Genomic DNA, 72089 nt, shown 5'->3' on the forward strand with positions numbered 1-72089 from the left:
TGTATTTGTCAAGATGCCTCTTAAACGTCGCTATCGTACCTGCTTCCACCACCTCCCCTGGCAGCAAGTTCCAGGCACTCACCACCCTCTGTGTAAAGAACTTGCCTCGCACATCCTCTCTAAACTTTGCCCCTCTCACCTTAAACCTATGTCCCCTAGTAACTGACTCTTCCACCCTGGGAAAAAGCTTCTGACTATCCACTCTGTCCATGCCGCTTATAACTTTGTAAACCTCTAGCATGTCACCCCTCCACCTCCGACGTTCCAGTGAAAACAATCCGAGTTTATCCAACCTCTCCTCATAGCTAATGCCCTCCAGACCAGGCAACATCCTGGTAAACCTCCTCTGAACCCTCTCCAAAGCCTCCACGTCCTTCTGGTAGTGTGGGAACCAGAATTGCACGCAATATTCCAAGTGTGGGCTAACTAAAGTTCTGTACAGCTGCAGCATGACTTGCGTATTTTTATACTCTATGAACCGACCGATGAAGGCAAGCATGCCGGATGCCTTCTTGACTACCTTATCCACCTGCGTTGCCACTTTCAGTGACCTGTGGACCTGTACGCCCAGATCTCTCTGCCTGTCAATACTCCTAAGGGTTCCGCCATTTACTGTATACCTTCCACCTGCATTAGACCTTCCAAAATGCATTACCTCACATTTGTCCGAATTAAACTCAATCTGCCATTTCTCCGCCCAAGTCTCCAGACGATTTATGTCCTGCTGTATCCTCTGACAATCCTCATCACTGTCCACAACTCCACCAACCTTTGTGTCATCCGCAAACTTACTAATCAGACCAACTACATTTTCCTCCAAATCATTTACATATACGACAAAGAGCAGAGGTCCCAGCACTGATTCCTGCGGAACACCATATGTTATAGAATCATCTCTGTTGGACATGTACAGCCTGAAAGTTTCGGTGAAGTTCATGTTCTAAAATGTAAGCTAAAGATTGCTTACATTATCCTGTGTGTACTGATAAGAATGTTCTGTGTTGACATTTCTGAACAGGAATTCCAAGCTGGTATTGAATGCTCCAGCACCGGTTACATAGCGTATGTAGGCGCGAGGTTTCAAACCTAGTACTTTCGTTCAAAGTGCAGTGTCAGTAATTTCCTCGGTTGGAGGTTAAAAGCCAACAACGTCTCTTTCGTTCAACTGGCCTTTTTGTTGTCCTTTAACTTCTATGTGTATGTATTTATATATCTGGTTGTCAGACGATTGTTGTCTGTCAGTTTAGAAGTAAATTAAATTGCATGCTTGACGCATCATTTTATTTTGAAATTAGGAAAAAGAAGTGAAGCCATCTGTGCGAAAGTCTGTTTTTGTTTGGCAAGCAGAGGGAATTTATCCCGCCAGGTTATTTTTAATAACTAATTATTGAAATTGTGTTCAACATAATGCAAAATTGAAACAATTTCGTCACTTCTTTGTCTTCAACCGAAATAAGTCAATAATTTCCACATTGATGCACGTTCTCTTATTTTATTTCAGTGGCCAGAGTAACGTTATAACCCGTTTTAAAATATATGTCATTATTATAATTATATTCAATGGGATGTAACGTAAGTAGGAAGCTTTTCGTTAGGTTCTTTTGGAAGATAAAGCTAACTATGCCCCGGGAAACTTTAAGTTGGTCGATAATTCTAGTGAAATCAGGACGAATACCAGAAGAAAACAAATGCATGAAGGTAGCAATAAGGTAGCATTCATTCCCCGTCTAAATATCAAGACTGGGGAAGGATGTTTCCTTCAGAGGTTTCATTTTGTTGGGTTTAATGAAATATTATATTAAAATCCTCTATAAGTGGAATGTGAAATCGAACCATTTCTTAACACTGAACCTTATAATATGACCGGAAAGTATCACATTCATAACTTCAATCGACATTAAATGCGAACAATGTTATTATGGATTGGGTGGCAGCTTGCTTAAAATGTTACAAATTGCAATCATTAGACTGTATAATCATAAATGGTTCCTTTACGATTGTGAAAATTTTGCATAATAATAACGGTGGAACTGTCTCCTTATTAACTGACGGGCAATGCCAATCTTCAACTGGGACAAGGTTACTTCATGAAACAAATAACTGGGGTTATCTGTTCCTAAATTAATGAACAAGCCCGGAGATGGGAGACTTCAGTGAGACAGGGAGGCTCTCAGAATCATTCACCAACAAGAAGAGTAACCAGTCCAGGGATTCAGGTGGGAAGCCCGAAAGGTTTGGCTGTAAGCTGAAACCGTTTGTGTTATTCTTTTATTCTTTCTAAAATAGATCAACATTTCAGCAGATGTCTCTTTACTTTCAAGATGCCTGGACTAAAATAGTTCCAGCCGTTATATGTAGGGCCATCAGCAATTAACCCCTATTATTTCGAGCGAAGTAGTCAGATCATGTGTATACTTATATTATTGTTTCCCCGGAAATTAGTTACCATGGCGACCTGGGGCTGGGCTCTCTTCTCTCACTAGCTCCTCGAAGTATGAGTCCAAGCCCTTTATCTTGTCTCCAGACATTGTGGTCAGTTCCGTTTATTTCCGAGGAGAGCAACTGATATTTGAAAGAAAGAATGCGGAATACTGACCTGTCATGTGAGTCCAGGATTTACGCTTGATCCTATAAGGCGATATGCACTTTGTTTGTCTTTATAATATTCAAATGATGACTATTTTATCAGACGTTTAAAAAGTTTTAAGCAAAGAGAGAACTGAAAACACATGTTGAGGGAAAAGGATATGTTTGAAACCTTGTTAGATACATACAATATAAAGGCGACTGTGAAGTATTTAATCACGGGTTGTAATTTTCATGCCTAATTATTAGTACAGGGAATTCGTGTTGATGCACAGGAGCTATTTTTGTATCTGTTTATGAGATGATTACTGTTTGTCATAACAGAAGTAAATTAAACTGCATGCCTGTTGTAATGTTCCATTTTGAAATTAGAATATAATTTGCTCGGAAATCTGTGGCTGTTCGGCGAAAAGGAAGCGCTTGACCCGCGTATTGAATTTGCAGGTAACACAACACAGAATTAGAACAATCTCTTAGCTTGTATATTTCTAACTGAAATAGTTGCCCATGCATGTAATTATGAGTGTTTTTAAATAAACAGTGTAACGTTTAATACATCCATAACAATAATATATTAAAATTGTATTATTACTGGTATTATCATTTTCATTATTATTATTATAACATATTCAACTTCATTGGAAATATTTGCACAAGGTTTATTGGTAGAATAGTCTAGACCGCCATGGAACTTTATTTCGGTCGATAATCGCAGCAAAAATATAATTCGAAACAAAAAAAGGCGCTTGTTATATCAGGCGGAATACCAGGCAGATATCAAAACGACTTCAAAAAAAACATGATTAATATGACTATCGATTGGGCCCAAATCCATTCTTCCGAATGGGGAGGGAAATTTCGTCCAAGGATGAGTTTAACTGGGTTTATTGAACTGAAATATTAAAATTCTCAACGCGTGATTCGTGAGCATGAGATTTTAAAAGAACTTTATGCTTCTGGCATAAAAGTGTCAGTTTCGCAACCATGTAAGTTAGTTGATTCAAAACATATTTATGGATTCTCTGGTAATTTCGCAAATTGCCGTTATCAGGCTACAACATTTTGAATCGCTTTAATTGAAATGTTGGCATGTTAAAGTCTATGGAAGTGTGTTCTTATTTGCTCAGGGTATATTGTTCAGTCTTCATTTAAAACATGGATATTTCACTGAGCACCGAAGGCACCGCCATCATTGACCATATAAACCCACAATCCGGCATAAGGAACGACCCAGTCAGACACGGAGGCTCCCAGATTCATTCAGCAGACACACGGGTAACCAGTCGAGGAATTCAGATGGGGATACCGAAAGCTCTGGGTGTAAGATTTTTATCTCTGATTTTATTCGTTCTCAGATCGATCACAATTTCAACAATGTTATCACTTAAAGATGCCTTGAGCAAAATCATTCTAACTGCAACCTGCAGGAACACTATTCAATAGACGATGAAGATTGGTTCCTTTCGCTATTCTTAGCGGAATACTAAGACCACGTCGATAACTCCACTGGGTATACCAATCCGTAGATATGTCCATGAGCTCATTTCTTAAGCTTTTTTGAGTCAGTCTGGTGATGTGTGCGTCGCTGATAAGGGCGGCATTTATAATATTTGTCACTAATTGCCCCTGGAGATCATGGAGGTGGGTCTTCGTCTTGAATCACTGCAGTCTTTATTGCGACGAAGCGTGCACAATGCTATTATTTAGGGAGTTAGATGATTTGGAGCCAGCGTGGATGAATGTACCATGACATATTTTCACGTCATGATGTTGTCTAATTTAGACGGGTACTTGGAGGTGGCCACGTTCTGACACACTTGCTCGCCTCCTCTTAGGTGCTATAAGTCGCGGGTGATGCTTTCCAAGTAGCCTTGGCAAGCTGCTGCAGTGATTCCTGTGGATAGATTACATGGCAGCCACGGTGCGCTGGTCTTGGAGGGATTGATGACTTGTGGTGATCTTAGATCTTCCTGTTAATGATCTAATTATAAACAATTTACTCTTCCCCAACCCCCGATTCTCTCTACGTTTCATTTGATCTTATACACTTTAATTTCTTTTCTTTAGGTTGCTCAGATCGTGATAGGAGTGTTTTTTATACTCTTTTGGACGCCGTTAATTCTGAGTCCTAAATCCATAACACGAAAATACAGAACACACTGGTGGAGCGGTCTGTCGGTGAGTTTCTGTTCAGTGTCAGTTGTAGAAAATGTTGAAAGGAACTTGACAGTCTGAATTGAATAGATTAGACTGCCGAATATCTTTAGCCATTTTATGCTCGGGAGCATAACCTTGCTTTTCAAACCTGTTCCTCTCGAAATTTACCCCAGTGTTTCTGTTGCCATTTTTGTGGCATTTGACCCCTATAACTATTTTTAATGACTTGTGACTATATACCCCACCCCTCAAGATCCATTTGTTTCTCTATCCCATTTAGACTGTTATCTTCCAATGAGTATATGACCTCCTTATTATAAAAAAAAGTAATTCGTTCATGTGATGTGGGCATCGCTGGCTCGGCCAATATTTATTGCCCATCTTTCTGTGGTCTGGAGAAGGTGGTGGTGATCCGCCTTCTTCAGCTGCTGCTGTTAGGAATGAAGTTCCAGAATTTTGACCCAGTGACAGTGAAGGAACGGCGAAATGGTTTCAAGTCAGGATGGTGTGTGGCTTGAGGGGAACTTGCAGGTGGTGATGTTCCCATGCATCTGCTACCCTTGTCCTTCTGGATGGTAGAGGTCGCGGGTTTGGAAGGTGCTGTGTAATGAGCCCTCCACCTGAAAATATGTTCCATCTCACACTTGTCTGTGTTGAAAATAATTTACAATCACTCTCTTAAAGTTTGTTGATGTCTTGTATTTTGTCGCAGTCTTCCTCAGTATTAATTGAAACGCCCAAATTTGAATTCATCCACAAACTTTGAAAATGTGTTTCCGATTCCTGAGTGCAAATCGTTCATGTCAATGCCTCGGTAAATTTTATACCTTTTAGTGATTTCTCTACATTTAGAGATATGAAACAGGCACTGAAACAGGCCCTTCAGCCCACCGAGTCTGTGCCGACGATCAACCACCCATTTACACTAATTCCATATTCCTACCACATCCCCACCTCTCCCTCGATTTCCCTACCACCTACCGATACGAGGGGCAATTTATAATGGCCAACCTACTTATCAACCTGCAAGTCTTTGGCATGTGGGAGAAAACCGGAGCACCCGGTGGAAACCCATGCAGACACAGGGAGAACTTGCAAACTTCACACAGGCAGTACCCAGAATTGAAGCCAGGTCGCTGAAACTGTGAGGCTGCGGTGCTAACCACTGCGCCACTGTACATGGAACCTAAATCTCTCGGTTCCTCCATTGTCACTGGCTTCTCACCAATTAGTAAACACTCTGATATATCCTTTTAGACGGAAAGTGAATTACCTTTCACTTTCCAAACATTAAATTCAATCCGCCACAGTTTCATCTGCACATTAACGATGCTTTATTGCTATATTAAAGGCGCTATATAAATGTAATCATTTGTTCTTTGCAACTTTCTACTCTCCTCTACATTATTTACTGACCCCGCTAACCTCGCGTCTTCTGCAAACTTGGCTTTCTATTCCTTCATCTAACTCATTGATGAACGTAGTGAAAAGCTGATACAAGGTTGATCCAATTACAAGGCTGATAGCAGAACGGAACAGTTATAACTATAACAAAAATCTACAACCGGCTGGGGGCGTAGTTGGGTGGTGCGGGGGGTGGGGGGGGGGGGGTTGGGCGGAGGTGTCGTTTCTCTACAAACAGAAGAAAAAAATAAGAATTCCAGGGGGAGAGAAACATTACCAAAGAATGGTTCGAATGTGAAACTTGCTATCGCATGAAGTGATTGAGTTTAATATCATACATGCATTTAACCGGACGCTGGATAAGCACATGATGGAAAGATGGATAGAAGGATAGGGTGAAAAGAAATAAACTGGGAGGAGGCTCGACTGGAGCATAAACACCGACATCCACTGGTTCGGCCGAATGACCAGTTGCTGTGATGTAAATTCAATTTAACTATATGCAATATACTTCCAATGACATCAGTGGAAATAAATGTCACACTATCACACAATGTCGACATCAAGCCAAAGTGTTTTACCCTATAACAGTAGTTCTATTCCAAGCACATTTTTTTTAGCGATTCATAGCTTGTTTCAAAGGCTGCGCGGAAGAAACTTGCAAGTTAATTATTGTGTGATGTGCTCGTTTTACTCTGTTCCTAATCAATGTCGGCAGTGCACATTTTACACTTCGGCATCCGATACAGATCCGTGGGAGACAACACCAGCAAAAGCCTGCAAATTATCAACCAAAACATTATGATCCATTATTTAAGATTGTTGTTATAAATATAAACAGGCTTTATCAAGTGAAATTAATATTCCCACTTTTCGTTCCAGTTTATAATTTGTGGGAGCCTGTGGTGCATTCTAGGAATATTGTCAAGTACACGCCTTGTAAGTATAACCATAACGGTTCTTTTATGAAGTAAATGTTTCATTGCAAGGAGTACTGTTTTCATTTTAAATCCTGTTTGCTGAGCCGAGTAAATGGATTCGACAAATTGCCATCAGCCATGATTACTGACGCGAACCTCCTTTAATCGGGGATATCTGGACCTTGTGTTCCAGTGTGAAACAGTGACGTGGCATAGTTTTTACAGCTCTCCCTTTCATATTACTAAAGGGATAAAATTCAAAAGCAGAGATGTTACATGAAAATTGTACAGAACTCTTCTCAGACAACACTGAGAGTCATAGAGATTTACATCGCAGAAACAGGCCCTTCGGCCCAACGCGCCTGCGCCGACCATCAAGCACCCGTCCCAACTAATCCCATTTCCCCGCACTTGGCCCTTAACTTTGTATGTTATGGCATTTCAAGTGCTCATCTAAATGCTTCTTGAATGTCGTGAGTGTTCCTGCCTTTACCACCCTTTCAGACAGTGTGTTCCAGATTCCAACCACCCCCTGGGTGAAAAAAATCTTCCTCAACTCCCCTCTAAACCTCCTGCGCCTTCCCTTAAATCTATGCCCCCGATTTACAGGCCTCTCTGCTAAAGGAAAAAGTTTCGATCTATCTTTCCTATCAATACCCCTCATAATTTTGTTTACCTCAATCAGGTGCCCCTCAGCCTTCTCTGCTCCAAGGAAAACAACCCAGCCTATCCAGTCTGTCTTCATAACGGAAATGCTCCAGCCCAGGTAACATCCTGGTGAATCTCTTCTGCACCCTCTCCATTGCAATCACATCCTTCCTATAGTGTGGTGACCACAGCTGTACACAGTACTCCTAACCAGCGTTTTATACAGCTCCATCATAAACTCCTTGCTCTTATATTCTATGCCTCGGCTAATAAAGGCAAGTATCCCATATACCTTCCTAACCACCTTAATTACCTGTGCTGCTGCCTTCAGTGATCTATGGACAAGAACCCTAAAGTCCCTCTGGGCCTCTGTACTCCTTCGGGTCCCACCATCCATTGTATATTCCATTGCCTTTTTAGGCCTCCCAAAGTGCTTCATCTCAAACTTCTCAGAATTAAACTTCATTTTCCACTGCTCTGCCCATCTTACCAGCTCATCTATATCGTCCTGTAGTCTAAGGCTTTCCTCCTCACTAATTACGATACCACCAATTGTCGTGTCGTCTGCGAACTTATTTATCATACCTTTTATATTCACGTCTAAATCATTAATGTACACTACAAACAGTAAGGGTCCCAGCACTGATTCCTGCGATACACCACTGGTCATAGGCTTCCTATAGGCCAAACAACCCTCTACCATCACCCTATATCTCCTTCCACTAAGGCAATTTTGAATCCAATCCGGTGCACTGTTCTGGTCAAATAAAGGTGTGGAGACAGTAGAGAAATTACACCAAATAGTTACAAGGCTGATAGCAGAACTAAATAGTTATAACTATAATGAAAATCTAAACGGGCTTGTGGGCGGGGCGGTGGGGGTTCATTTCTCTATAAACAAAAGAAGGAAAGAAGAATTCCAGGGGGGTGGGGGGGTGGGAAACATTACCTGAGAATGGTTCAAATGTGAAACTTGCTATCGCATGGAGTGATTGAGGCTAATATCATTGATGCATTTAACAGGACGCTGGATAAGTACATGATGGATGAATGAATGGAAGGATAGGGTGCGATGAATTGAACTGGGAGGAGTCTCGACTGGAGCATAAACACCGATATCCACTGGTTCGGCTGAATGGCCAGTTTCTGTGATGTAAATTCCATTTAACTGCATGTGATACATCTCTTCCAATGACATCAGTAGAAATAAATTTCACACTATCACACAATGTCGATATCAAGCCAATGTGTTTTCCCCAATAACAGTAGTTCTACTCCAAGCGCCCTTTTATTTTGTGATTTTTCGCTTGTTTCAAAGGTCGCCCAGAAGAAACATGCAACTTAACTATTGTGTGATCTTCTCATTTTACTCTATTCCTCATCAAAGTCGTTCCCCAGTAGGAATACTGCACATTGTACCCTTCGACATCCCCCAAAAGCACCTTCTCCTCCAACTTAGAATCAAAGAATCCTGGAATGATACAGCACTGAATGAGACCATTCCTCCATGTTGCCTATGCCAGCTCTTTGAAAGAGTCATCCAATTTGTCCTCCTGCATCCCCCACTCTTTCCCCACAGCCACGCATTTTTCCATTTAAGTTCTTGTCCAATTCCACTTTGAAATTTACTAATTCATCTATTTCTGCCACCCTTTCAGGCAATGCAGTCCAGATCACAAAAACCCTCTGCCGAAAGTAAAAACTTTTAAGCTTCCCCCTGCTTCTTCTGATTATTATCTTAACTCTGTGTCCTGTGGTCACCGAACCTGCTGTCAATCTGTCAAAACCGACCATAATGTTGAACACCTCAGTTACGTCTCCCCTTACCCCTCCCTGATCGAAGGAGAAGAACCCCAACTTCTGCAGCCATTCGTCGCAACTATAAACTATAATCCCTCATCACTGGAACCATTCGAGTTGGAACATAGGAGCAGAAGTAGGCCATTCAGCCCATCCAACCTGCCCTGCCATTCAATAAGCTCATGGCTGATCATCCACTTCAATACCTTTTTCCGACACCATCCCATATCCCCTTATGTCATTGGTATTTAGAAGCATGTGAATCTCTGCTTTAAAGACGCTCAATGACTGAGCTTCCACAGCCCTCTGGGATAGCGAATTCCAAGGATTCACAACTCTCTGAGTCAAGAACGTTTTCCACATCTCCGTCCTACGTGGCTTCCTCATTATTTTGAAATTATGTGCCCTGGTTCTAGACACCTCAATCAGGGGTAACATCTTAGCTGCATCTACCCTGTCTATCCCTTTAAGCATTTTGTAGGTTTCAATGAGATCACCTCTCATTCTTCGAAACTCTAGAGAATACAGGCTTAGTTCCCCCAATCACTCTTCATAGGGCAGTCCCGTCATCCCGGGAACAAGTCTGGTGAATCTTCATTGCACTCTCCCTATGGCAATAATATCCTTCCTAAAGAAAGTGGACCAAAGCTGCACACAGTACTCCAAGTGCGGTCCAACCAAGATTCTATACAATTGAAGCCAGACTTCACTACTCCTGTACACAAATTCTCTTGCAACAATGGTTAACATACCATTACCCTTCCTAACTGTTTGCTGCACCTACATGTTGGCTTTCAGTAACTTATTGATAAGGTCACCCAGGTCCCTTTGTACGTCTACATTTTCGAATCACTTACCATTTAAGAAATACTCTGCACATCTATTCCTCCTACCAAAGTCGATAATCTCACATTTTCCACGTTATATTCCATTTGTCACGTTTTTGTCCAATGTCTAAATACCCTTGAAGCCACTTTGCATTTTACTCATAACATACATTCCCACCTAGTTTGTGCCATCGATGAACTTGAAAATATCACATTTGGTCCCCACTTCCAAATCATTGATAATAATTGTGGATAACTGTGGCCCAAGCACTGACCTTTGCGATACCCCACTGATTACAGCCTGCCAACGCGCGAATGACCCGTTTATTCCTACTGTCTATTTTCTGCCTGTTAACCAATCCTTAATCCATGCCAGTATATTACCTCCTATCCCATGTTCTTTAATTTTACTAACCAATCTCCTGTGGTGGGCTTTATCAAAAGCCTTCTGAAAATCCAAGTATATCACGTCCACCGACTCCGCTTTATCAATTTTGTTAGTCCCCCCCTCAAAAACGCCAACACGTTCGTCAAACATTATTTCCCATTCACAAATCCATGTTGACTATGCCCAATCAGATCATTATTATCCAAGTGTCCATTCATCACATCATTTAGAACAGATTCTAGCATTTCCCCAACGACTGATGTAAAGCTAACAGGTATGTAATACAACCTTCTCACTAGCACTAATTTCCTTCAATTCCTCATCCCCCCCCCCCCCCCCCCCCAAATCCCTTGGATCTATAAGGCACAAGTGGAGCAGTGGTTAGCACGGCAGCCTCACAGCTCCAGGCACCCGGGTTCGATTCTGGGTACTGCCTGTGCGGAGTTTGCAAGTTCGCCCTGTGTCTGCGTGGGTTTTCGCCGGGTGCTCTGGTTTCCTCCCACATCCAAAACACTTGCAGGTGATAGGTAAATTGGCTGTTGTAAATTGCCCCTAGTGTAGGTAGGTGGTAGGGAATATGGGATTACTGTAGTGTTAGTATAAATGGGTGGTTGTTGGTCGGCACAGACTCGGTGGGCCGAAGGGCCTGTTTCAGTGCTATATCTCTTTAAAAAAAAAACACAAGTCAGGAGTGTGATGGAATACTCTCCACTTGCCTGGATGGGTGCAGCTCCAACAACACTCAAGAAGCTCGACACCATCCAGGACAAAGCAGCCCACTTGACTGGCACCTCATCTACAAACATTCACTCCGTCCACCACAGACGCACAGTGGCAGCAGTGTGTACCATCTACAAGATGCACTGCAGCAACACACCAAGGCTCCTCAGACAGCACCTTCCAAACCCGCAACCTCTACCAACTAGAGGGACAAGGGCAGCAAATACATGGGAACACCACCATCTGCAAGTTCCCCTCCAAGTCACACACCATCCTGACTTGGAACTATATCTCCGTCCTTCACTGTCGCTGGGTCAAAATCCTGGAACTCATTTCCTAACAGCACTGTGGGTGTACCTACCCCACAGCGGTTCAAGAAGGCAGCTCACCACCACCTTCTCAAGGGCAAGTAGGGATGGGCAATAAATGCTGGCCTGGCCAGCGTCGCCCACATCCCGTGAATGAATAAAAATAAATAAAAAAAAAACACATTGCTAGGACCTGGAATCACAAGTAGGCCAGACCAGGTAAGCTTACCAGATTTCTTTCCCTGATGGACATCAGTGAAACTGTTGGGTTTTACAACAGATGACAATTGTTTCCTGGCTGCCATGAGACTAGTCTTTTTAAATTGCAGATTTTATTAATGGAACGCAAACTTCATCGTCTGTCGTGGTGCGATTTGAACCCAAAGCCCAAACCATTAGCCTGGGCTCTGGACTATTATTTAATGACATTACCACTACACCACTGCAACTGCGTCTGACCCTTTGCTGGGACAGCAGCAGATGGTGATGGTGAGAAGGGACAGTAACTGCAGTGAGACAGGGACACCAGCAGATGGCGATGCTGAACCATTGCTTCAGGGTAAAATTCTGTGCGAATGTGAGTTTGAAAGTTTCCAAAAGTTTGAGAAATGTACTTTATGTAAACTTGAGATGCATAATGAAATAATTTCAATACAATTTGTGTTAACTGGTTAATTTCCAACTGTGTAAACACTTTTAACATTAAACTGGTTTCTGTTTGGTAAATTGTTTTGAGTGATTAAAGTTCTTTTTCTTTTGGGCCTCCTTATCTCGAGAGACAATGGATACGCGCCTGGAGGTGGTCAGTGGTTTGTGAAGCAGCGCCTGGAGTGGCTATAAAGGCCAATTCTGGAGTGACAGGCTCTTCCACAGGTGCTGCAGAGAAATTTGTTTGTTGGGGCTGTTGCACAGTTGGCTCTCCCCTTGCGCCTCTGTCTTTTTTCCTGCCAACTACTAAGTCTCTTCGACTCGCCACAATTTAGCCCTGTCTTTATGGCTGCTCGCCAGCTCTGGCGAATGCTGGCAACTGACTCCCACGACTTGTGATCAATGTCACACGATTTCATGTCGCGTTTGCAGACGTCTTTATAACGGAGACATGTACGGCCGGTGGGTCTGATACCAGTGGCGAGCTCGCTGTACAATGTGTCTTTGGGGATCCTGCCATCTTCCATGCGGCTCACATGGCCAAGCCATCTCAAGCGCCGCTGACTCAGTAGTGTGTATAAGCTGGGGGTGTTGGCCGCTTCAAGGACTTCTGTGTTGGAGATATAGTCCTGCCACCTGATGCCAAGTATTCTCCGAAGGCAGCGAAGATGGAATGAATTGAGACGTTGCTCTTGGCTGGCATACGTTGTCCAGGCCTCGCTGCCGTAGAGCAAGGTACTGAGGACACAGGCCTGATACACTCGGACTTTTGTGTTCCGTGTCAGTGCGCCATTTTCCCACACTCTCTTGGCCAGTCTGGACATAGCAGTGGAAGCCTTACCCATGCGCTTGTTGATTTCTGCATCTAGAGACAGGTTACTGGTGATAGTTGAGCCTAGGTAGGTGAACTCTTGAACCACTTCCAGAGCGTGGTCGCCAATATTGATGGATGGAGCATTTCTGACATCCTGCCCCATGATGTTCGTTTTCTTGAGGCTGATGGTTAGGCCAAATTCATTGCAGGCAGACGCAAACCTGTCGATGAGACTCTGCAGGCATTCTTCAGTGTGAGATGTTAAAGCAGCATCGTCAGCAAAGAGGAGTTCTCTGATGAGGACTTTCCGTACTTTGGACTTCGCTCTTAGACGGGCAAGGTTGAACAACCTGCCCCCTGATCTTGTGTGGAGGAAAATTCCTTCTTCAGAGGATTTGAACGCATGTGAAAGCAGCAGGGAGAAGAAAATCCCAAAAAGTGTGGGTGCGAGAACACAGCCCTGTTTCACACCACTCAGGATAGGAAAGGGCTCTGATGAGGAGCCACCATGTTGAATTGTGCCTTTCATATTGTCATGGAATGAGGTGATGATACTTAGTAGCTTTGGTGGACATCCGATCTTTTCTAGTAGTCTGAAGAGACCACGTCTGCTGACGAGGTCAAAGGCTTTGGTGAGATCAATGAAAGCAATGTAGAGGGGCATCTGTTGTTCACGGCATTTCTCCTGTATCTGACGAAGGGAGAACAGCATGTCAATAGTCGATCTCTCTGCACGAAAGCCACACTGTGCCTCAGGGTAGATTAAAGATTGAGTGATTAAAGTTAATGCATAAATAAAACAACAGAATCAAATAAAGTTCAAATAATCATTTGCAAATAAAAACTCTCTAAATAAGTTGTGTTGAGTTCTTCATCATTAAAATTATGACATTTCTCTCTCTCTCTCTCTCACTTCTCATTCTGTCCTGATATCTGCTCTACTGCAAGTGAGTGGAATTGAAGTTTTGATCCTATTGTCTTTTAAAAGTTCGCACTGAATATGTTTTCACCAACCAGCCAGGCAGTCATTTCCAGTCATTGTTTCCCTCCTCCTGTTGCCTGCAGTTCAGAGATTGCCAATCACCTTCAATGTGTGTTTGCTGCTTCCCAACCCCCTCTCCTCAAGTCTCCAAACTGAGGGAAAGATTTTGATTGCAATTCATTTCTCCGGGATGGCAGTCGTTGGTAGTTCCTGAATTTGGCCAAGTGATGAACAAAAATCCATTTGAATCCCCCAGGAGAGCAGACGAAAAAAACCGTCAGGATGCAAAGGGAAACAAGTGACAGTTTATTGCAGCAGCAAAAACTCTTTGCCAGACTTTCAAGGTACCTGCAGTGAGGCATTTGCAGTCATTTGCTGAATAGTGAACGACAGTCAATGCAACTTGTGTTAAATGACCATGATCCAAACCGGTCTTTCCAGCAGCGTTTCTGCTCCATTAATGAGGATTTGTGGGAGGGAGAGAGACACACACACACAGACATGTTTCTGTCTGGATTAATCCATTTGGGACATTGGCTGGAAAGCCCTCCCCCATTCCCTGTTTACACAGAGACTCACCTTGGACGGTCCCATACCTGGGAGGTAGTGTCCAGATAGAGGAAGCTGAGAACTGGCTGCATGAGTTGGCCTTTGGGTGACTGGGTGTTTGAATGACAGGTTCTGGGATATATTAGGACAATATGAACCACTGTTCTTTTTTTCCATGCGGATGGTGTCTGAAGGTGAGTTTCTGTGTCACAGTCTCTGTGCCCAGATGAATTGCAAGTTGATTACAGTGTGTGTATTTGTGCGTGTGTGTGGGAGCCCAGCTTGAATCCCTCTCTCCCTGTACCAGTCCTGACCCTTTCCTCCAATTAACACCCCAATGCCCTTGTCCGGGTTCCTTTCCCCGTGGGCGAGCTGTTGGAGAGAAGATGTGAGTGCAACGCTGGAGCACAGGCCATGTGGTATGGTGAGTATCACATTTTTATCGGCTCTCTCTGCCTTTCTCCCGCCTTCTGACTCTCTCTCTCTCTCTCTCAATCTCTCTCTCTCTCTCTCAGTCGCTGTCTCTCTCAATCTCTCTCTCTCAATCTCTCTCTCTCTCTCTCTCTCTCTCTCTGTCTCTTTCTCAATTGCTTTGTCTATCAATCCTTTTCGCTCAATCTCTCTCTCTCTCTCTCTCTCTCTCTCACAATCTCCCTCTCTGTCAATCTCACTCTCAATCTTTCTCTCTCTCTCTCTCTCAATCTCTCTCTCTCACACACAATTGCCCTCTCTCTTAATATCCCTCTCTCTCAGTCTCTCTCTCTCAACCTTACTTTCTCTCTCCATCTTTCTCCCTCTCAATCTCTTTCACAATCGCTCTCTCTCTCTGTCAATCTCTTTCTCTCAATCTCTCTCTTTCTCTCTCAATCTCTCACTATCCCTCGCCCTCTCAATCTCTCTCTCTCTCAATCTTTCCCACAATCTCTCTCTCCCTCTCTCAATCTCACGGCCTCAAGCTCAGTCTCTTTCTCTCTCTCAATCTCTCTCTCTCTCTGTCAATCCCTCTCTCTCAAGCTCTCACTCTCTCTCTCCATCTCTCTCTCTCTCTCAATTTCTCTAAATCTCTCTCAATCACTCTCTCCCTCTCTTTTTTTCTCTCTCTCTCTCTCGCCCTCTCTCTCTGTGTTTCTGTGTGTGATTCTCCTTGTGTCTTCTTTTGCACGAACTTTCTGTCTGTCTCTCTGGTGCCTGCAATTTCTATGTGACTCTATGTTCCCTCCACTTATTTCACTCCATTTCTTTTTCCCTTTACGTTTTTCCCTCCATTTCTTTCTGCAACATTTTTCCCTCCACTTTTATCTGCCTTTTCTCTTTATTTCTTTTTTTCCTGTTTTTTTCTCCCTTTCTTTCCGTCTTCTCTGTCTCTTGCCGTCTTCGCTGTCTCTTGCCGTCTTCGCTGTCTCTTGCCGTCTTCGCTGTCTCTTGCCGTCTTTTCAGTCTCCTGCTGTCTTTTCCCTATTTCCCTGCTGTCATTTCTCTATTTCTTTTCAGTCTGTTCTGTACTTCTCTGGCTTTCTGTCTCTTTCTCTAATTCTCCAACTTTTTCTGTCTCGTTCTCTGACTTGTTCTGTCTCTGAGTTTTTCTGACACTTTTTCTGCTTTCAGTCTTCCCATCGCTCGTTCTCCCTGGCCTTTTCACTCTCTCTCTTTAACTGTAGCTTCTTCTCTTTTCTGGATTTCTTTCAAGCTCCCAAAAATTTCCCTCTGCAGGTTCACCCTCGCCTTCCCCCTCCCCCCCCCCCCCCGCAGAATTCCCCCTCATTTTCCACCCCCGCAAATTCCCACCGCCCCGCATATTCCCCCACTCACAAAGCTCTCCCCGTGCAAATTTCGTCCCCAGCAAATTTTGTCCTCCGCGCAAATTCCCACCAGCAGCTTCCCCCCATCCCACGACGCAATTGTCCCCCCAGCCGCATATTTACCCCCCACCCCCAGCCGCCCCCCCATGCAAATTTTGCATCACCACAAAATCCAACCGCGCCACAAATTCCCGCTTCGCACAAGCTCACAACCCTGGCTAATTTCTCCAGCAGCAGCCCCCCTTCACCCCACCCCCGCCACCACCGCAAATTCTCGCCCACAAATCCCGCACAAATTTCCCTCCTGCACAAAATTCCCTCCCGCATAATTCACCCACACCTGGAAATCCCCCCACTCCTCTCCAATTCCACCCCACACAAAAATCCCACTTCTCTGAACTGAACCCAACTAATTGCCCACTGGGCACAGCCCCCCCCATCTAAATACCTGCATTTGAACGTCACTGATCTAATACCCGCTGTGAACAAATTAACCCCATCAACTGACGCCATATATTACCCCGAGGAACATTCCTCCATCCATTTACCTCTGTAAACAAAGCCTGATCTAATACCACCATGTAAGTAGACACCTTGGAACAGCCCCCATCTAATTACCCTCGTGTGAACAGACCCCTATCTAATTATCAGCCCAATGAACAGAATGCAATCTAATTGCCCCCTGGGAACAAACCCCCATCTAATTACACACCGGGAACAAACCCCATCTAAGTAGCCCCCAACCCTCCCCGCCCCACCGTGAAGAGTCCCACAACTAAACCCCCCCTGAACAGACTGAAGAAAGTATATCAGCTGGGTGTACGGGGAGCTGAGGATATTAGCTGGGGTGGGGAGGAGCTCGGGAGATGCGTTGTGTTCGGGAGAGCTGAGGATATTATATGGCGGTGGGGGGGAGCCCGGCATATTTGGTGGTGGTGTGTGGAATGAAAGGATATGAGTTGGGAGCGGGAAGGAGCTGATGATGTTAGTTGGTCATAAACAGGAGCTGCGGATATTACGTAGGGAGTGGGAATAGCTTTGGATATTATCTGGGGGTGGAGAGCGGCTGAAGATGCTAAAGGTGTTGTGGGGCAGCTGAGGATATAGCTGGGGTTGGGGAGGATCAGAGCATTCTCGGTTGGTTGGGGAGGAGCTGAAGGTATTGGATGCGGAGGTGCGTGGAGAGAAGCTGTGCATCTCAGGAGGGAGTAGAGAAGCGCTGACGTTATTATGTGTGGTGGGCAGAAGTAGAGAATATCAGTAGCAGCTGGTGAGACTCTAAGCAAATTGCGTGATGTGGAGAGGAGATGACGATGGTACTTGATGGTGAAGAACTAAGGATATTAGCTCAGGTGGGGAGCAGCTGAGCATTTTAGGTGGACTGGAGAGGAGCTAAATATAGAAGGGAAGGGAGAATCTGAGGATATTAGGTGTGGTGGTCTTCCACTGGTGATATTATTTGTACAAGAACACAAGAAATAGGAGCTGATGTAGACCGCACGATTCATCAAGTCTGCTCCGCCATTCAATACGGTCTTTGCTGATCATGGGCTTCAATGCTACTTTCCTGCCTGCTTCCCATATCCCTTGATTCCCTGCGAGGACAAAGATCTATCTATCCCAGCCTTAAACCTAGTCAATGATGGAGCATACACAACCCTCTGGAGTAGGGAATTCCAAGATTCACAACCGTTGAATATAGCAATTTCTCCTCATCTCAGTCCGGAATATTTGGTCCCTTATGCTCTGACTGTGGCCGACCTTCTAGATTCCCCAATAAACAGAAATAATCTCTCAGATTCTACCCGATCAATCCATTTCTGAATCTTGTATGGCTGAATTAGATCGCCCCTCATTCTTCTAAACTCCAGAGAATATAGGCCCAATTTATTCAGCCTCTCATCATAGGACAACCCCCTCATCCCAGGGACCAATTCAGTAAATCTATGCTGCAACACCACCAGTTCAAGTATACCCTTTCTTAAATGTGCGAATATTTGGTGGTGATGATGAGGAGCTGCAATATTGGCAGGAATTTTGCACCCCACACAACCTGGGAGCAAACTGGAGGTGGGTGGGGCATAAAATTTAGTTGGCAGCAAGTGGTGCCATTCTCATCGTCTACCCGCCCCCACCGGGGCGGGGAAGGTGGAAACCGGACTGCCCACCCCATGTCAATTGAGGTCCTTAAGTAGCCAATTAATTGTCACTTAAGGCCTTCCTCTGCCTCTGCTCACAGCGGCACTGTGAGGCCAGAAGAGCTGCCAGCCATCAGGGACAGAATTCCTGACTGAGGCCAATTCAGTGCCTGGACCACATAAAACCGTTGTGTGGCTTCCAGGTCTGCACAGGCGGGCTCGCCCTTGACATTTCAGCAGGTGGGTGGGCATCCACCACAACATGATATTCCAGCCATTAGGCGTGAGTGGGGAGGCGCCGACGACATTATGTGGGGTGAGGAACAGCTGAGGATATTAGCTGAGGTGGGGATGGATCATCATTGGAGGCGTTATCGTAAATCTTTTCTGCACCTTCTCAAATGCCTTCACATTCTTCCTAAAGTGTGTAGCCTCGAATTGGACCCAACCCTCCAGTTGAGGCTGAACCATTGTTTTATTGTGGTTGACCACAATTTGCTTGCTTTTGCACTCTACGTCTCAATTTATAAAGCCCAGCATCTCGTATGCCTTGGGTGGACAGGATACAAGTTCAACTTTTGCAGATGACTCTCTGCATCTTTATCAGTGTCTCAGTCTATTTCTCTCTCGCAGTTCTCCATCTCTTTTCCTGCAAGATTATCTCTGCATCTCCCAACCCCCTCCCCGAGACACCCCTCTTTATTCTAAACCTACAACTTACTTTGTATATCTGCCCCTCGACATCTTTCCGTCTCTGTGTCTCTCTCTTTGTCTGGGATCTTTCTCAATATCTACATCACTGCTGCATTCTCTCTCCACACCTCCAGCTTTTTCTGTGTATTTCTCCATCTCTATCCATCTCTCTCTCTCTCTCTCTACCATTCTTGGTATTTATGCTCTCTGCTCTTACTTTCTCTCACTGGTTTCTGACACCCTGCCTCTCTTTCATTCCCGATCTCGGTCTCCATTTGTTTCTGTCCTAATCGCTGGATCTCTATTTTCTGTGGCCCTGTCCGGGATGGATTTGAACTCGCTGTCATGGTGTTTACAGGGCGAGTGTGAACGGGGATCCTGCTTTCCATCTCTCCCGAATTTTGCTCCCATTGAGGTAAAAGCAGGGGAGATATGCTAAATAGACGGCCGATTCACGACCACCCACACCTCCCACCCCACCCCCCTGCCCCACCACCCTGTTTTACACTATGGGCACCAGGTCCAAATGCAGCCCAGTGTTTCTTTGCCTCTCTGTGATCTGCTCCCCGACGGTCTCTACCTGTCTTCTTGTGGCGTGGGGACGGGGGGGGGGGGGGGGGAGAAATTTTCCGGGGTAATTTACCAGCGGAGGAGGCGGAGATTTTGAGGGGGTCATAGACATGTGGATGTCATAAATTTGTGGGGAGAGCAAAATTGCGGCTGGGAGAGAAATATTGCGGGAGGAATTTTGCGGGGGGTTTGGAGGAGGTGAAATTTTGCAGCGGGGGGAATTTGCAGGCGGGGGAATTTCGCGGGACTGGGGGGGAATTTGCAGACAGAGGAATTTTGCGGGGTGCAATTTGCAGGTGGGGGGGGGGTGATTTGCAGGCAATGGAATTTTGAGGGGGGGAGGATTTGCAGGCGGGGTTGCAGAAATTTTGCGGATGCCAGAAATTTTGCGGAGGGCCAGAAATTTTTTGGGGTTGGGGAATTCATAGGCAGGGGGTTTTGCAGGGTAGGTTTGCGGGGTTCGTAAATACGGGGGTGTCATAAATTTGTGGAGGGGCAAAATTGCGGGGTGGTGAGAAATATTGTGGGGGGAGTTTTGCGGGGGAGGAATTGCGTGGGGAGAAATTATCGGGAGACGAAATTTTGGGGGGAATTTGCAGGCGGGGCAATTATGCGGTGGACAACTTGTGGGATGGGGGCTTGTTACTTGCGGGGTGTCGCCAAAAATTTGCAGGGGGGTGGGGTGAGGAAGAAATCCAAAAAGGGAGAAAAAGCCAGAAATTGAAAGCCAGAAAGAGACACAAAGAAAGAGACAGAAAGCGCCAAAGGAAAAGACAGAAAGCAGAGAAAGAGACAGGTAAAGTCAGAGATGGGGAATAAGTCAATAAGAGCCAAAGAAAGAGACAGAAAAATTCAGAGAAATAATTATACATAAAACGTCAAAGAAATTGAGAAAAGACAGCAAGAGACAGAAAAGACAGGAAAAAAGTGGCTGGAAAGAACAGAGACACAAATAAATTGCAGTCACCAGGGAGACAGACAGAAAGCCTGTGAGGCAGAGAATCACAGAGAGAAACACAGAGAGAAACCGAGAGGGAGAGGAAGAGAAACAGAAAGAGAGAGACAGAGAGAGAGAATGAGAGAGGCAGAGAGATTGAGAGAGCGAGGCAGAGATTAAGAAAGAGAGATTGAGAGAGAGAGATTGAAACAGAGAAAGCCAGTGAGAGAGAAAGACACACAGAGAAACATAGGGAGAGAGAGGGAAAAACACAAAGGGAGTGGGAGATGAGAGAGAGTTGATAAAGAGAGATTGAGAGAGAGAGAGATTGAGTCAGAAGGAGGGAGAAAGGGAGAGAGAGACAAAGATTTGATACTCACCATCCCAAACAGTCTGCGCTCCATCGCGGGACTCTAACACCTTCCCTCCATCAGCTCGCCCATGGGGAAAAGATCCTGGACAGGGGTATTGGGGTGGGAATTGGAGAAATGGTGCAGGACTGTGACAGACAGAGGGGGATTCAGACTGGACTCTCTCTCTTTCTTTCTCTCTCTCTCTCACACACACACACATACACACACAGTTATCAACTCCAATTCACCTGGTCACAGAGATACAGAGACTGAAATTTGGAGACTGAGACACAGAAACTCACCTTCACAAACCTGCCGCATGGAAAGAAAGAATGGTGGCTGATGTTGTCCTAATATATCCCAGAACCTGTCTCTCAAACACCCAGACCACACAAAGTATAGCTTATCCAACCAGCTCTCAGCTTCCTCTATCTGGACAATCCCCCTCAGGTATGGGACAGTCCAAGGTGATTCTCTGTGAAAACAAGGAATGTGGAGGGAGTGATATTCCAGCCATATCCCAAATGGACCATTCCAGACAGAAGCCTGTATATCTGTCTCTCTCCCTCACCCAAAACCTCATTAACAGAGCAGAAAAGCTGCTGTAATTTTAAACGTGGAGGGGACGGTTTGCATAATGGCCATTTAACACAAATTGCATTAAATTTCTTTCACTATTCACCTCCAGTTCACAGAAAGGTCAGAAAATGACTGAAAATGTCTCATTGCATTTACTTTGAAATTCTGACAAAGAGTTTTTGCTTGAGAGGCCTGTTTGACTGCGGTATCAATGGGCAGTTTTTATTAGCATTTTCAATTCCACTGTGTATCAAAGCCTGAAACTAGAGCAAGGTTAATGATGCAGCCAAGAGAACTTTTACAACTGGTGACATTTCACACAACAATTCTGACCCATATTTACAGTTATGATTGTTCGTACTTTATTTGATGCTGCTGTATTTATGCATTAGCCTGAAATCAATCGAATAAACCTTCTTAACATTTACCAGTTTAATGTTACAAGGGTTTACAAAGCTGGAAAATGGCCATTAAACACAAATTGTATTAAAGAACATCCACTTTTCACCTCCAGTTTCTCTAACGTTCAGCAACAAAGTCCTCTACATTCTGACAAAGCGATTTGCTTCTGCAATAAAGTGTCACTTGTTTCCCTTTGCTTCCTCGCTGTTACTTTCCTCTGCTCTCCTGGGGGATTCAGAGGGATTTTTGCTCATCACTTGTCCAAATTCAGGAACTACCAGCGACTCTGAAGCAGCTCTCCTAGAGAAATAAATTGTACTCAAAATCTTTGCCTCAGTTTGGAAACATGAGGAGAGACTGTTTGCACTAGCAGAAGGGAGAAACAAATAGGCAGGGAGTTGTTATGGTCTGAAATTCACTGCCTCACAGGTTTCAGAAAGCTGAATCAACACTAAGTTTCAAAAGACAAGTCGATCAAAACTTCAATTACCCTTAGTTATAGTAGAGAAGATACCAGCATAGAAAGACAAGTGTGAGAGAGAGAGATGTCATAACTTTAATCATGATGAACTCAACACAACTTATTTAGAGAGTTTTTTTATTTGTAAATGATTGTTTGAGTTTTATTTGATGCTGTTGTTTTATTTATGCATTTCCTTTAATCACTCAAAATAATTATCCAAACAGTAACCAGTTTAATGTTACAAGCATTTACATTGTTGGAAAACAGCCATTAAAACTAATTGTAATGAATTTCTTTTATTAAACATCTCACGTTTACATAAAGTAAATTCCTCAAACATGTGGAAAATGTCAAACTTTCAGTAACACAAAATCTCCCATCGGCAATGTCTCAGTCTCACCACTACCTGTCTCACTGCTTTTAGTGCCCCAGGGGGCCGGGAAATGCAGTGAGATAGGGACACCAGCAGATGAAGATGGTGAAACATAGAAACAGAGAAAATAGGATCAGGAGTAGGCCATTCGGCCCTTCCAGCCTGCTCCACCATTCATTATGATCATGGCTGATCATCCAACTCAGTAATCTGTTCCCGTTTTCGCCCCATACCCTTTGATCCCTTCAGACTTAAGAGCTATATCTAACTCCTTCTTGAAAACATACAATGTTTTGGCCTCAACTGCTTTCTGTGCTTTCGAATTCCACAGGTTCACCACTCTCTGGGTGAAGAAATTTCTCCTCATCTCAGTCCTGAAAGGTTTACCCTGTATCCTTAGACTATGACCGCTGGTTCTGGACTCCCCCACCATCGGGAACATCCTTCCTGCATCTACCCTGTCAAGTCCTGTTAGAATTTTATAGGTTTCTATGAGAACCCCCTCACTCTTCTGAGCTCCGGCGAATATAATCCTAACCGACTCAATCTCTCCTCATACCTCAGTCCCACCATCGCAGGAATCAGACTAGTAAACCTTCGCTGCACTCCCTTTATAGCAAGAACATCCTTCCTCAAATAAGGAGACCAAAACTGCACACAGTATTCCAGGTGTGACCTCACCAAGGCCCTGTATAATTGCAGCTAGACATCCCTGCTCCTGTACTTGAATCCTCTCGCTATGAAGGCCAACATACCATTTGTCTTTTTTACCACCTGTTGCACCTGCATGCTTACCTTCAGTGACTGGTGTACGAGAATGCCCAGGTCTCGCTGCATCTACCCCTCTTCCAGTTTATAACTGTTCAGATAATAATCTACCTTACGGTTTTTGCTACCAAAGTGGATAACCTCACATTTATCCACATTATACTGCATCTGCCATGCATTAGCCCACTCACTCAACTTGTCCAAATCACCCTGAAGCCTCTCTGCATCCTCCTCACAACTCACCCTCCCATCCAGTTTTGTGTCATCTGCAAATTTGGAGATATTACATTTAGTTCCCTCATCTAAATCATTAATATATATTGTGAATAGCTGTAGTCCTAGCACCGATCCCTGCAGTACCCCATTAGTCACTGTCTGCCATTAGGAAAATTGCCCATTTATCCCTGCTCTTTGTTTCCTGTCTGCCAACCAACATTCTATCCATCGCAATACACTACTCCCAATCCCATGTGCTTTTATTTTACATGCTGATCTCTTATGTGGGACTTTGTCGAAAGCCTTCTGAAAATCCAAATAAACCACATCCTTCAATCCCATCAATTTTCCCAACACCATTTCTCTACTAATACTGATTTCTTTCAGTACCTCTCTCTCTCACTAAACCCAACATTTCTGGCATGATATTTGTGTCCTCCTTTGTGAAGACAGAACCAAAGAATGCATTTAGTTGGTCAGCCATTTCTTTGTTCCCCATAATAAATTCCCCTGTTTCTGACTATACGAGACCTATATTTGTCTTCACCAATCTTTTTCTCTTCACATACCTACAGAAACTTTTACAGTCAGTTTTTATGTTCCCTGCAAGCTTGCTCTTGTACTCTATTTTCCCCTTCTTAATCAATCCCTTGGTCCTCCTTTGCTGAATTCTAAACTGCTTCCAATCCTCAGTCTGTTTTTTTTTCTGGCAAATGTATATGCCTCTTCCTTGGATCTAATGCTATCTCTAATTTCCCTTGTAAGTCATGGTTTGGCTACCTTTCCCATTTTGCTTTTGCGCCAGACAGGGATAAACAATTGTTACAGTTCATCCATGCACTCCATAAATGTTTGCCATTGCCTGTCCACCATTATCCCTTTAAGTAACGTTTCCCAATCTGTCATAGCTAACTCGCGCCTCATACCTTTGTAGCTTCCTTTACTAAGATTCAGGACCCTTGTCTCAGAATCAACTATGTCTCTCTCCGTCTTGATGAAAAATTCTATCATATTATGGTCGCTCATCCCCAAGTGGTCTTGCACCACTAGATTGCTCATTATTCCTTTCTCATTACACAATACCCAGTCTAGGATGGCATGTTCTCTAGTTGGTTCCTCAATGAATTGGTCAAGAAAACCATCCCACATACACTCTATGAATTCCTCCTCTATGGTATTGTGACTAATTTGATTTGTCCAATCTACATGCAGATTAAAATCACCCATAATTACAGATGTTCCTTTCTCGCATGTGCCTCCAATTTCCTGTTTAATGCCATTCCCAACATCACCACTGCAGTTGGGTGGTCTATATACAATCCCCACGAACGTTGTTTGTCCCTTAGTGTTTCTCATCTCTACCCACACAGATTCCACATTGTCAGAGCAAATATCACTTTTTTTATTCCCCTTACTGTCTTTTGCTCTTGTCTTTCATTCCCCCCCCCCCCCCCCCCCTCCTCTCCTCTGACTGTTTGCAAAGGTTGAGAGCGGGCAGGAACTGCAGTGAGACAGGGAGACAAGCAGATGGAGATGGTGAGAGGGTAAGTGACTGCGGTGAGACAGGGTCACCAGCAGATGGAGATTGTGAGAGGGGGGCAGTAACTGCACTGAGACAGCGACACCAGCAGATGGAGATGGTGTGAGGGGGCAGAGCAAGTCCCACCTCAATAGGTCAGATACTCCATAAAATGGAATCTCGGAATCAGATTTAAAATCATTTCAGGGCTCAGTGCTGTGAATATAAAACGTACATTCTGTAGTTTGGGGAGTGCAGTGACTGGAATATGAAATGGGATTTAGTTCCAGTGTTTAGCTCTTTCGATGATTTCACTAAATTAACAATAAGATTGAGAGGGTATTTCACCGCCTTCTTCATCTCCTCTCTGAATTTAGTCTGGGTCACAGCGTAAATACACGTGTTGGTGCAGGAACTGAGAACAAAGAACAGTACAGCACAGGAACAAGCCATTCGGCCCTCCAAGCCTGCACCGATTTTGCTGCCTGCCTAAGTTAACAGCTTCTGCACTTCCGGGGCACATATCCTTCTATTCCCTTCCTATTCATGTATTTGTCATGATGTCTCTTAAACGTCGCTATCGTATTTGCTTCCACCACCTCCCCTGGCAGCAAGTTCCAGGCACTCACCACCCTCTGTGTAAAATACTTGCCTCGCACATCCCCTCTAAACTTTGCCCCTCGCACCTCAAACCTATGTAACTGACTCTTCCACCTTGGGAAAAAGCTTCTGACTATCCACTCTGTCCATACCGCTCCTAACTTTGTAAACCTCTATCACGTCGCCCCTCCACCTCCATCGTTCCAGTGAAAACAATCCGAGTTTTTCCAACCTCTCCTCATAGCTAATGCCCTCCAGACCAGGCAACATCCTGGTAAACCTTCTCTGTACCCTCTCCAAAGCCTCCACGTCCTTCTGGTACCTGCACCATCTTTGATGTTTCTTATGTGATGTATAAAATGAGATATTCGTATTCCTTTAGAGGCTAATTTGAACTCACATGACTGTAACTGAAATTATCCAGTAAATTTCACACCATTTTGGCAGCCACTATAACTGAAATAAGAATGGACCTTACAATCTACTCCTGGGTTTCCTTTGGGCAGAGAAAGTAGCCTCTAATTTGTGTTATTGAATTTCATACTCTAAAGTCATTTTAAATGCAATTGCTTTGGACATGCAATTCATTAAAAAAAATCCAGGCTTAAAACCAGTCTGGAAAAATAAAACATGCGTTCCCACTTTTTATTTTGTAATCATAACAGTGAAAAGTTTGATTTAAAGAAGTCACACTTAAGTTTTAATACATAATATGTATTTATATTGGTGTTTTCACATAAGCAGACATGTCAAGTGGCACCAAGGCTGCCAAAGCCAAACAGGATAGTCCAGCTCGACCCCAGACCCGAGCCCGAATGCTGGACAGAGAATGTAGACCCTACCCGACCCGACCCGACTCATGTGGTCGGGTTTGGGTCGGGTTGGCAGGCTTCAACGGAAGGCAATCAGACAATGGGCAGGTGGAAAGGATTGCTCGTAAATAATCAGAGATAGAACTAGATTCTGAATAGTAATCGAGCACGAAGTGGGAGCAAAGGAATAATAGTGTTAAAATTAAGATTGCAACAGTTGTGGAAAGGAATAAAGGAGAGTTAGTGGTGAAGGAAGAATGTAGAGTTCCAGACTGTTAACGATGCAGGGTTACATTCAGTCGGTGGAATGGAAACTCGGTTGGGGAATGGAAGTTACGACAGATTCAGAAATGAAGCTGATGGGAATGGAAACAGCAGGTGAAACAGATATGGAACGGCTGTAGGGAGGAAGCAAACATTAAATGTTAAACATATAATCGGTGCAGGAAGCAGAAAGTTAAAAGGAATAGGTTTTAGACTCTAAGTAGTAAAAGCCATAAACAGACTGGGTGCGGCAGCACAGTGAAGCAGGAAGGGCAATCAAACATGGAGAAATAGCGTATATATATTAATACAGAACTAAGTAGGAAATGCATTCATGATCAGAGTTTCTCAGTCACAAAGTAATGAACTTCGTTACCAAACTGTTAAATAAAATAAATGAAAATGTCAAATTAATTCATGGCCACGAAAACCTCAGACATGAGTCTGAAGCAGAAATGAACTTGTTAACCACACATTCATTGATTCAGTTCCAATTACTGTAAACTACACCTGATACTCATGGGTGTGAGCATCGTCGCCAAGGCCCAGACTGTTACTCATTAACAAGAGACTATTTGCCAGAGATTATAATCAACAACCTTTGCTACTTGCTATCTCTGTCCTTTTTTGGTTCAACCATTAAAAAAAGTTTATAATGAATAACTAAATCGAATTTGTACACAAGACTTATTTTCATTGCCACAGAACGGTTTCACTGTGATGTCTTCTGAACTACACGTGGAAGAGCTGTGGAGATTTGTTCAGCTTTAGCACACAGAGGATTAATGACTTTGATTGAAAGGTCAGTAATTTATCAGAATAATTCAAGATGAATGCAACCATGTGTGATTCAGATCGATCCCTGCACCAGAGAACAGGGCGGGTAGGGATCTGTAACTGAAACTGATCTTTAACCAGGGTGTGTTCATTAACCTGCAGATGCTAAATTAGCGAGATACTTGGGAATGGGAATCAGGAGCCGCAGCACACGCTAAGAACTCAGAATATATTAAGCACCGTTTGAGCTTTTGATGTAACAGAACTGAGTAATCGCCGTTTATTTGAGCAGTACATCAATTTTATTGAACAGTTGAGCAATCATTAATAGATCAGGTAAGACATTATTGATTTTCCTTTTTGAATTTGACTGCCACAGTGTCTAAAAGAATAAAACTTAGAAATGTAATCTCACATGCTTAAATTCTACTGTGGAAATAGTATTTAAATATATGTCTCGTTTATGACAAGCTTATGAATAGAAACATAAATGGTCGGTATCATAGAATCTTACATAAAAGAAGGAGACCATTCGGATGTGCCTGTGCTGTGGTGGTTTGTCCAAGGGCAAGTCTTCTGCTCCCTTCTTCCATGCAGGAGAGATGAGTATGATTAGGGAAGTGGATACATCTGGTGTTTTCCCGTTGTCCTTCTCAGACTGGAATGAGAATTGAACTGTGCTTTCGATCCTGTTGTGAAGCATACACTAGCCATCCAGCTAATCGGCGCAGGCTTGGAGGGCCGAATGGCCTGTTCCTGTGCTGTACTGCTCTTTGTTCTTTGTTTAGATTTTGATTTAGAGATACAGCACTGAAACAGGCCCTTCGGCCCACCGAGTCTGTGCCGACCATCAACCACCCATTTATACTAATCCTGCAGTAATCCCATATTCCTACCACATCCCCACCTATCCCTATACTTCCCTATCAATAACCTATACTAGGGACAATTTATAATGGCCAATTTACCTATCAACCTGCAAGTCTTTGGCATATGGGAGGAAACCGGAGCACCCAGAGGAAACCCACGCAGCCACAGGGAGAACTTGTAACCTCCACACAGGCAGTACCCAGAATTGAACCCGGGTCGCTGGAGCTGTGAGGCTGCGGTGCTAACCACTGCGCCACTGTGCCACCCTAACTGGTTCTAACTGGTCCCCTGATCCACTTTCGCTGTTCCGGATTTTTAATGAGAAATTACATTAGCCCCATTCACCTGCCCTCGCCCCAGAGCCCTAAACATTCTCCCCTTCAGTGTTGATACAATTCTTTTTTTAAAGTTACTATAGCATTTAATTAGAGCATCCTTTCTGGTTTTGCATTGCTTACCATAATAATTCAAGGACCCAGAAAATCTCTTCATCTAACCTCAAGCTTTGGGTCAATTACACGAAATCTGCATCCTCTGTTTACTGCCCATTCGGTCAGTGGAAATACTTTTTCTTTTGTTATACAATCAAAGCGTGTGCCTCTATTATATCTCTTTTTTTATAGGCCAGCGCAGAGACGATGGGAGAATAGCCTCCTTCTGTGCCGAATTTTTTCTATGGATCTATGATATTGGTTCTAAAAGTGTTAGCTTATGAGGGCTGATTTTTGCATTGCCTTGATTATTCAAGGTTAAGGGCTGCTTTAATTGAGGTAGTTAAGATAGTTAAATAAATTTAAAGATGGAGATAAAAATTCTCCTCTGATGGAGGTGTCCAGAACAAGGCTGATTTTTAAGACCATTGAAAGCGGAGCTAAATCTTTCATGGTCTTGCTGAAATGCATTACCTGACACAAAGGACAGTGGAGTCCTGGAAACCAAACACTAAAAAAGTGTTGAGGTAGCTCTCTAGAAAATTTTACATTTGATATCAAAAGATTATAATAGACAAATGTATTTACCGTTTTGGAATCAAGGCCAGTACAGCTTTAATATCATTGGTTTAAATTTTATTCATATGTCTTTTACGTGGTAATTCATCAACTGCCTTTTGAAAGTCCGCAGTCTGTCAGACTCGATTTCCCTTTAATTGTGGCTGTGGTTTTTTTTTTAACCCATCTTCTTCCAAAAGGCGGATAATTTTGCTTCAGATTATTGCCTCTAGAAATTTCGCCAACATTGATATTAGGTGGATGTTCCTGTACTTAATTGTTTTATATCTCTTCCCTTTTTTGTCCAGAAGTGTAATATTTGCTATCATCCAGTCCTGTGGCACCACACCCATATTAAATTTGTATAAGGATATCACGACCAGAGCCACTGCAATTTCCACCCTTACTTCCCTCAGGAAACTAAGATTCAACCCATTCTGACCGTGTGACTTTTGTACTTTGAACGTTTTCAACCATTTTAGTACATTTTTGTCCAATTCTATCCTCTCCAATGCCTCTACCACCTCCTCATTTATTGTAATATTGGCGAAGTCCTCTTCTTTTGTGGAAACAGATGAAAAGGAATCATTTAGAACCTCGGCCATGTTCTCTACTTCTGCAGGAAAATTGCCGTTTTTGTCCTTAACCATCTCTACTTTCGTTTGATCATCCGTTTACGCTTTATAGATCTGTAAATAACTTTAGTGGGCACTTTTATGTCATCGTTAAACATTTCTCATATATTGTGCTCAGCCCCTTGTTCCCTTATTCAGGTATCCTCTGCAATTTCTGTATTCAGGTTGACTCTGTACTGTGGTAGGGGACAGCATGGCAATGTTGTTGCTGTGCTGTGTTTATTATGCTCGCGTCAGTGTGCGTGAGACACTACAACATACCGAATGTAACACATTTTCAAACTTGGTTCTAAATTAAACCAGAGGACATCTAGAACTTTGCATTGGAGAAGTTATTGTTCCGAGACTGAATCATTTTTACATTGCCACAGTGGGAAAGGAACGGAAGCTGTTTGATAGTTTGAGTCGGCACTCTTTCATGGCCACACAGACAGGCAGGCACGCACAAGTGGAACATTATGATTAACAAATAACATGCAAATCTATCAGTTCCATATTGGTGAGTTTTCTGAGATAACAAGACGCCTGAAGATAATCTGCCAATCATTGCCAAACATTACATCACTGGATTAAGTTATGTGATTGGTAATGTTATGCATTACTGTTAATAAAAGCATAACAATGAAAAATCACCTCACCTCCAACAGTGTTCATTAGTCAATTGCTGACGCTACAAGAGGTAAATATATTCAAATAGAGCCACCAACGAGGACATATCTCCATGAACACTTGGGCAAGGTTACTGCCCATAGAAACCAGAGGAATCACACATGGCTATCGATTGTGTACATGGATCGTTATTGTACGCATGAAGTTCCGGAATGTGTTTTCAAAACTAAACAAATGAAAAACAATAGTCACAAATCTGCACAATAAAAGTGATACAATAATGTCAGATTTTTAAAACAAAATGAGGAATATTTACGTAATCAATGACAGCCCGCTTCACAATTCCCTCCAGAATGCTCATTATCTCAAGAATAAGACAGGCTTTAGCCAGCACTGTGTGGGTAAATCTTGTCTTTCGGCCGTCCCACTGGGGAGGCTCGGCTGACGGGAGCCCGTCTGAAATTGAGTTGTGGAGATCAGAGGACCTTACTGGATTTCACTGGACTTCTGCAGGTGCCGCACCTGATGTGGAGTGTTGATCATAATGCTCTGGAAATGCTCTATCTCAGAGCTAAAAGCTCGTATACTGCCGGAGGGACGAGGGTCTTGGTAGCATGGTTAACAAGGCAACGTTTTCTTTCTCCTTTTTAATATTTCTAACTAGCTCTCTATGAATGTTATATCTATTGCAGAGTTTGAGAATCTGGGAACCTATTTCACCACCATGGCTGAAGATCCAACAAGTTCAACAGGACTGAAAATGAACACAGGTATGTTCAGACATTAGTTTTAAATGTCATTTTTTCCCTGAAAGCTGGTGTGCGAGACAAGTTTATAGGAAAATAGGCACAAATACCTGTAGAGAGGAATTTGGATCTAAGTTACACAGCCGAGATGGACAAGAAAGTGGGCCCGGAGATGATGAAACTCAGACAGTAGAAGGACGTCACAGAGGAGATTGGAAGGATGCTGACCAGAATTTATGTCTTCGTTTGATATCGAAACGATACAGGTAAAACTGAAGTTTCTTTAAAAAAAAACCCGACCATCTTCAGTGATGGGGGATCCCAGCACATGAGTGTAAAAGATGAGGCTGAGGCATTTGCAACAATCTTCAGCAAGAAGTGCCGAGTGTATGATCGACCTCCTCCTGAGGTCCCCCGCATGACAGATGCCAGACTTCAGTCAATTTGAATCGTTCCACCTGATAGCAAGATGCAACTGAAGGCACTCGATACAGAAAAGGTTATGGGCCCTGACAACATTCTGGCAATAGTACTGAAGGCCTATGCTCCAGAACTTAACGCGCTCCTAGCCAAGCTGTTCCAGTACAGCTACAATACAGGCATGTACTCTGCAATATGGAAAAGTGTCCAGGTAGGCCCTGTACACAAAAAGCAGGGCAAGTCCAACCCAGCCAATTAGGCCCCATCAGTCTACTCTCAATCATCAGTAAAGTGATGGAAGGTGTCATCGACAGTGCTATCAAGTGGCACTTGCTTAGCAATAACCTGCTCAGTGATGCTCAGTGTGGGTTCCACAAGGGCCACTCGGCTCCTGACCTTATTACAGCCTTGAATCAAACATGGGCTAAAGAGCTGAACTCCAGAGGTGAGGAACTGACCTAGACATCAAGGCAGCATAGTCAGCAGGAAATTGAGGAGCAAATATGTGCGCAATTCGCAGAGGTGTGTAAAAATAATAATAGGGTAATTATATTAGGTGATTTCAACTTTCCCAACATTAATTGGGATAGTCATCATGTTAAGGGCTGAGATGGAGTGGAGTTCTTAAAATGTATACAGGAGAACTTTTTAGCTCAATATGTAGAGGATCCAACAAGGGAGTGTGCAGTGCTGGTCCTAATTCTGGGGAATGAAGTCGGACAGGTGGTTGATGTATTAGTGGGGGGAATTTTGGTGATAGCGACCACAACATGATACAATTTAAGCTTGAAATAGACAAGATGCAAAAAAAGGTTTTGGATTGGGGGAGAGCGAATTTTAGTAAAATAAGGCAGGATCTGGCCAAGGTAGACTGGAAAGAGTTATGTAAATAAAAGCAAAATACTGCGGATGCTGGAAATCTGAAATAAAAACAAGAAATGCTGGAACCACTCAGCAGGTCTGGCAGCATCTGTGGAAAGAGAAGCAGAGTTAACGTTTCGGGTCAGTGACCCTTCTTCGGAACTCAGGGTTAAGAAAGCAATTAGGAGAGCAAAGAGGGGACATGAGAAAGCTCTGGCTGGTAAAAGTAGGGAAAATCCCAAGATATTCTATAAGTATATCAATAGGAAGAGGATAACCAGGGAAAGAGTAGGACCCATTAGGGACCAAGGGGAAAATCTGTGGGTGGAGCCACAGGAGATTGGTAGGGTGTTGAATGAATACTTCACATCTGTCTTCACCCAAGAGAATGAGGAAGTAGATATGGAACTCAGAGAGAGAGACTGTGAGGTTCTTGAGCAAATTGTCATAGGGAGTAACAAGGTATTGGAGGTTTTGGCAGGCTTAAAAGTGGGCAAATCTCCAGGTTCGGACGATTTGTGTCCCAGGATGCTGTGGGAGGCGAGGGTGGAGATTGCAAAGGCTCTGACCCAAATTTTTAATTCCTCTCTTGCCACGGGGGAGGTGCCAGCGGATTGGAGAACAGCTAATGTGGTCCCACTATTAAGAAAGGTTGTAGAGATAAGCCAGGGAACGACAGACAAGTGAGTCTCACGTCAGTGGTAGGGAAACTATTGAAGAAAATTCTGATGGAGAGAATCTATCTCCGCTTGGAGAGGCAAAATTTGATTAGGAATAGTCAGCATGGCTTTGTCAGAGGGAGGTCATGCCTAACAAAGTTGATTGAATTTTTTTGAGCATGTGACCAGGTGTGTAGATGAGGGTAGTGCAGTTAATGTAGTTTACACGGATTTTAGCAAAGCCTTTGCAAGGTCCCACATGGGAGACTTATCAAGAAAACAAATGCACATGGGATACAGGGTAACTTGATAAGGTGGATTCAAAATTGGCTTAGCTGTTGGAGACAGAGAGTGATGACAGTCGGCTGTTTTAGTGACTGGACGCCAGTGTCCAGTGCTGTACCACACGGATCTGTGCTGGGTCCCCGATTGTTTGTCATTTATATAAATGACTATGTGGGGGGTAGGATCAGTAAGTTTGCGGATGACACAAAGATTGGCCGAGTGGTTAACAGCGAGGTTGAGTGTCTTGGGTTACAGGAAGATATAGACGGGATGGTCAAATGGGCAAAAAGTGGCGGATGGAATTTAACCCTGAAAAGTGTGAGGTGATACACTTTGGAAGGAGTAATGTGACACGGAAGTATTCAATCAATGGCCTGACACTGGGAAGTTCCGAGCAACAAAGGAACCTTGAGGTGTTTGTCCATAGATCTCTGAAGGCAGAAGGTCAGGCTAATAGGGTGGTGAAAAAGGCATATGGGACACTTGCCTTTATCAATCGAGGCATAGATTACAAAAGCAGGGAGGTCATGTTGGAGTTAAAGAACAAAGAACAGTACAGCACAGGAACAGGCCATTCGGCCGTCCAAGCCTGCGCCGATCGAGATGCCTGCATAAACTAAAACCTTCTGCACTTCCGGGGACCGTATCCCTCTATTCCCATCCTATTCATGTATTTGTCAAGATACCTCTTAAACGTCATTATCGTACCTGCTTCCACCACCTCCCCTGGCAGCAAGTTCCAGGCACTCACCACCCTCTGTGTAAAGAACTTGCCTCGCACATCCCCTCTAAACTTTGCCCCTCTCACCTTAAACCTATGTCCCCTAGTAACTGACTCTTCCATCCTGGGAAAAAGCTTCTGACTATCCACTCTGTCCATGCTTCTCATAACTTTGTAAACCTCGATCATGTCGCCCTTCCACCTCTGTCGTTCCAGTGAAAACAATTCGAGTTTTTCCAAACTCTCCTCATAGCTAATGCACTCCAGACCAGGCAACATCCTGGAAAACCTCTTCTGTACCCTCTCCAAAGCCTCCACGTCCTTCTGGTAGTGTGGCCTAACTAAAGTTCTGTACAGCTGCAGTATGACTTGCCAATTTTTATACTCTATGCCCCGACCGATGAAGGCAAGCATGCCATATGCCTTCTTGACTACCTTATCCACCTGCATTGCCACTTTCAGTGATCTGTGGACCTGTACGCCCAGATCTCTCTGCCTGTCAATAGTCCTAAGGGTTCTGCCATTTACTGTATACTTCCCACCAGCATTAGATCTTCCAAAATGCATTACCTCACATTTGTCCAAATTAAACTCCATCTGCCATTTCCCTGCCCAAGTCTCCAACCGATCTATATCCTGCTGTGTCCTCTGACAATCCTCATCACTATCCGCAACTCCACCAACCTTTGTGTCGTCCACAAACTTACTAATCAGACCAGCTACATTTTCCTCCAAATCATTTATATATACTACAAACAGCAAAGGTCCCAGCACTGATCCCTGCAGAACACCACTAGTCACATCCCTCCATTCAGAAAAGCACCCTTCCACTTCTACCCTCCGTCTTCTATGACAAAGCCAGTTCTGTATCCATCTTGCCAGCTCACCTCTGATCCCGTGTGACTTCACCTTTTGCACCATTCTGCCATGATGGACCTTGTCAAAGGCTTTACTAAAGTCCATATAGAAAGCATCCACTGCCCTTCCTTCATCAATCATCTTTGTCACTTCCTCAAAAAACTCAATCAAATTAGTGAGACACGACCTCCCCTTCACAAAACCATGCTGCCTCTCACTAATAAGTTCCTTTGTTTCCAAATGGGAGTAAATCATGTCCCGAATAATCCTCTCGAATAATTTCCCTACCACTGATGTAAGGCTCACCGCCCTATAGTTTCCTGGATTATCCTTGCTACCCTTCTTAAACAAAGGAACAACATTGGCTATTGTCCAGTCCTCTGGGACCTCACCTGTAGTCAAAGAGGATGCAAAGATTTCTGTCAAAGCCCCAGCAATTTCTTCCCTTGCCTCCCTCAGTATTCTGGGGTAGATCCCATCAGGCCCTGGGGACTTATCTACCTTAATGCTTTGCAAGACACCCAACACCTCCTCCTTTTTGATAATGAGATGACTGAGACTATCTTCACTTCCTTCCCTAGGCTCATCATCCACCAAGTCCTTCTCTTTGGTGAATACTGATGCAAAGTACTCATTTAGTACCTCGCCCATTTCCTCTGGCTCCACACATAGATTCCCTTCTCTGTCCTTGAGCGGGCCAACCCTTTCCCTGTAACCCTCTTGCTCTTTATATTTGTATAAAAAGCCTTGGGATTATCCTTAATCCTGTTTGCCAATGACTTTTCATGACCCCTTTTAGCCGTCTTGACTCCTTGCTTAAGTTCCTTCCTACTGTCTTTATTTTCCTCAAGGGATTCGTCTGTTCCGAGCCTTCCAGCCCTTGTGAATGCTTCCTGTTTCTTTTTGACTAGGCTCACAATATCCCGCGTTATCCAAGGTTCCCGAAACTTGCCAAACTTATCCTTCTTCCTCACAGGAACATGCTGGTCCTGGATTCTAATCAACTGACATTTGAAAGACTCCCACATGTCAGATGTTGATTTACCTTCAAACAGCCGCCCCCAATCTAAATTCTTCAGTTCCTGCCTAATATTGTTATAATTTGTCTTCCCCCAATTTAGCACCTTCATCCGAGGACTACTCTTATCCTTATCCACAAGTACCTTAAAACTTATGGAATTATGGTCACTGTTCTCGAAATGCTCCCCTACTGAAACTTCGACAACCTGGCCGGGCTCATTCCCCAATACCAGGTCCAGTACGGCCCCATCCCTGGTTGGACTATCTACATATTGTTTCAAGAAGCCCTCCTGGATGCTCCTTACAAATTCTGCCCCATCCAAGCCCCTAGCACTAAGTGAGTTCCAGTCAATATAGGGGAAGTTAAAATCACCCACCACTACAACCCTGTTACCTTTACATCTTTCCAAAATCTGTCTACATATCTGCTCCTCTACCTCCTGCTGGCTGTTGGGAGGCCTGTAGATAACCCCCAACATCGTGACTGCATCCTTCCTTTTCCTGAGCTCCACCCATATTGCCTCGCTGCATGACCCCTCCGAAGTGTCCTCCCTCAGTACAGCTGTGATATTCTCCTTAACAAGTAATGCAACTCCCCTACCCCTTTTACTTCCCCCTCTATCCCGCCTGAAGCTTCTAAATCCTGGAACATTTAGCTGCCAATCCTGTCCTTCCCTCAACCAAGTCTCTGTAATAGCAACAACATCATAGTTCCAAGTACTAATCCAAGCTCTAAGTTCATCTGCCTTACCTGTTATACTTTTGTGTAGAACTTTGGTAAGGCCACAGCTGGAGTACTGTGTGCAATTCTGGTCGCCACATTATAGGAAGGATGTGATTGCACTGGAGTGGGTGCAGAGGCGATTCACCAGGATGGTGTCTGGGATGGAACATTTAAGCTATGAAGAGAGGTTGGATAGACTTGGGTTGATTTCACTGGAGCAGAGAAGACTGAGGGGTGACCTGATCGAGGTGTGCAAGATTATGAGGGGCATGGACAGGGTGGATTGGGAGCATCTGTTCCCCTTAGTTGAAGGGTCAGTTGCGAGGGGACATCGAGTTAAGGTGAGGGGCAGGAGGTTTAAGGAGGATTTGAGGAAGAACTTTTCTACCCAGAGGATGGTGATGGTCTGGAATGCACGATCTGGGAGGGTGGCAGAAGCAGTTTGCCTCACATCCTTTAAAAAAGTACCTGGATGAGCACTTGGCACATCTTAACATTCAAGGCTATGGGCCAAGTGCTGGCAAATGGGATTAGGTAGACAGGTCAGGTGTCTTTAATGCATCGGCGCAGACTCGATGGGCCGAAGGGCCTCTTCTGTGCTATATTATTCTGAGATTCTGTGATTTGAGTGAGTATGGAATTCAGGAGCGCGAGCAAAATTGGAGTCAATGAGAAGCAGGGGGAAAGCAGATGGACTGTAGGAGTCCAAACAATTAGGCTGAATTTTACTCGCCTTATGACGTCCAGTTGGGAGGCAGGAGGGCTGGTAAACTGATGGGTAAGGTGTTGGACGGGAGCCCAAAGTCTTTCTGCTACTGTGGCATTTTAGCAGCATCAGGAAACTCAATGGTCCACCTGGTGGCCAAGTGGGTCACATCAGTGCCATATTCATGGCCACTTTCCGCACCCAGCAGCGAGTTGCGCCGGTCGGAAGTGCTTGCCCCTGCATGGCAAGATGACTTGGTCAACCCTGGTGTTCTCCCTGTGGGTTTCTGTGGGTTGGGGGGAAACTCCTTTTACTTCCACTTCATGTCCCGCCAGCGGCAATGGAGCGCCGCTTCTATAACATGCTTCCCCATGCTGCTCACGGGGACCTGCTTGCCAGGCCACAGCTTGCTCAAAACTTGTCCATCTTCCAGTGTGCCTCGACATTGACGCTCCCAGTGCTTCATTTTGCAGCCTTGAAGGTGGTCACCTTTAATGTTTGGCGCTACCAAGGCTGCTGACCTGCCAGTCTGACAATTGGACCGGCAGCTCGTGGAGGCAGGCCGCTGTCATTTATTGGATGGTGGCCCTGGCGGCCAACTCTTAAATGAGCGGCTGCCAGTAAAATGCTGCGTTGGGTCGGGTCCCACTTTCAGTCCCAGCTGCGGGACCTCTTTCAAGGTGAGAAGATTCTTGCCAACGTCTCTGTTAAAATACGCAGAGAGGATCAACCAGGTAATTAGAAACCAAGTAATGTATGCCAGTTGTGGACAAACTCCTCGATTTTTTTTTTTATCATTGGTTCATGGAATGTGGGCGTCGCTGGCTAGGCCAGCATCTGTTCCCCATCCTTACTTGTACTTGAAATGAGTGACTTTCTAGGCCATTTCAGAGGGCATTTAAGAGTCAACCACATTGCTGCGCTTCTGGAGTCACGTGTAGGCCAGACCAAGTGAGGATGGCTGATTTCGTTCCCTAAAGGACATTAGTGAACCAGATGGGTTTTTACAACAATCGCCAAAGGTATGGAATAATTGTAGATTGCCCGTTTTTGACAAATTTGATATAACTTTGTGTTGAGACCTAACTGTATAGATCAATGGAATGCAACACACCATGTGTATATTGGTTATGAGATGATGTTTGATCATCTGGCTCAAAGGAGACTTCAGTCATTTGTGATAAGACGCAATGTGAGAGCCCCAATAAAAAGTTCATAATGCATCTAGTTTTCTCCATATTTTGTTCCCAGATCCTAACTCTACTATCACTGAGTTCTTGACAAAGTGCGACGATTACCGGCTTTTCCATTTGTCGAAATTCTACCGGGATAGACTAGAACAGGCGATTGAAGAAGGGGTGGATGGAATCAGCTCATTGTTAACATGCGAGATGCTTTTCAGTGGACAAGACCATCGGGTAAGTGGGAGAAATGCATTTTCATGATTCAGACATCACAGAATTGATAGGATAACACATCTTTGAATGATAGAATGTGGACGAAGCTAAAATTTTGTGAATCTGAAACAATGGTACAAAGAGGTGAAAATACTCAGTGGATCCACCAGTGTCTGTACAACGCACAGAGGAATGGTTCAGGTGTAACTGTTTTATGGACTGATAACAAAGGGAAAGATATTTAATGGAACAGGGGAAAAGAGGGACCAGATCAACGGGCAGTGAGCAGGGAATAAAATATTGGTAGTTGCTGGATTTTGCAGGATAAATAACAATGAGGCCTAATATTTCTTAACTACTGCCAACCAGTCTGTCTGGAACTATGAATTGATTGCAAGGATGGAGTCTTATTCCTCTATATTTATCTTATTGCTGTAGATTGAAAAATGTCTATTTCTAGAAATTACCTTTACTATTTCTTTCACATCTCGCTTTCTCTTGATCCAATCTTTCTTTCTCTCCTGTTCTTGCCTTTTCTGAAAACTTCATCTGTGCCATTGACACCTTTAAGCTCGGTTAATTCAATGCCCCCCCCCCCCCCCCCCCTCCTAGCCGGCCTCCCTTCCTGTTCCTGTGGAAAATTCAGCTCATCCAAAACTCTGCTGCCTGTGTTTGGTCCCACCCAGATCCCATTCAGCCATCACTCCAATGTGGCTCCTGGTCCTCAAATGCCTCCAATTTGAAAGTCCCTTCTTCCAGCTTAAATCTCTTCATGGCGTCCCTATCTCTGTAACCTGCTACATTCCTCGAACACTTTGGTGCCCCTGGAATTCTCTGTTGCACCCACCTGATCCCCATAGCTTCACTTTGTCAGTGGTGGCCGGGTTTTAATTAAACTACGTGTGATGGTGGGAGAGTTGGAGATGGTCATGCCATAGAATGGCAAAAGAAGGTAATAGGACTATCTCTGAATGGAAATAGTCATCAGCTCGCACTTCTCTGCCATGAATATTAGTTGACACATGCCAACCCAAGCCTGCACATTGTCCAGGCCTTGCTGGATGTTCCTGCAGATAATTAGCCCTAGATGTTCACCTGAGAAACTCTTGCAGTGATGTGGGATGCTGAGGTGACTGGCGTCCAAAAATGTAAGAACATGAGAACATATGAAGTAGGAGTTGGACCAGACCATTCATCCTTCATCACTACATGCTGATTCCCCCCTACCTGCTTCAACGTAGTTCCAATCTTCTAAAATTTCCTGTACTCTGGCAATGTCACAGCAGATTGGAAAACATGCAAATATACTGCCCCTATTCAATAAAGGAGGAAGACAGAAAGAAGGAAACTATGGAAAGGTTAGCCTAACATCTGTCCTTGGGAAAATGCTTGAGTCCATCATTATGGAAGTAGCAGCAGGACATTTAGAAAGTAGGGAATTAGTGTTTCACCAATTTATTAGCGTTCTTTGAGGATGTGACAAGCAAGGTGGATAAAGGGAACAAGTATATGTAGTATATTTGGATATCCAGAAAGCTCCCACATAGGTTATGATACAAGATATCAGTTCACACTGTTGGGAATAATATATTAGGCATGTATAGGAGATTGGATAATTAACAGAAACAGAGATAAATGGTTTATTTTCAGGTTGGCAAACTGGAACTAATGAGGTGCCGCATTGATCAGTGCTGGGGCCTCAGCTATTTAGAATCTATATTCAGGACTTGGAGGAAGGGGCAGAGGTTTAGTAGCCAAATTTGCTGATGGCACAAAGACAGGTGAGAAAGAAAGTTGTGAGGAGGACACAGAGAGTCTGCAAAGGGGTATATATATATTATATATATGTGTATATATACGTAAACTGAGTGGGCAACATTTGGCATATGGCATATAATGCGGAAAATGTGTAGTTATCACTTTCATAGGCTGAATAGACAATCAAAATATTATTTAAATGGAGAGAGACCTCAAAATGTTGCTGTACAAAGGGATCTGGGTGTCCTCGTACAGGATTCACAAAAAAAAGCATGCAGGCACAGTTTGTAGTTAGGGAGACGAATGGAATGTTGACATTCATTGCAAAGGCAATGAATTATATAAGTAGGGAAGTCTTGGTACAGCTGTAGTGAGACCGCAACTAGAGTATTGTGTACAGTTTTGGTCTCTCTATTTAAGAAGGGATATACTTGCATTGGAGACAGTTCAGAGAAGGTTCACGAGGCTGATTCCTGGGATGAAGGGTTTGTCTGATGAGGAAAGGCTGAGCAGGTTTGGCCTATACTCAGTGGAGTTTAGAAGAATGAGAGTTAAACTTAATGAACTATATCATATTCTGATGGGGCTTGACAGGGTAGCTGCTGAACAGATGTTTCTGCTCGTGGGGGGAATCTTGAAATAGCACGTACATTTTCAGAACAAGGGTTTTTCCAGTTAAGGCAGAGATGAGGAGGAATTTCTTCTCTCAGAGCGAAGTTAATTTTTGGCATTCTCTACTCCTGAGAGGAGTGGAGGTTGGGTCATTGAATATATTCAAGCCTTAACTAGACATATTATGAACTACAAGGGAGCCAAGGGTTATGGGTGCAGACAGGAAGGTGGAGCAGACACAATGTCCCGGGCACATCCATCACCATCCCCGGTTATGCCCCGCCCATCGGCAGGAGAGATCCAGCAGGTACGGCGGCACAGTGATTAACAGTTTAAGCACTTAGAATTCCGACACTCCTTCACCAAATTCCTGAGTTAAATACACTGTAGACAGGTACTGTATCGAAGAGGACTCCGTGTTTCTTACTCCCAACAGCCATGTTATGTAACACAAGGTATACCTGTAGACAGTGGAGAGTTCACCCCCTCCAACCCTGATCCAGACTGATAATCTTACTCGGACTCCTTGGTGACAAACTCGGTGAAATGCTGCACTGATATCACGACATTTATTTTCACCTCATCTCTGGAATTCAACCCTTTTGTCCATCTTTGGACCAAGGCAGTAATGAGGTCTGGAGTGTAAACCGTGGCGCGGAGTCAACTCCCCCTTGGCCTCTTTATTCCCCTCACCCACTTGATCCTGGCCGTCACGTGGGACTAAGTCCTCTTAATTCAGGCTCAGGCTGGGTGTTTGGGATATCGGGGTTACAGGAGAGCCACCCTCCACTTAATCCACCGGCTACAGTTAATGGCTTAGTACAAAGAGGAGGAAACTCAGTGCTTTCTTTAACTATCAATTTACTTTATTCACGTTGTTGTGCAATGTAAGAATAAGGCTTATACACTTGGTTAGACAAAAGCATGCAACTCAAACTGGGTTATACAGTTAATAACAAAGCTAGCTAGAATTGATAAGCACACTCACTAGGTTCCTCTGACCTTTACCTGACCTAAGTCACAGAAAACAAATGATAATACCCGAAAAAGGGGGGAGCTGACGCTGGCCAGGCGTTCCGTTCTATCTCTCTTTTACGTCGTCGCGGCGTTGCCCACGCAGGGTTTTCCACTTCCGCGGGAGTTTCTCACTGGCTCTATGCCCGAGATTCTCCAAACTTATTCTCTTTCTTATCTCTTCAAAGCTGTGCTGTTTCCTTCCGGTTGGTTTAGGCTTGCTCACCTCGTTCGTATCTTCTCCTTATTGGCCCAGGCCCAAAGACCCCGGTATCACACCCGTGTCCAAATAAGGCTCTATTCCTGTGATCTCTCTCCTTGTCTTGTCACATAAATTAATTAGTTCAAACCGCTTTTTACCAGCACAGGCCAGTGTCTGAGCTCCGGTTACTTTAGTTCATGAACTATCCAGCAGTTTGTAACAGAATCTGTACTTCTTGCAGCCCCTGGCCAACAGGAGTTGATTGGTCCTGGCAGAACTCATATTGAGCATCAAAGACGAAGTTATCAGTGAGTAACTGCCGCTTGTTAATTTAGTTGAAGACTCCTTCCATGACGTTCCTGGTGATTGAGTAAGCTGTTGGGGCAGTACTTGATCGTTTTGGAATTGTTCAGCTTTTTGTGAACAGAGCACATCTGTGCAACTCTTTACATTATCGTGCAGATGCAGTGTTGCTGTTGTAATGGAAAAGCATGGATTGAGACAACGCTAGTTCTAGATCATGTGTTCAAAGGCTAGATTCATAATGTTGGTATGACCCTCGCCTTTTCTATGTACAGACACACAGACATTTCTTGACATCAGCTGCAGTGAATCAGATTGGTTGGAAGCTAGATATCAGCTGCCCTTGTCAACCTCAGAGCATCCTCCATGTGGTGTTCAACATGGAATGACACTGATTCTTTAGCTGCAGGAGGGTGGAAGGTCGCAATCAGCAGAAGCTTTCCTTGCCCTTGTTTACCTAAAGCCGATAGTTCTTGGACCCCTTTTTACTCTTGTATATCATTCTTTTCTCAGCCTGTTTCACAGGCAACCACATCAGTGAAAGGCTGGTATCACGTATTGACCAGATCTAAAGGACATTAGGTTTTACAACAATCCTTTTTATGGGTGCTGATTTTTATTGGAAAATTTGGATTTGAACTTCTCATTTCCGTATTATTGGTTCACTAACATAACCAACACGCTAAAATAAAAGCAAAATACTGCGGATGCTGGAAATCTGAAACAAAAACAAGAAATGCTGGATTCACTCAGCAGGTCTGGCAGCATCTGTGGAAAGAGAAGCAGAGTTAACGTTTCGGGTCAGTGACCCTTCTTCGGAACTGGATGGAGTTAAGGCATAGATACAGAACAGCCATGATCTGATTGAATCGTGTAACAAGCTCGATGGTTTGAATGGTTTACTTCTATTCCCATGTAACTAAGATACTTGCAGATTATCCCATGCACTGGATGGATCAGTACCTGACCCCATGACTGTTTTCTGTGCTCAAAACAACTGGAAGTGACCATCACAGAGCACATCCCATCCTTCTGATCCTCAGTGTTTATATTTTACACCGTTCCTCAAGATCTGCATTATTATACTTTACAGAAAGTCATTGAGCTCCTGGAGAAGGGAAACAGGGTGGACAGTTCCAAACTTCTCCTAAATCTGGTGCTGGATAAAGGCTCGCGGGCCCAAAGGGTGATGTGGGAATCCTTTGTGAAAATGCGCCATGGGTTACCAAAGTTGGACAAACTACTGAAAGAAATACAGGAACTTGGTACGGCAAAAAAATCGCACACTGAATTCAATTTCAGATTTTAACACAACAGAATTTTACTGCAATATTTCACAGTTCTGGTTTCATGAAGATTAATTGATTTTTAACAGGTTCTGATCCATTTTACTTGAAGAACATTGCACGTGCTTTACCCGAAGTATCCAACGGCCTGAAAGGTAAGTGACGAAATGGAGATTTCACAATGTTTAATCCACTTCTGAGAATCAGGAAGATTGACTCCAGCTGCTTATTTAGATTTTTACGCTGAGAAACCCTATACACACATGAATGGATCCCGATACATTGAAAAGAGCGAATCGATGCTGGCATGATACAAATGCATTGCATTATTCTATGCACACTTGGTTCGTTTTGGCCACCCTGTGAATACCAATTCAAACCTCCTCTGTCCCATATCGACACCTTGGGCTCGCATGTAATTATTTCTTGATTTATTTATTAATGTTTACCCGCCTCCCTACACTGCTGTAAGTTTTACGCAAACATGTTATCATTTTCGCAACACAGAATGAGAGATCCAAAAAATGTTCCATCTACCTGAGAAGCTGCAACGGTGTTCACACAATTCATTAATTGTTAATTCGTGGAGAACTGTGATAAATATACAGTGTTCAGGGTGTGTAGGATGTCACGGGCTATGTTCCTAACGGTAGTGGAAGAGAGAGTCCCATTCGACACAAAATAATACTGCATTATGTCAGAAGCCTTTACAGACCGAATTTATCACAGAATCATAGAATAGCAGTGGCAGGAAGGAAACCATTCGGCCGATCGAGACCGTGCCTGCTAATTCGAAGAGCACATCAGTTAGTCCTATTCCCCCGTTCTTCCATCATATCCCTTCATTTCTGTTTTCTCCAAATATTTATCCAATCCCATTTTTAAAATCTACTATTGAATTTGTTTCCACCACGTCTTCTAAACTTCCTCGTTAAGTCATTAGTGTGCAGCAAAATTTAATGACAACACGAAGCATATTTTAAATGTCCTAAACATACATTACAGGAAACTAAGACCAAAATGGAACAAAGGAATATTATAATTGGCAGAACGGTTCACATTTTACGATTTAACATCATACTTAGTGAAGTAATGGTCAACGTGGATGAATGAAGAAATAAGGGCACAACTGAAACGGAAGAAAAAAACATACATTAATTGCATAGGCGGAAAATGAAATGATAAAAGGAAATGCTAAGAGATTATTACAGAAGTCAAAAGACGATGAGGAAAGAAAGGAGTAGCTAAAATAAATTATCAAGGATCATCAAGAAATATAGTACAGCATTCCACAGACATATAACTAATGAAAGAAAAATCAAACTTTTTTTTTTGCCACTATCTATGATGAAATCACAGGTAATGACTGCAAAATGACTGATAGATCAAATCATTACTTTGCCTCGATATTTACTCGGGAGATTAACAAGGTGGACATGGCATTTGTCAGAGATGAAAATAAAGAAAGAAAATTATGATAGAATTGGAAGATAAATGAGAACTTAGAGTCAATAAAACCCCGGGTCTAGTTCTATTGCCGTGGACATTTTAAAATAGGTTCAAGAAGAGATTGAAGAGGTATATTTACATATAGACAAAACTTCCTTTGAAAATGGAATCGTGCCACTGCTAATGTAATTCTTATGTTTAAAAAGGAAGATGGAACAAATCCAGGGAACTAAAGACTAGCTAGTTTAACACAAACACAAGAAATGCTGGAATCACTCAGCAGGTCTGGCAGCATCTGTGAAAAGAGAAGCAGAAAGGGGTAGACGAGGTTGATCTACTGGGAGTAATTGTATTTTCAAAATGCCACCGGAATGGTCGCAAACAGTACTTCATGACTGATGTCAGCACATATGGAGTCAGGGATAGGTAGCATTCACAATGATCAGTGCTGGGAACTCTGTTGTTTGTTATTTATATCAACGATTTAGACATGGGAATCGGAAGTACCATTTCAAAATTGGTGACCGACACTAAATTGGGGGAAGACATGATTTAACTTGCACAATTGGCATATAATTGGCAAATGAACTGAAGTATAGATAATAGTAAGGTGCTTTATAATGGTAGAATGAATAAGAATGTCTCAAACTCCATGGCAAATGCGTTTCTAAATAATGCAGACGGGCACAGGGATCAAGAGACACACGTACAGAAATCAGTAAGAGCAGTAATGCTGCTTAATAAAGCTATCTAAAAAAGCAATAAAGAAAAGACACTTGAGTGCATTTATAGATGAATGGAATGCAGCAGCATGATATTTCTGGGGAAAAAAACTGGTATATACATTGGTGAGACCACATTTGGAATACGATGAGCATTTTTGACTCCGTGTTGTAAAATGGTTATAGAAGCACTGGTGAAAGTGTAAAAAAAAGAGTCAATTAAATAGTATGATACCTGATATATTTTTCAGAAATGATTGAACAGGTTGGGTTCCTTTTCTCTAGAAAACAAAAGACTAAAGGGTTACCTGAAAACGGTCTTTAGGATTAATGAAAAAAAAAGATAGCACTGACCAGCCGCTATAAATATAGATTAGATTAGAGATACAGCACTGAAACAGGCCCTTCGGCCCACCGAGTCTGTGCCGAACATCAACCACCCATTTATACTAATCCTACACTAATCCCATATTCCAACCAAACATCCCCACCTGTCCCTATGTTTCCCTACCACCTACCTATACTAGTGACAATTTATCATGGCCAATTAACCTATCAACCTGCAAGTCTTTTGGCTTGTGGGAGGAAACCGGAGCACCCGGAGAAAACCCACGCAGACACAGGGAGAACTTGCAAACTCCACACAGGCAGTACCCGGAATCGAACCCGGGTCCCTGGAGCTGTGAGGCTGCGGTGCTAACCACTGCGCCACTGTGCCGCCCCATACTATTTATAACATAGTAATAAATCCATCAGGAAAAGTTTCTATACCAAGATATGCAGTTTTGGTCTCCTTACCTGAGAAAGGATGTACTGGCACTGGAGAGGGCGCAGAGGAGGTTCACTGGGTTGATTCTGGAGTTGAGGGGGTTGGTTTATGAGGAGAGACTGAGTAGATTGGGATTATATTCATTGGAATTCAGAAGAATGAGGGGGGATCTTATAGAAACATATAAAATTATGAAGGGAATAGATAAGATACAAGTGGAGAGAATGTTTCCACTGGCAGGTGAAGCTAGGACAAGAGGGCATAGCCTCAAGATTAGAGGGAGCAGATTTAGGACTGAATTAAGAAGGAACTTCTTCACCCAGAGGGTTGTTAATCTATGGAATTCCTTGCCCAGTGAAGTAGTTGATGCTTCTTCAGTAAACGTTTTTAAAGCTAAGGTAGATATCTTTTTGAATAATAAAGGAATTAAGGGATACGGTGAGAACGCGGGTAAGTGGATCTGAGTCCACGAAAAGATCAGCCATGATCTTATTGAATGGCGGAGCAGGCTCAAGGGGCCGGACGGCCTACTCCTGCTCCTAGTTCTTATGTTCTTATACCAAGATAGTGGTTAGAATGTGGAACTTGCTGCCACGTAGAGTAGTTGATGCAAACAGCATAGATGCAATCAGGAAGAACCATATAAACACATGATGCAGAAAGGAATAGTGGGCATGTTCGTAGTGTTAGATGAAGAAGGGTAGGAGGATGCACGTGGAACATGAAATCTGGCGTACACGTCTTGGGCCAAATGGCTTTTTCAGTGCTCTAAATACTATGCAATATTATGAATTTGACTAATGTTCTAATTTTAATTGGTGATATCACCAGACGATTATAAAATAATATCAATGAATTCACGTGTAAAACCGCTGAAAAACTGTTCATAATAATGAAACACCATATAACTAGAAAGTGATTAGGGTCGGGAAATACCATTTGGTCCCACTAATCCTGTCGCTATTCCAGCGAAGACGCCATCTACCCTTCCAGTCAATAAATCAATGGATTTGTGTTCAATTGTCCCTTGACCCCACTTACATTCCCCTTTAGTGTTCTTCCTGGGTAACTGGCCTCTGCTCTATTACCCTCTGGGTGAGCAAATTGCCCTGATTTTGCTTCTTACTTCTGAATTTTAATTCTCTCCGTTATGAATTATTTTGGTAATTGTGAGTCTGTTTACCCCACTAACATTGTAAATTCATTGAATCATTGCAATACTGCAGCACTTTGACCAAGCAGAATGCATCAAACTCAGTCACCCTTCCCTCAAAATAAACTCAGAAATCCTTAAATAATCTTTCTGTTTCCCCCTTTGTACCTTTAGAATGGCAATAAAATTTATCTCTGATCAGGTGACTACAGAAGTGTAGGTAATTCCCCAAATATTATGCATGAGTCCTGACAAAACAACAATTTAATGCCCATTTATTCTTACCTGTTTCTTTCCCAGTGCAAGTACTACCCAAGCTATGGGTACGTCATCATAGTGATGATATTTACTGGACTAATAATCCAGAGGTCTGAACCGTTCATCTGGGTACGTCAGTTTAAATCCACCAGGGCAGTTTGCAAATTGAGTTCAGTTAATTAAATAAATCTGGAATAAAAAGTTTGTCTCAGTCATGGTGAGCTTGAAGCAATGGGATTGTCATTAAAAAAAAATACTATTCTGTAGGGAAGGAAACCTGCCCTCCTTAACTGCTCTGGGCCCAGAGAAATGTAATTGCTTCTTAAATTACCTATAAAATGGCCCAGTAATCTACACTCCTGTATCAGGCCGCTACAAAAAGAAAAAAATAGAACAGGTGGCCGGCCCACAACCACCTTCGCAAACATGAGTGGGCGGGTTATCTTTGTATGACGCCTACATCGTATGAATTCCTGTGCACTGGGAAAGAGACAGATTTCGTCTGGGTAGGAATTGCACTGTTGAGGCTGGAGGTAACAAACGACATGTTCAGAGTTCCAGCAGCAGATGACCGAAGGCAAGAAAAGTGGTGTGCATTGTCATGGAGGTGGAATTAGGTAGTCGAAGATATTGGGTCAGAGATCTGTTAAGGGACAAATAGGATGTTGAATGGAACATCTGTGCAATCACAGTCTGTCCCTCTCTCCGAGTATGGAATATACCAGAAACCTGATACTTCAACAATGGAACTTCAATACATTCGCAGTCTGTTCCTCTCCCAGTGCGCACAATATCCCAGATAACCTGTCCAAGACCTGATACAATAACAGTGGATCTTCTGACCTTTCAGAGACATTCTATTTCCCTGTGCACACAATACTCTAGTTAACCTGTACAAGTCTGACACAATAACTGTTGAACTCAGTACATTCAGAGTCTGTTCCTCTCCAGGTACATCCAATACTTCAGGTAACCTGTCCAAGATCAGATACGTAAACAGTGGAATTCAGTAGATTAGATTAGATTAGATTAGAGATACAGCACTGAAACAGGCCCTTCGGACCACCGAGTCTGTGCCGACCATCAACCACCCTGAGTACAATCAGATTCAGTTCTTCTACCATTACACAGTATCCCAGAAACCCAGCTCAATTTCCCAAACAATAGCAGCGGGACTCCTGCTCATTCACAGTCTGTCCCTCTTCTACTGATGTCAAATATCCTAGTTCCCATTTTTGTAACAGGTAAGCACGACTGACAGTTTGAAAGACTGATGCATTGGAACATCTGCTGCTGTATAACCAGGATCACGTGAGGAATTGTTTAGTTTAGAGATACAGCACTGAAACAGGCCCTTCTGCCCACCGAGTCTGTGCTGACCATCAACCACCCATTTATACTAATCCTACACTAATTCCATATTCCTACCAATTGCTAATGGCCAATTTACCTATCAACCTGCAAGTCTTTAGCATGTGGGAGGAAACCGGAGCACCCGGAGGGAAGCCACACAGACACAGGGAGAACTTGCAAACTCCACACAGGCAGTACCCAGAATTGAACCCGGGTCGCTGGAGCTGTGAGGCTGCGGTGCTAACCACTGTGCCACTGTGCTGCTCTTAATTGTAATGAGATGTCGATAGTACAGGGCAAGCTGGATAACATTAACCATCAGAGAGAAAATATCACCTTCATAGGAATCTCTTCGTTCAGTCAATTTTAGAATCAAGTGTGGAGTTGAAGCTTATCTCAGCCATTGCACACTTTAAAGTAAGGTTCCCATTAACTGAATTTTAATTTCACTCGAATCTCTACTGAAGCTGTGAAGTAAATCTGGATACATTTTACTGAATATTAACATTTAATTGAGAAGTTGTTTTCATTTCAATACGACCGACATTGAGAACCACTTTTTGTCTCTTCCAATTAAAGATGTTCAACAGAAACACAAGGAAGCACTTCGGATAGAAACTGAAAAACTGAAAGTGAGTACTATCCGAATGAAGGAGAAGGTTAAGATTTTCCAGCTTTTTGAACGATACGTGGAGCTAACGCTCATTTCTACTGATCGAGATCAGAGACTGGTAGAACATGAACTACTGGCAAGAGGCCGAGACCATGAAATGTGGAGGCAGAAACATCTCCAGAGAGAACTGGAAATAATTCGAACTGATCAATTATTCCAGAGCAGTTTTTCCTGCAGAAAATCCAAATCTGGGAGTTCAGCAGCAGTGAGTGGTGTCGCAGGGATTGGAAAAACAACAATGGTACAAAAGATTGTTTATGACTGGGCCACTGGGAAAATATACCCAAACTTTCAATTTGTTTTCAGTTTTAAATTCCAGGATTTGAACTTTATTAACTCTAGAGTAAACCTGAGGAATCTGATACTGGATCAGTATCCTTACTTTGGGAATGTTCTGGGAGAGCTCTGGAAGAATCCAGAGGGATTGCTGTTTATATTTGATGGTTTGGATGAATTCAAGGACACGATCGATTTTACTGACAATCGGAGAAATACAGAACCTCAGTACATGTGCACAGATCCTGAATGCTGGTGTGAAGTGTCTGACATTGTGTACAGTTTAATACAACACAAGCTGCTCCCAGGATGTTCAGTGCTAGTGACCACCCGCCCCACTGAATTACATTTATTGGAAAAGGCTGAGATCAGTGTCTGGGCTGAAATCCTGGGATTTGTTGGGGAAGAGCAGAAGGAATATTTCAACAAGTTTTTTGAAGATCAGACGGTGGCAGCAGCTGTTTTCAAACACGTGGAGGAGAATGAGATCCTGTACACCATGTGCTACAACCCTTCCTACTGCTGCATCCTCTGTCAGTCACTGGGTCCCTTCTTCACACAAAGAGACAGGAAACAGCAGCAAGTTCCCAAGACCATCACCCAGCTATATTCCTACTATATTTACAACATTCTGAAAAACCATGGCCGAGAGATTGAAAACCCCCGTGATGTGTTACTGAAGATCGGTGAGATGGCCTTCACAGGAGTCTCCGAGAAGAAGATTGTGTTTGGAAATGGAGATTTGATCGAGTATAATCTGCAACCTTCCCAGTTCCCCTCTGGGTTTTTGGTGGAACTTTTGGAGAGAGATGATTCTGCTCAGAATGTGGTTTACACATTCCCGCACCTCACCATTCAGGAGTTTTTAGCTGCACTTGCACAATTTCTGTCTCCAGATCTAAGGGACATCCAGAAACTCCTCAGTGAAGCCCGCAGAAAGGAAGATGGACGATTTGTGCTATTTCTCCGTTTTGTTGCTGGTCTGTCCTCCCCACAGTCAGCTTCTCCCCTGGAAGATTTTCTGGGTCCATTTTTTCATCAAACAACATGCCGAGTGATTGACTGGGTGAAGGAGAAAATTGAGGGACGGATTGGAAACACATGGAGTAAAACTGGTAAACGGGACCTCCTGGATGCATTGCACTTCCTGTACGAGACTCAGAACAAAGCACTGGCTCGAGCGACAGTAGGATGTTTGGAAGCACTTAAGTTTGGAGATTTTGACGCAGCAAGAGTGTTACAACTGACCCCAAGTGACTGTGCGGTCCTGTCTCATGTCATTGGTCTCTGTGATACAATAAAAGAACTCAATTTGGAATTCTGCAACATTCAATTTGAAGGACTCCAGCAGCTGGGACCCACATTGCACAAATGTCAGGAGTTGAAGTAATTGTTTATTTATCTCTAACTGTTGGGCTAATTGCAGAACCTTCACGGATTGTGCTGTCGTTCCACAATGAGCGGAAGCAAGTTAATCTGTTAAACCAGATAAATCAGCATTAACTCTCATTCTTCTAAACTACAGAGGTTATAGGCCTATTCTACTCAATGTAATCAATCTCACCACATCGTAAAACCTCCTCAACTCAGAAATCAATCGAGTGGGCGGATGCTTCCCCCTTCTCTCCCTCCCATCGATTCAGATACCTCTCCTTCCGTGCAGAGCCCCAAACCACTCTGTGCTCCAGGATTGGTCTTCCCAAAGCCCTGTACAATTGCAGCAAGGCTTCTTCCTCTTCTACTCCAAAGCCCTTGCAATAGATGCCAACATACCATTTTCTAATTGCTTGTACCTGCATGTTAACTTCTGCGTTTCTTGTGCAAGGGCACTCAGATTCCCTCAAACACTAACATTTAATAGTTACTTACCTTCTAAATAAATAATCCGTTTTTTTTCTATTCTTCCTACATCAGTAATAACCTCACATGTCCCCACATTGCAATGCATCTGACGACTTCCTGCACACTTACTTTACCTATCCAAATCTCTTTGAAGACGTTTGCGTCCTCCTCACAACTTGCATTCGCACCTAGTTTTGTATCATCAGAAAACGTGGACGCATTACACTTGGTCCCTTCATCAAAGTCAGTAATATAGATTGTAAATACCTGAGTCTCCAGCACTGATCCCTGTGGCACCCCATTAATGGCAGCCTGACAACCTGAAAGTGACCCGTTTGCTCCTACTGTTTTCGGTCCTTTAACTAATCCTCTGTCCATGCTAATATATTACCCCGAAAGCACGAGCCCTTATCTTGTACAACAAAGTTTCAATTAGCACCATACGGAATGCCTTTTGAAATTCCAAAATACTACACCCACTTTATCTACACTGCTAGTTACATCCTCGTAAAATTTTAACCTATCTGTCAAACACGATTTCTCTTTCACAAAACCATTTTGGTTCTGCCTAATCATATAACGATTTTCTATGTGCTTTATTACCAGTTCACTAATAATTGACTCCTGCATTTTCCCGACGACTGGTATCGGGTTAATTGGCCTGTAGTTACCCTGTTTTATCTCTCTTAATTTTCTTGAATAGCGTTCTATCATTTGACATTTTCCAATCCACTGGAACTTGCCAAAATATTGGAAGATCGCATCCAGTGCACCAATTGTCTCTTCATCCGCCTCTGTAGAACACTTTTGATGCCAGCCATCAGGTCCATGGATCTGGCAGCTTTCAGACCCAATAATTTCTCCAGAATTTGTTTCTTAACTAATGCATTATATGCATTGCTATTTTCCTCTCCATTAAAGAGTGTCCTGCGCACTGTTACTTGCACAGAGACTGCTACTAACCACAGCAGTCCATCTTTGGAGCAGTCCCACCCTTTTCCCACGGAGCAGCAGCAACTTTCCCTGCAGGGCATTCGCTTGTTCTCATAACTCATCAATGACAAAACCCTTCACATTGCCCAATACATTTACCATCGCGTCGCCCAACTGGCAGTGCTCACGCCTATGAGTCAGAAGATTGTGGATTCAGGCTCCTCTCTCATAATCCAGGCATAGGAACATAGGAACATAGGAATAGGAGGACGCCCATCGAGCCAACAGCCCCCCCCCCCCCCCACCCACCCCCCCCCCCCTACCCCCATTCAATATGATCGCGGCTGATCTTACATAGCATTGCTTTTCCCATACTATCCTCATGTCCCCTGATGTCATTTGTATTTAGAAATCTGTCAATCTCTGCTTTGAACATACTCAATGACAGAACTTTCACAGCCCTCTGAGGTGGAGATTTCCAAAGATTCACAACTCTCTTCGCAAAGAAATTTCTCCTCATCTCTGTCCTAAGTGGCTTCCTTCATTTTTGAAATTGTGTAACCAGGTTCTAGACTCCCCAACCAGGGGAAATATCTTAGCTGCATCTACTCTGTCTATCCCTTTAAGTGTTTTATGGGTTTCACTGAGATCAGCTCTCATTCTTCGAAACTCGACAGAATACAGGCCCAGTTTCCCCAGTCCCTCTTCACAGGACAGTCCCGTCATCCTGGGAATACGTCTGGTGAACCTTCATTGCACTCCCTCTATGGCAATAATATTTTTCTTACAGTAAGGGGACCAAAACTACACACAGTACTCCAGTTGTGGTCTAACCAAGGTTCTATTCAATTGAAGCAAGACTTCACTACTCCTGTAACATACCATTAGCCTTCTTAATTGCTTGCTGCACCTGCATGTTAGCTTTCAGTGACTTATTGACAAGGACACCCAGGTCCCTTTATACAGCTACACCTTCTAATCTCTTACCATTTAAGAAATACTCTGCACAACTATTCCTTCTACCAAAGTGGAGAACCTCAGATTTTCCACATTATATTCCATCTGTCACGTTCTTGCCCACTCACTAAGTCTATCCAAATCACCTTGAAACCACTTTGCATCTTCCTCGCAATGCACATTCTCACCTAATTTTGTGTCATCCGTGAAGTTGCAGATATTACATTTGGTCCCCACATCCAAATCATTGATATATATTGTGAACAGCTGGGGCTCAAGCACTGATCCCTGCAGTAACCCACTAGTCACAGCCTGCCAACACAAGAATGACCCGTTTGTTCCTACTCTCTGCTTTATGCCTGTAAATCTGCCTGTTTAAGGGGAGGCTGTGGCGTAGTGGTATTGTCACTGGACTAGTAACCCAGAGGCCCAGGGTATTGCTCTGGGTTCGAATCCCACCACAGCAGAAGGTGGAATTTGAATTCAATTAATAAATCTGGAATGTAAAAGCTAGTCTAATATAGGCCATGAAACCATCGTCGATTATTGTAAAAACCCATCTGGTTCACTAATGTCCTATAGGGAAGGAAATCTGCTGTCCTTACCTGGTCTGGCCTATCATGTGACTCCAGACCCACAGCAATGTGGTTGACTCTTACATGCCCTCTGAAATGGCCTAGCAAGCCACTCAGTTGTATCTAACCACTGGCACTGTGGGTGTACCTACCCCACATGGACTGCAGTGGTTCAAGAAGGCAGCTCACCACGACCTTCTCAAGGGAAATTAGGGATGGGCAATAAATGCTGGCCTGGCCAGCGACGCCCACATCCAATGATTTTTTTTTTAAAACATACTTAATCTATGCCAGCATTATACCTCCTATCCCATGTGCTTTAATTTTGCCAATCAACCTCCTGTGAGGGATTTTATCAAAAGCCTTCTGAAAATCCAAGTATATCATGTCCACCGACTCCCCTTTATCAATTCTGTTAGTAACACCCTCAAAAGAACTCCAACGGATTCGTCAAATATGATTTCCCATTCATAAATCCGTGTTGACTGTGCCCAATCAGATCATTATTTTCCAAGAGTCCATTTATCACATCCTTTAGAATAGATTCTAGCATTTTCCCATTACTGATGTAAGGCTAACAGGTCTTAAATTCCCTGTTTTCTCTTTCCCTCCCTTCTTGGATAATGGGTTGACATTTGTGACCTTCCAATCTGCAGGAACCGCTCCAGAATTTATAGAATTTTTGAAGATGATCACCTACTATCTCCATAGCTACCTCTTTCAACACTCTGGGATGTAGAATATCAGGTCCTGGGGACTTATCAACCTTCAGCCCCATTAATTTCTCCAATACAACCTTCTTGCTAATACTAATTTCCTTCAATTCCTCATTCCCCCTAATCACTTGGATCTCTAATTCTGGGAGATTTCTTGTATCTTCCTCAGTGAAGACAGACACAAAGTCATCATTTAGCTTCTCTGCCATTTCTCTATTCCCCATTATAAATTCTCTTGACTCTGCCTGTAATGGACCCACTTTTGTCTCAGCCAAACGATTCCTTTTTATGTACCTCTTGAGACTTTTACAGTCTTTTTTTTTGCTAGCTATCTAATATTTCTTGAAAGACTATCCATTGCCTTGGTACTGTCTTAATTTTTAATGCATTTTCCCAATCAACCTCAGCCAATTTTCCTCTCCTACCTTCATAATTTCGTTTGTTCAAATTTGACACCCTGGCTTCAGATTGATCTTCCTCACTTTCAAATATCATATAAAATTCTATCATATTATGGCCTCTCATCCTAAATGTTCTCACTTTTGGAAGTAAAATCGGCTGATAAAAAGGTTCCACTCGAAAGGAGTTGGGGGTGTTATAACCCGAGTACAAACAAATATTGGCCAGTGAATGGGGCTTGTGCATAGCAGACAGCAGCTGGGTAAACAGGGGACAGTGAACCTGGGAATTTCCCAGAAACCATGTTAGAGTGCACAGAAATGGCAGTGTCCCTTATTGAGCTCCAGGAGGGTAATTCTGATCATTAGTGAATGAGGCCAGACTGAGAGATATTTAAATGCTTCACACAGATTTGTACCGACAGTAACTCCATATCTGGGTAGTTGGACAGCATGAGATTCATTGTCAGTGACAGGAAAATCTGTTCATTATTTTCCAGCAGTTTTTTTTTTCAGTAATGTAATATGCGACAGAAAATAAGCATCAGATCGAGCGTTTGACTCAGTTTGTTTCTCATTCTCTGTCTGTTTGTGTTCAGACTGAGTTACAATAAACTGGGGGATTCAGGAGTGAAACTATTGTCTGCGGCTTTGAGGAACCCAAACTGTAAAATACAGAAACTGGAGTAAGTATCAGACTGTGTGATATTGTGTTTATAATAACTAGACGTCTGACACTGTACATTGTTTTTCGTATTAACAATCGTGATATTAATAAACATTGCACATTATTATTCGTATCAGTAATAGTGTTGTACATAGACACTGGGGATTTGCTCTGAATCATGTTTTTTTTCTCTTTCTGATCCCCAGTCTATGGGATGCCGGTCTTACTGATTCTTGTGCTGAGGAGCTCGCTTCTGCTCTCAGTACAAACCAGTCACTGATGGTTCTGAACGTAGAAGAAAACGCCTTCACAGACCGATCTGTCCCCGTTCTCCGCCGCCTCATACTGAGCTGCAGCAGTCTGGAGCGGATCGGGTGAGTCTTTGTGTCAATGTTCAATGTATCAATTAAATCATTAATGGTATTCACGCATTCTAATGGATAATATTGGCCATTAATTATCATTGAATTGTTAACCCCAGTTTCCATGTTATTCACACGTTTGCTGAATCTGCTTATTTCCTGCTTATCTTTCATCTGTTTCAGGCTGTGGGCGAACCGTTTCAGTTCCAATGGAGAGGATGAACTGCGGTCATTGCAGGGATCCAGACCCAGACTGTGTGTGGGAGTGTGAATATTTCCATTCATGTGCATTATTGTTCTCGTTATATTAACATTTCGTCCGATTCTCTGTCCCTCTCTGTAACCAGACGCGCTGCAGCTTTAACTCCTATTCGCATTGACCAGTTTCCCAGGTTGAGCTGAGCGCTGGTCAACTCCCATTTGGAGTCCCAGCAGCCACACTCTGAGCTGTTTATGCATGATATCCAAGGTAAATGTTTCCCAATGCACAGTCAAGGAGGGCCCAGGGCGAGATGGGATTCCCAATGTTCTTTGCCCATGATGGTGAGGATTCGGAGTCTGTAAGGACACTGACATTTCCGTATTGCTGGCACTAAGAGAACAGATATTAGTGTTACCACAGCAATGGAACCTGGTGTACTGACTGCGGACTGAAAGTTCAAATGGAATCGCCTCCTAATGCAAACCATGAGCTTGTGAAAGGAACCGATGACCCCGCAAAACGTCCTGACAGAACTGCAGGGCCGAGGAAAGGACTTATTGTGACCCATTCTCATCTGGTTTTGTATAATGAGGTAATGCTGGAAATGTTTCCGACTTTGTTAATATTCACCTCTGCATCGCTGCCTCCTGGATTATGTAAGGAATTGATGAGAAATTATATTGTATGATGTTGAATTATGTGGTGCGTTATCTTAACAAGTGCATCTCATGGATTCTTACCCAATTAAAATTTGAAGCTAGTTTCAGAGAGTTTTAGCCCAAAGGCTCTAATCACTGCATTTCCCAGATAAATCTGAGTGTGGGTCAGAAGCAGAAACTCTGAAGGAAGCATCACGGAGAGCCAGATGAACAAAGGATCACGATTGAAGGAAGGTGACAAAGGAAAACAAGTGGATGAGAGACCAGTTAGCCAAAAATCTGTTGTTGGAAAATTGCTAGAGTCTGTACGTAAATATAGGATAACTGAACACGTTGAACATATTCACTGGTCAGAGAGAGGCAGTAGGAACTTGTAAAGGGGAGGTCATGCTTGAGAGAGCGGGGAAGTGAGAGAGAGCGGGCAGAGAGAAAGAGCAGGAGAGAGAGAGAGTGGGAGAGAGAGAGAGAGTGGAAGGAACTGTACTCTATCTAATGCATGCTGAACCTGCTCTGGGAGAGTTTACTGGGACATGATAATCTGTCGTGCACAGTCCTGTACCAGTCTATACAGAAGAAGAGCATGTTATTAACACAGCAGGTAAAACACAACGATTCACTCTTGTCTGCTATTCTATAGCCCATATGCATCTCATATGATCCAATGGATCAGTTATGTGAGGTGAGAGTAACTGTTCTTAACCTCAGGGCAGTAGTTGACTGAGTGTGGCATCAACCAAAACCTGCAGGTCCATTCAAACACCCCTATTTCCTGTCTCTGCAAAGATAGCTCACACTTCCACAATGCAGGAATGCCTGAATGGAAACAGCTTTTGACACATTGCCCAACATGTTTGCTAACACTTTTCAGGATGAAAAGCGGGATTCAACTGACAGATTCTGAGCCCAAATTGAATGTTTAAGATATAAAAAGTAGCACAGAAATGAAATCCCAGTTCTCTCTGTCTCAGCATCCATGTTAACATTGTACTGTTTAGTTTATATGGCTTCTCCACAGCCTTCCTTCAAAAATGCATCATTTCACATTTCTCAGCATTGACGTTAACTTGCCAAGTGTCTGTCCATTTCACCAGACTGCCTCAATTCTCCTGAAGTTTGCTACTATTCCCTTTCTCATGTATTACCTTGCAGATGGCACAATGTCGAAGTTATGCCCTGTAAACCCAAGTCCAAGTCATTCATATATATCAAAAAGAGCAGTGGTCCTAATACGAACCTCTGTGGTTTCTGGGGGGGGGGGGGGGGGGGGGGGAAACCCCACTGTATACCACCCTCCAGTCTGAAACAATCATTGATCACTCTCTTAGCCAATGTCCTATCCACTCAGCCACTGCCCCTTTAATCCATGGAGCACCAATATTGCTAACTGGTCTATTTCGAGGCACCATTAAGTCTTCCCCATGAGGACACTGGCCGCAGATCTCTCTGTTTGCACTCTCCCATCAAAATTCCTCAGCGAAGTACAGCATGGATTCGATACAGAGTAATGCTCCTCCTACATTGTCCCATCCAACACTCCGAGGGCAGGAACATCCTGGGGTGGATAGAGAGTGAATCTCCCTCTACACTGTTCCAAACAGACTGAGAGAGACAGAAAGAGAGAAACAGCGAGACACAGACCAATGGGGTGACTGAGAGTGAAAGAAGGCTATTTAACATAGGATATAGGAAGAGGAGGAGGCAATTTAACCCCTCAACCACAGCTCAATGGAATCATAGCTGATTGCAGAATCACAGAATTGTTGCAGTTCAGAAGGAGGTCAATCGGTCCATCGTACCTGCACCAGCTCTCCGAATGAGCAATTCATCTAGTGCCATTCCTCTACCTTTTCCCCGTAACCTTGCACATTCTTCCTTTTCAGATAACAGTCTAATTCCCTTTTTAATGCTTCAATTGAACCTGCCTTCACCACACTCTCAGGTAGCGCATTCCAGACCTTAACCACTCGCTGCCCGAACAAATGTTTCTCATGTCGCTTTTGCTTCTTTTCCAATCACTTTAAATCAGTGCCCTCTCGTTCTCGATCCTTTCACCAGTGGGAACTCTTTCTCCATCTTCTCTGACCCCACCCTTCATGATTTTGAATACCTCTATCAACACACCTCTCCATCTCCTGTTCTCCAAGGAAAACAGTCCTAACTTCTCCAATCTGTCTTCATAACTGAAGTTCCTGATCCCTGGAACCATTCTTGTGAATTTTTTCTGTACTCTCCCCAATATTTTCACATTTTTCCTGAATGCAATACTCCAGCTGAGGCCCAACTAATGCCTGATATAAGTTGAACATAATTTCCCTGATCTTGTACTCTACACCCCTATTAATAAAGCCTAGGAGACTGTATGCTTTATGAATCAATCATTCAACCTGTCCTGCCACCTTCAATGATTAATGAACTTATACATCCAGGTCCCTCTCATATACTTTAATCAAGTCTCCCCTCACTCTTCTAAACTCCAGTGAAAACCAAGACCAGTCTGTCCAACATTTCACCAGAAGACAACCAGCTCATTCCAGGTATCAATATTATAAACCTCCTCTGAAACCTCTCCAAAGCATTCAAAGTTGCTGATGTAATGTGTTTGTTCAGGTGAGTGCAACTAATAGCAATGATCAGGGGGATAAACATGTCAGTGCAGACTTATCCCCTGTATAAATCAGCACCCATTGGAATGGATCAGCTCAGAGTGCCTATTGGTGCTGTGGTTTCCAGGCGAACAGAAGTATCTGCTTCTCACAGAAATGGGATATCAAGTAATCCTTCACATCTTATTCGTTTATTATCCTGTACTTGCTGCAATTGGAGTTCCTGGTAAGCCTGTATATCATTTGTTAATGGTGTAACTCGATGTTAACTGTGCTGCTGTACTTGGCATTATTTCTCGCTGTGTTTTATTGAGCCTCCTGTTCCAGCAGTTGACTTTTGGCATCTCCTAACTTTCAGCTCTTTCAGTCTTGTAGGAGCTACATTATTTCTGTAATGATCTTTGTTCATCCAAATCTGGTATTGTTACTGGATTATTCTGTTTTTTCAGAACATTACAGCGCAGTACATGCCCTTTGGCCCTCGATGTTGCGCCGTCCTGTGAAACCATCTGACCTACACTATTCCATTTTCATCCATATGTCTATCCAATGACCACTTAAATGCCCTTAAAGTTGGCGAATCTACTACTGCTGCAGGCAGGGCGTTCCACGCCCTTACTACTCTCTGAGTAAAGAAACTACCTCTCACATCTGTCCTATATCTATCACCCCTCAACTTGAAGCTATGTCCCCTCGTGTTTGCCATCACCATCCGAGGAAAAAGACGCTCACTATCCACCCTATCTAACCCTCTGATTATCTTATATGTCTCTATTAAGTCACCTCTCCTCCTCCTTCTCTCCAACAAAAACAACCTCAAGTCCCTCAGCCTTTCCTCGTAAGACCTTCCCTCCATACCAGGCAACATCCTAGTAAATCTCCTCTGCACCCTTTCCATAGCTTCCACATCCTTCCTATAATGCGGTGACCAGAACTGCACGCAATACTCCAGGTGCGGTCTCACCAGAGTTTTGTACAGCTGCAGCATGACCTCGTGACTCCGAAACTCGATCCCCCTACTAATAAAGGCTAACACACCATATGCCTTCTTAACAACCCTATTCACCTGGGTAGCAACCTTCAGGGATTTATGCACCTGGACACCAAGATCTCTCTGTTCATCTACACTACCAAGAATCTTCCCATTAGCCCAGTACTCTGCATTCCTGTTACTCCTTCCAAAGTGAATCACCTCGCACTTTTCCACATTAAGCTCCATTTGCCATCTCTCAGCTCAGCTCTGCAGCCTATCTATGTCCCTCTGTACCCTACAACATCCTTCGGCACTATCCACAACTCCTCCGACCTTAGTCTCATCTGCAAATTTACTAACCCACCCTTCTACACCCTCTTCCAGGTCATTTATAAAAATGACAAACAGCAGTGGCCCCAAAACAGATCCTTACGGTAGACCACTAGTAACTAAACTCCAGGATGAACATTTGCCATCAACCACCACCCTCTGTCTTCTTTCAGCTAGCCAATTTCTGATCCAAAGCTCTAAATCACCTTCAACCCCATACTTCCGTATTTTCTGCAATAGCCTACCGTGGAGAACCTTATCAAATGCCTTACTGAAATCCATATACACCACATCCACTGCTTTACCCTCATCCACCTGTTTGGTCACCTTCTCGAAAAACTCAATAAGGTTTGTGAGGCATGACCTACCCGTCACAAAACCGTGCTGACGTATGCATTCAAATCAGGTGTCTCAAGGGATCAGATTATCAAGAGTGTTTAACACTTCCATGGGGTGGATCTAACCTGTCCTGCAATATGTTTATGAATGTGTTTTCACTGGCTGATAATGAGACAGCTCACAGTCTCAGTGTTGCAAGGGGAAAGCACAATGTCCTCCATCCCCAATATCACAGTTCAATTTAACTGGCATTTAAATGTATTTATTGGTTATCAATGTTGTAAAATATTATTCTGTGTTTGTCTGATGCTGCTTCAGAGGTCTGGCTACTGAATTGAGTTTGCTGCTGCCTCTTTCACATCTCCTTCTCTGCTTCACTGTGGAGCCTTCACTGTCACTGGACTACATTGTACAATGGAAAGTACTGATGTGATGTTTTATTGGTTTACACTCTTATCAATTGGAATCAAGAGTCTCCTATTTATCTGTAGATTTTCAGCTGCAGCGCTGATGTTGGTGTTTTATTAATTAAACAATCCCACATTCTAACGGCGTACTTTATAATTCCAGGAGAAGGAATTTCAATGATTGTGAGGTTTGTCTGGAAGAAGCTTTCGATTCTGTTTATTCCATGTATTGTAGATGAAGTGACGAGTGTAGGTGAACAGGTGGCGATTTGGGTGTTCTGTCGACACATTAAACTATTCAGAGGTGTCACCATTGAACAAACAGACGCTGAGAATAGAATAATTGAACACGGGGCTGGTGAACAGAACACAGGCGCAGAATGTTAGGAATAAATCGTATGTGAAAAGCGGCATTAAGTAACAGTTTGAAGGGTGTGAGTACTCCAGAGAGATAGGGAGAGAAACTCAGAGAAGAGAAAAGGAGCAGGGAAAAGGATAATCAGAAGGAAAGAGAAAGAAACAGCAGTGTGAATAATTCACTGTCATAAACTGCTGAAACATCCAGAACAATTAGTGAGTGGAAGTTGTTTTCAGATTGTGTTCATTTTATTGTTGGACTTGATCCTCTGTGTTTATTTCTGTCAGGTCCTCGTTTTGTTTTGTAGAAATTTCCTATTCATTACTTACTGACTGAATAAACATCATAGAATCAGTTCTTCACTGATGATAATTCATCATAGAATCAGTTCTTCACTGATGATAATTCATTATTTGAACACTGCTTTTGAAAATCTTTGTGACTGCTGAATTCGATAAAGAGTGAGGCTGATATCAGAAATATATTTAAAATTATATTTAATTGCCTGTATAAACTAAATATATTGACTACATTGTATAAACAATAAACTGTTCTCCAACACCAATAACCACAGATATTATTGTTTGAATGTATTAATTGAGTTGTGTTACTGCGATATATACATTAGATTTCCTCTAACACTGCTGCAGTTTCTCCCTGTTAATCTCAGCCTCTCCTCTCACTGTATTGAATCCTCTGCCTGCTCACCCATTGCTTCAGTTTATCCACTGTCCCAAACCAACTGCTCCTTTCTCCCCTCCAACTCCAACATGTCCTTTTCCTTCTCTCCCCCCCAATCTCACTCACTGGCTCCACCTCCAGCTGCCTCTTCCAAATAAATCCCAACCCTCAAATTCACCGCAGCAGCTCTCAGTCTTTTCCCATGTTGTAACAGCCCCTGTCGGCTCTCTGAACCCACAGCAACAAACCATCTGCACATTCCACTGTCACCAAACCTTCCCGATCAACAGTCTGGAGACAAATTCCCATTTAACCCATTGGTTTCCATCTCTGTAAAACCCCTTCTCATTTCCCCACTGGCACTGCATCCTCACTCATTACTTCCAGTGAATCCGGTGTTGACCATATTCACTTTCTGTATCAATTTCATTATTTCTAATTGTGTTTCAAACATTTCACTCTGACAAAGCACTGCCCAGGTCAATGAATCAGTTTTCACTTTTTGATGCAGCAACAAAGCTGGAAATTTCAGTCCAGATCCTGTCAAACAGCTGCTTTGTCTCCAGGTCTGATCAGTAATTTCTCTGCTTCCTTTTCTCTTTCTTCCAGTTAACTTGGTGGCGATTGTGATCCTGTCCCGAGGAAAGTGCGGTCTCTCCAAATGTATCACTGTCTACCTGGTGGGAATGGCAGTGTCTGATCTCCTGGTCGTTATCACTGAACCCATATTGATTTATATTGTTGCAATTTATTTCCCAGATTCATTCCTGAACATTACTCCTGTGTGTTCTCTCATTGTCGTTCTGTTTTCTGCAGCCACGTTTATTTCTGTCTGGTTCACAGTCACTTTCACCTTTGATCGATTTGTGACCATTTGTTGTGAGAAGCTGAAAACAAAATATTGCACCGAGAAAACAGCGGCTGTGGTTATAGGAACAGTGAGTGTACTGGGCTGTTTCCAGCCTGTCCCCTGGTACTTTACATATCAACAAGATTACTTTATTGATAATGTTCCTATGGGTTGTGTTTTTAAACCGAGCTTCTTCACTTCCCCGACATGGGAGGCATTTGAATTGTTTGACCTCATTTTAACCCCTTGTGTCCCGGTCTTTCTGATTTTGCTGCTCAATGTTCTGACGGTCAGACGCATTTTATTCTCCAGTAAAGTCCGCAGGGGATTCCGGGGCCACAGCAATGGAGAGAATCACAAAGACGCAGAGATGGAGAATCGGAGAAAATCAATTATTTTACTCTTCAGTATATCCGGCAGTTTTATACTGCTGTGGATGACCCGGGTTGTGTATAAGATTTATAGGCGAATTGCAGATATTCAGGGTTATTCCTCCTACACTGACGCTCTCTTTATCACAGATCACACATCAAAGATGCTGCAGGTTCTCAGTTCCTGCACCAACACGTGTATTTACACTGTGACCCAGACTAAATTCAGAGAGGAGCTGAAGAAGGCGGTGAAATACCCTCTCAATCTCATTGTTAAATTAGTGAAATCATAGACAGAATTAAACACTGGAGCTAACTCTCACTTCATGTTGCATTCACTACACTACAAGCCAGAAAGTAGGTTTTATATTAACAGCACGGAGCCTTGAAATGATTTTAAATCTGATTCCGAAACTATATTTTATTGATAATCTGACCCATTGAGCTGGGACTTGCTCTGCAGACAATTCATGAAATGTTTATCAAACAGATGTCAATAACGTGCTCAGCTAGATCACAATTAAACCTGCCCTGGACCCACAGCAAAATGGAAAAAGTTGCCAATCACAGCCGTTGGCCTGATCAGAATGGGAGATCTGCACATCAATGAAGAGAAAGAGATAGAGACAGATAGACAGACCCGACAGATAGGTGACACTCTAAACCCCCAGAGCCTAATCAGGCCTCAGAACTCACCATCCGCCCCTTTGCCTGACTCTCCCTCTCTCTCTCTCTCTCTCTGTCTCTCTCCTTAGTTGTCACTTTTTGTCTCTTTACTCTCGAACTCCATGCCTGTCACCACTTTATTTCTCTATCCTCCACCATGTCTGTTTGCCTGTCTCCCTCCCTCTCTCTCTCTCTCTCCCTCTCTCACTCTTTCTCTATCTATGTATCTCTGTTCCTTGTCTCTCCACAGCACAGTCTCTCTCTCTCCCCCCCCCCCCCCCCCCCTCTCTCTCATTCGCTTTCTCTCGATCTATGCATCTCTGTTTCCTTGTCTCTCTACAGCACAGTCCATCTCTCTCTGTCTCCACTATTGCTCCTCTTTCCCTCTGTACCTTTCTCCAATGTCTACCCATCTCTACCCTCTCCCTCTTTGTATCTCTGCCCCTCTACCTCTCTTTCCTTACCTGTCCATCTAACTCTGCAACTCTGTCCTACTCTGACCCATTACTTTATTTGTCTGTATCTCTGCCCCTCTGTCTCGCTCCTTTGTTTTTCATCTGTCTCTCTCATGGTCTCAATCTATCTGCAACTCTGTCCCTCTTACTTCTCTCCTCTTCTGTCTGCCCTTTCTCCCTCTCTTTCCCTGTCTCTCTTGTCCATCTTGGTACATCTGTCTTTATCTGCCTATTCAGCTCTTCTACTCTTTCTCTCTCTGTCTATGTTTGTCTCTTTGCCTTGCTCTCTCCATCTGTCCAGCTCTCTCTTTCTCTCTCTTTCTCTCTCTCTTTCTTTCTCTTCACTGCCCCCGACCCGTCTCCGTATCTTTGCAGACCTACCTCTGTCTCCAAGACTTTCTCTCTCCAAGACAGTCTCTCTGCTTGTCTGTCTCTTCATATCTCGTCTCTTTGTTTCTCTCCCTCATTTTCTGCTTGTCTCTCCCTCACCATGTCTCTTCTTCTCTCCATCGTTGTTTCTCCCGACAGATGTATGACTGTCTCACAACCATGGCTGTCAATTTCTCTATCCATAGTGCCTGTCCCTCTGGCTGTGCATCTCTGTCTCTTTCTCTCACCATCACCTCCATGTAATATTTTAGAGTAAAACCCCGGTGAACAGGGAATTGGGAGGAACAGATAGCACAAGATCGAAAACGTTAGGTTATTCGGTGGGGTCAGAGGAAGAGGGAATGCAAAATTTCTAAATTAGCGTTACTGTGCATAGAGATAAATGCATGGAGTATTGTAAATAAGGTTAGTAACCTGCATACACAAACAACGAGGTGAAAATGTAATGTTGTGATGATAAAAGAGAACTGGCTCAATGGGGCAGGACAGTGTACGAAATCATTCTGGATGCACGGTGTTCAGGAACAATAGGGAAGGAAGGATAGTAGCACTGATTAAGGAGAATATTACAGTGCTGGAAAGCAGATGTCCTAGAGGGGCAAGAAACAGACTCTGACAGGTTAGATCTCATAAACAATGGAGGTAACATTAATTTCCTACCGTTAGTCTAAAGGGCATCAACTAGTGGGAAAAATGCAAAGGAACACATTTGCAACGAAATTACTGAGAAGTGCAAGAAGTTTCAAGCAGTTATAATGGGAAATTTAATTATCCTACTATAGACTGGGAGAGCAATAGTGCAAAAGGACAGAAAGGGGAAAGAGGTTCTAGAGGGTGATCAGGAGAAATGTGTACGTCACTATGTTTCCAGTCCAACGAAGAAGGAGGCATTGCTGGATCTGGTTTTGGGGAATGAGGTGGGTCAAGTGGATCGGGTGACAGTCGGGGGACATTTAGGGGATACTGGCCACGGTATGTATCAAACATTTTAGGTTAGCTATGGAAAAGGACAAGGGACAATCCAGAGTAAAAAATAATTAACTGGGGAGGAATGGGTTGAGAGCGGATCTGGACCAAATAAATTGGAATCTCAGATTGGCAGGCAAATGTGTAACTAAACAATGAACTGCCTTTAAAGAAGAGATAGTTTGGTTACAGTCGAGGTGCATTTTCACGAGGGGAAATGTATGTCAAACAGATCGAGAGCTCCCAGATGCCGAAAGAGATGGAGAGTAAGATCCAGCAGACGTCAGGTGGATAATAGAACTGAGAACCAGGCTGAATAGAGAAGTTTCAGAAAGGCAGCACAAAAGCAAATAAGAGAAGTAAAGAAAGAGTATGAGACTGGCAGCTGACTGTTTGTGCACTCAGCTAGGTTTCTGCAGAACTTTACCTTTCCCTTACAAAACGTTCGGCTTCAAAAACACATATCACATCTCAACTGTATTTACTCAGTGTGAACCACCAACAGGATTAAAATATAGCTCAGTGTAAACATTATCCTATCACAACTAATGAAAAGACTCATTTGCAATTGGTTAGTTGAAGCAATTAAATTAGTCAGAAAATCATCGAAAACATGCCATGGAAAGGGGCAATACCGCCCCTACAGTCTGTGCCAGCTCACAAAACTAGCCGCCCATTCAAAGACCACCATCCCGGATCTGGCCCATAGCCTTGCAGGTTACAGCACTTCAGGTACAAGTCCAGGTACCCTTTAAATGAGCTGAGTGTTTCTACCTTCACCATGATCCAGGCAGTGAATTCCAGGCACCCACCACCCTCTGGTGTTTTTCCTCATGTCTCCTCTAATCCTTCTGCCAGTCACATTAAATCTGTGCCCCCGACAACTGGCCTCTTCGCCAGGGGAAACAGGTCCTTTCTGTCCACGCTATCTAGGCCCCTCATAATTTTGTCTGCCTCACTTAAGTCACCCCAAGCCTCCTCTGCTCTAAGGAGAACAATCCTAGCTTATCCAATCGTTCCTCATAGCTGCAGTTTTCAAGCCCTGGCAACATTCTTGTAAATCTCCTCTGTCCTCTCTCCAGAAAAATTATATTCTTCCTGTAACGTAGTGACCAGAACTGTATGCAATACTCCAGCTGTGGCCTAACCAGTGTTTTACACAGTTTCAGCATTATACCCCTGCTTTTGTATTCTATACCTCGGCCATTGAAGGAAAGCATTCTATATGCCTTCTTCATCACTCTATCTACCTGCTCTGCCTCCTGTAGGGACCTGTGGACATGCACTCCAAAGTCTCTCACTTTTTCTATCCCTCTCAATATCCTCCCGTTTATTGTGTATTATCTTGCCTTGTTTGCCCTCCCCAAATGCATTACCTCACACTTCTCCCAATTGAATTCCGTTGGCCACTTTTCCACCCACTCAATCAAACCATTGACATAATTCTGGAGTCTACAGCTATCCTCTTCACTATCAACGCCACGGCCAATTTCTGTGTCACCAACAAAGTTCCCAATCATGCCTCTCGCATTTAAGTCAAAGTTATTAATATATATCACAAACAGCAAGGGACCCAGTCCTAATCCCTGTGGAATGCCACATGGAAACCGCTTTCCATTCGCAAAAACATTCATGTCCTTCCTGCCCTGTCACTGAGCCAATTTTGGATCCAACTCACCACATCCCCGTGAATCCCATGGGCTTTTACTTTCCTGACCAGTTTGCCATGTGGGACCTTGTCAAATGCCTTACTAAACCCCACGTAGACCACATCCACTGCACTAACCTCATCAATCCTTTTTGTTACTTCCTCAGAGAAAATCAATTAAGTTAGTAAGACTGGACATTCCCTGAAGAACTCCATGCTGAGTATGCCTGATTAATCCATGCTTTTCTAAGTGACAGTTTATTCCATTTCCCAGAATTGATTCTAATAATTTTCCCACCACCGATGTCAGACTGGCAATTATTTGATATATCCATTGCACCCTTTTAAAACAAGGTTACAGAGTTTGCTGAACTCCAAACCTCTTCTACCTCACCTGTGTCTAGTGAGGATTTGAAGAATATCCTCAGAGCATCCGGTATTTCCTCCCTGACTTCCTTTAACAGCCTTGGACACAATCCATCCGACTCTGGTGATTTATCCATTTTCAAGGATGTCAGACCCTCTGGTACTTCCTGTCACCTTATGCTTGTCGTAACTTCGCCAATCTATCTTCATAACTGAATTTTATCATCCTAGAACCATTCTGGTGAATGTTTTCTGGACTATCTCCAATTCCCCCACATCTTTCCTGCAATGCCTGCAATCTTCAGATGTGTCTGTGAGGGGATCCTTCCTATCTAACCCCCTCCTGTCTCTTTCCACCTGTAAGAGCCCCAGTCCCATTTAATTGGCCCCTTGAACACCCTGCTCCTCTCTAATTCCCCCTGTGAATACTTCCCACCTGTCTAATTTCCCCCGGGAACACATCCGTCCTGTCTAATTCCCCCAGTGAACACCCTCCTCCTGTCTAATTCCCCCTGTGAATACTTCACTCCTGTAATTTCCCCCGGGAACACACCCTTCCTGTCTACTTCCCCACTATGAGCACACTGTTGGATCCCATCAGTTACAAAGAGAGACGAAGTCCGACTGTAACTTTTAGAAACTTTATTGCAGCATATGGTTGTTACATTGCAAGGATACAAAAGGAACAAAAAGCAAAACAAAAGAACATGCAAAAGAATGAAACAAAAATAAACACGTGCTCACTACAGCAAGCCTTTCTTATAATTATTCAAACAAAACTAGTAATGCACCCCACCACCACCCCCCCACCCCCCCCCACCCCACCCCCACTTGTTTCTGAGGGGTTTGCAGTCTTCTATTATCAGTGCATGATTGGTTCATTGGTCCCAGCATTTTATACTTGCATTTTATTTCACTAGTTTCACATCTCCCCTCCTTGAACTGTTAGGCTGATTATTAAACAATAGGCAACTATAAAGCTATCTGCAGCTGTCCTGTTAGCTTCTGCTTGTTATTTTTTTATAAATTGGCTCCACAACTGCACAGCTGGTTTGTTAGCTGATTAGCTTACTTTTGATCTGTCCCCACAGTCCCCCCACCCCCCCCCCCCCCTTGATTCTTCAAACTTTCTTTAAGAATCATTCTATCAATCCCACCGAGGTGCCTTTAATGTTCTCTACATGTCTAGAAACAACCTTCAACACCCAGATGGGTTGCGCTTAATACGTTGGCCACTTGTGCCACAAGAGGGGACGGTTGGAGCTCTGTAAGGGCATAAATTTGCCAGGGGCTTCAGTTACTTGTTTGCAGCAGCACTTAATAAGCAAAAACGTAAAATACAAAATAATGATTATAACAAAGAAGATCAAACCCTGTACCATTGAGGTCCCTATTGAGCCCACCCACCCGGTCGCCCAACTCCATAAGGTGGGAGTTGGGGGTTGTTTGAGTTTTTCTATCTCCGTGCATTTCCCTGGGCACTCGATTAGTTCCCCAAAGTGGAAAGATTTGGTTAGCCAAAAGTAAGCAGATACTTCAAATGCATGCAAAGAGGTTAATAAAAATTCTGGACATATTGGTAAATGGTAATTGTCCTGATAGCAGGTCGATGTTTAGTCACGATCTCTCATTTGATGTGAGAGGCGTGTATCCAGGCTTTCTACCCTTCCACCTTAACGGCTGCCTGTGTGGTCAGTAGCACCTGGAAAGGTCTCTCCCACTTGGCGCCCAGTGCTTCTTTATGTATTTTCTTCACGTAGACCCAGACTCCCGGGACGATGCCCTCTTCTGGTAGGTCACCCAAGCTGCTGATACCTATGAGGAAGCAAAACTGATAGCATTTGTTAGGTTCTGACAATATTCTAGTAGAGAGTCACTCATCAGCTTTTCACAAATCAGTTGTTCCCGGCAGAGACATGGGTCTCCCTGTTATTATTTCAAATGGACTCACGCCCGTAGTTCTGTTCGGAGTCGCCCTCATTTTGTGTAGGCTTGTCACCGCCCATCCTGCTTTCCGGGTAGCATTGTTAACA

General features: G+C 43.5%; 1 protein-coding gene across 1 annotated transcript; it reads left to right on the forward strand.

Moving 5' to 3' along the window:
- Positions 1–27254: 27254 nt before the first annotated feature.
- On the forward strand, positions 27255–58764 carry LOC137345196 (NACHT, LRR and PYD domains-containing protein 3-like). The gene is made up of 10 exons (XM_068008658.1): positions 27255–27373; positions 29357–29436; positions 31810–31887; positions 39369–39535; positions 44497–44668; positions 44779–44844; positions 50973–52728; positions 57363–57449; positions 57637–57804; positions 57976–58764. The coding sequence occupies exons 1-10, from the start codon at positions 27255–27257 to the stop codon at positions 58061–58063; spliced, it is 2781 nt and encodes a 926-aa protein (XP_067864759.1). The 3' UTR covers positions 58064–58764.
- The last annotated feature ends 13325 nt before the right edge of the window (positions 58765–72089 follow it).

Source organism: Heterodontus francisci, chromosome 28 (assembly GCF_036365525.1).
Source record: "Heterodontus francisci isolate sHetFra1 chromosome 28, sHetFra1.hap1, whole genome shotgun sequence".
In the NCBI taxonomy this organism is placed as follows: Eukaryota; Metazoa; Chordata; class Chondrichthyes; order Heterodontiformes; family Heterodontidae; genus Heterodontus; species Heterodontus francisci.

Coding starts and splice junctions, on each gene's coding strand:
- LOC137345196 (XM_068008658.1), top strand. CDS start 27,255: ATGCAGGGTTACATTCAGTCGGTGGAATGGAAACTCGGTTGGGGAATG. Junction 29,437..31,809: donor CTCTGTTTACTGCCCATTCG/GTCAGTGGAAAT, acceptor TATCTATTGCAG/AGTTTGAGAATCTGGGAACC. Junction 39,536..44,496: donor TCAGTGGACAAGACCATCGG/GTAAGTGGGAGA, acceptor TATACTTTACAG/AAAGTCATTGAGCTCCTGGA.